This window comes from Microtus oregoni, unplaced genomic scaffold, assembly GCF_018167655.1.
Source record: "Microtus oregoni isolate MIOR12 unplaced genomic scaffold, Mior012 000010F_ref0000083, whole genome shotgun sequence".
Lineage (NCBI taxonomy): Eukaryota > Metazoa > Chordata > Mammalia > Rodentia > Cricetidae > Microtus > Microtus oregoni.
In genome coordinates this window covers 41,423,476-41,495,564 of record NW_024543069.1, presented here as the reverse complement: position 1 = coordinate 41,495,564, position 72,089 = coordinate 41,423,476, and the positions used below count along the sequence as shown (strand labels likewise).

The following is a 72,089-nucleotide window of genomic DNA, read 5'->3' as shown; positions in this document are numbered from 1 at the left end:
AACTATACCATTTTAGCTAGGCTCAGTGATGTCTCTCACCCAGGACCTGATTTTCTCCACCCTCTCCTTGCGCTCCTCCCTCCCCCCCATTGCTGAGGTTACAGGACACATGCTACAATGCCTGGCTTTGTTGTGGGCTGAGGATCCAGATCTTAAGTTCTCCTGCTTATACAGCCAGCACTTGTCCTGACTCCCAGCCCCTATGGTATGTTTTAAAAACAATTAAAGAGCCGAGCAGGAAGCCTCTGGACATAAATAGTGATGAATGTTTAAAGAGAAAATGCTAATTACCCAGGCTCATCATTATGAATTACAGTATATACTGGCTTATCACACTGTGCCCTACAAATAGGTACGGTTATTATAGGCCAATTAAAGTAAATAACAAAATAAATGCAAACAAATGTGAGATGAAATGGTTCACTGAAAAGCTGCATCAAGGTTTGTTCTTACCAGTCTTGGTAAGCTGCAAACAGAAATGGCCAGGATGAAAGGGGGGCGGTGTTACATTATGGACCTCTGGAAACAGTTGCAGGGGAGACCTGGACTGGTCAGGAGACCTTGTGGTTGTTACGGGAAGGTCAGGGAAGGGCAGGTGCACTCGCTGGCTTCATGTAGGCTAGTGGGGTAGGTTCAGTGGGCTCCAGGGCCCAGGGACTGCTTTTAACTATATGAAGTAAAGCCTAGACTCTGGCACATGTACAGGATGTAAAAATTTGGTTGGGGGAGGTGTTTCGGAATCATGAGCTTGGACTGTTTGGTTTGCATGTGAGATTCATATTCTCCTGAATGAGTTGTTTGCTGTCCCCAGGAATCAGCACTGGGAGCAAAAGTCCCTGCAGAGTCCGCGGAACCCTGGGTGTCAAAGCCTGAGACAAACAGTGAGTCACTCTGTTTCCTAGGCAGTCGTGGAAAGGCGCTGCCCATGTGGCCCTTCCATCACCTGTGCCCTGGGCTGCTATGCTTGACTGGCCTCCCTTCAGATTTCTGCTTTGCCTCAGATCTGCTCCTTCTTTTATTGATCAGGTTTTCGTTTGTTGAGACAGGAGCTTGCTGTGCTGTCCAGGCTGTAACCGTGTGCTTGGCCTGCTCCAGTCTTCTGAGTATCTGTGGTTATGGGTGTCTGCTGCTCCTTTTCACACCCCATCACACAGTGAACTTGGTACTTGGGGCAAGTACCATCACTGTGATGCGATACCACGCCGTGGCTAACACGGCTTGAATGCATAAATCCTTCCAACTTGGTGATAACCCCAAAGCTAGGAGAGGCAGGTGCTGAGAGCAGAGAGGGCTGGCCTAGTGACATAGTTGTATGACTGTGTCACTGTTACCAAACTAGCTTCCTTGTCAATAAAATGCAGACAGGGAAGTTTGGAGTTATAGTTCCCAAATCTCCATGGGCCCTTCTGACTTTGAAACACTGACTGGATGGGAACGCTTTTATTGGTCAAAAATGAACACGGCTAACTTTCTAATGTCACATTTTAGGAGAGTGTAAAGGCTTTAGCCTTTTATTCTTGGTGTTCTTGATGCTTGCTTATAACTCTTTTATTAATTTTCTTCACTAAAAAATAAAATCAGAGGTCTGGGAAGATGGCTCAGTTTGTAAAATGGGCCTGAGTTTGGATCCCCAGCACCCACATGAAAAGCCTGGGCATGAAGAAGAACAGGAAAGAGGCCTCCATGCCCACTGAACCCTCCCACAACCTCCATTGAGTTCCCAAAAGTCCAACCCACTGCCACCCCTTCCTTCCTGCCCACCGCTGCCTTGTGCCTTCCCCCACCTTGAGCAGATACCCTGCTCAGATGCAGGCCATGCCAGTCAGAACAGACCACACCAGCCTGAAGAACACATAGGCAAATTCAGGCAGACTCCTTGCTGGACCAAAGGTCACACAAGCCACCAGAAAGTCCAGCTCCCAGTGCAGATGGAGACTCCCTACTGGTCACACAGACAGAAGAGGAAACAGAAACAGAGGAACTAAGCACCCATCCAACAAAGACAAACCCAGAAACTGGCACCTAGACCTATAATCACCCCAAACCCAGATGCCTAGACACCAGTGTAAAAACACAGTCAACAAAGGCCAGCGAAATAGGATACCACTAGGGCACAGCTACCCTATTACAGCAACACAGCTGAAGCACAAGAAAATGACCTGAAAGCCAACTTTACGAAGATGATAGAGGTCCTTAAAAAGGAAATGAACAAATTCCTTAAAGAAAGCCCTTAAAGAAAATACAAACAAACAATTGAAGAAAATGAATAAAATTGTTCAAGACCTGAAAAAGGAAAGTAGAAGCAATAAAGAAAACATACCGAGGGAATTCTGGAAATGGAAAGTCTAGGTAACTGAGTAGGAATTACAGATGCATCACCAAAGGAAAGCAGGAAATGGAAGAGAGAACTTCAAGCATTGGTGATGCAACAGAAAAATAGACATTTGTCAAAGAAAATGCTAAATCTAAAAAATTCCAGACACAAAACATCCAAGGAATCTGTGACACTATGAAAGGACCAAACCTAAGATAATAAGAATGGAAGAAGAAAAAGAATTCCAGCTAAAATGACCAGAAAACGTCTTTAACAAAATCATAGATGAAAATTTCCCTAGCATAAAGAAGGTACAAGAAGCTTACAGAACACCAATAGATTGGATCAGAAAAGAAAGCCCCCTTACCATATAAGAATCAAAACACTAAACGTACAACAGAGAAAAAATATTAAAAGCTGCAGAGGAAAAAGACCAAGTAACATATAAAGGCAGACCTATGAGAATTACACTTGACTCTCAGTCTAAAAGGCAGAAGGACATGGGCACATGTGTTGAAGACTCTAAGAGACCACAGACTACTATACCCAACAAAACTTTCAATTACCATAAATGGAGAAAACAAGGTATTTCATGAAAAAGTCAAATTTAAACAACACCTATCCACAAATCCAGCCCTACAGAAGGTACTAGAAGGAAAACTCCAACCCAAGGAAGTTAACTATGCCCATGAAAACAAAAAAAATAAATAACCTTACACTGGCAAAACCAAAAGAAGGGACACACACACACACACACACACTACCACTACCACCACCAACAACAGAGTAACAGGAATTAACAATCATTCATCATTAATATCTATGAACTAAATAATATTAATATTATTGCTAATAATATTAATATCAATGAACTAAATTCCCAATAAAAAGTCATAGGCTAACAAAACAGACTTCAAAACAAAATTAATCAAAAGAGATGGGGAAGGACACTTCATACTCATCAAAGGAAAAATGCACCAAGAGGATACTTTAATTCTTAATATCTATGCTCCAAACACAAGGGCACTCATATTTGCAAAAGAAACTAAAGCTTAACTTACACATTGAATCTCACACATTAATAGTGAGAGACTTCAATACCCTCCTCTCACCAATGGACAGGCCATTGAGACAGAAACTAAACAGAGAAAGAATGGAGTTAACGGATGTTATGACTCAAATGGACCCAACAGACATCTACAGAGCATTTCAACCAAACAGAAAGAGTATACCTTCTCAGCATCTCATAGAACTTTCCCTAAAATTGACCATATACTAGGTCACAAAGGAAGTCTCAACAGATACAATAAAATTGAAATAACCCACGTATAAGACCACCACAGATTAATGCTGGATTTCAACAACAATAGAAACAACAGGAAGCCATTGTAAGTTTTATCCCAGAGATGCGATGATGGTTCCGTATATGAAAATCCATCAATGTAATCTACCATGTAAACAAACTGAAACTCATGAACATCTCATTAGATGTTGAAGAAGCCTTTGACAAAATCTAACACTCCTTCATGATAAAGGTCTTGGAAAGATGAGGGATACAAGGGACATACCTAAACATGATAAAGGCAATTTACAGCAAGCCTATAGCCAACATCGAATTAAATGGAGAGAAATTCAAAACAATTTCACTAAAGTCAGAGACAAGACAGGACTGTATATTTTCTCCCCACCTATTTAATATAGTACTTCAAGCTCTAACTAGAGCGATAGAACAACTAAGAGATCAAAGGGATACAAATTGAAAAGGAAGAACTCAAATTATCACCACTTGTAGATGATATAATAATATACATAATCGATTCCCCAAATTCCACAAGGGAACTCCTACAGTTGATAAACACCTTTATCGAAGTGGCTGAATACAAGATTAACTCAAAACAGTAGCTTTCCTGTATATAAGCAACAAATGAAACCAGGAAAGCAGCACAGTTCACATTAGTCACAAATAATATAAAATATCTTGGGATAACTCTAATCAAGAAAGTTAAAAACTAGTATGACAATAATGGCAAGTCTTTGAAGAAAGAAACTGAAGAAGATATCAGATGATGGAAAGATCTCCCATGTTCTTGGTTTGATAGAATTAACATAGTAAAGACAACCGTTTTACCAAAAGTAATCTACAGATTCAATGCAATCCCCATTAAAATTCCAATGCAATTCTTTATAGACTTTGAAAGAACAACACTCAAATTCATACAGAAAGACAAAAAGCCAGTATAGAAAATCCTGTACAATAAAAGAACTTACGAAGTTATCACCATCCCCAATTTCAAGTTCTTCTATAGAGCAATAGTAATAAAAACAGCCTGGTTCAATGGAATTGAATTGATGACCCAGACATAAGTCCACATAACTATGAATGCCTATTTTTTTATATAAAGAAGCCAGAAGAAATATACAGTGGCAACAAAAGCATCTTCAATAAATGGTGTTGGTCCAATTGAACGTTGGCATGTAGAAGAATGCATATAGATCTATATCTCTCATCCTGCACAAAACTCAAGTCTAAGTGGATCAAAGACGCAATATACAACCAGACACACTGAAACTGATAGAATATTAAGTGGAGAATTCCCTTGAATGCATTGGCACATGGGACAGCTTCCTGAACAGAACACCAATAGCACAGGCACTAAGATCACCAATTAATAAATAGGATCCCATGAAACTGAAATGTTTCTGTAAGACAAAGGACACTGTCAAGAGGACAAAATGGTAGCCTACAGGATGGGAAAAGATTTTTCCCAACCCCACATCTGACAAAGGGTTAATATCCAAAATATTTAAAGAACTTAAGAAACTAAATATAAACAAATAAATTAATCCAATTAAAAAATGGAGTACAGATCTAAGCATATAATTCTCAACAGAGGAATCTCAAATCGCCAAGAAACACTTAAAGAAGGGCTTAACATCCTTAGCCATCAGGAAAATGGAAATCAAATAACTCTGATATTACATATTAAACCTGTCAGGATGGCTAAGATCAAAAACACAAGTGACAGCTCATGCTGGAGAGGATGTTGAATAAAGAGAACACTCCTAAATGCTGGTGAGAATGAAAACTTGTATGACCACTTAGGAAATCAATACAGCAGTTTCTCAGGAAATTGGGAATCACTCTACTTCAAGACCCAGTTATACCACTTTGGGCACAGCATATGCCCAAAGGATGCTCCATCCTACCACAAGGACACTTGCTCATCTATGTTCATAGCAACTTTGTACATAGTAGCCAGAAACTGCAAACAACTTAGATGCACCTCAACTGAAGAATAGAGAAAATGTGGTACATTTATGCAGTGGAGTATTATACAGCTGTTAAAAATGACATCATGAAATTTCCAGTAAAATGGATGGAACTAGAAAAAAATCATCCTAACTGAAGTAAATCAGGCTCATAAAGACAAACAATGTGTCTACTCACTAATAAGTGGATATTAGCTGTAAGCTAGAGGATAATCATGCTACAATCCACAGACTCAGAGAGGATAAGTACAAGGAAGACTCAAGGGGTGGGGGGAGACACATTGATCTCCTAGGGAAGGGGACATAGAGTAGATTTTGAGGGTAGACTGGGGGTGGTTGGGGGATAGGAACAGGAGAGATGGGGTGGGGAGTAGAATGGAGGGAGAGAATACTGGGGAAAATGTCTGGAATTGGGGTTACTTGGGGGGTCAAGGTAGAAACCTAGTTCAATGGAAATGCTCTGGAATCTACGAGGGTGAACCTTGTGAAGATCAGAGTCTGGCACAACTGTCATCAAAGAGGCTTCATCCAGCATCTTGATAGGGGCAGATGCAGAGACCCACAGCCAAACACTAGGCAGAGCTTAGGGAATACCATGCGAAAGAGGGAGGAGGCATTGTAGGAGCCAGTGGGGTCAAGGCCACCAGGAGCAAAGGGCCCACAGAATCGACTAACCTGGGCTCACAGGGGCTCGCAGAGACGGAACCAGCCATCAAAGAGCCTATATGGGTCTAACCTCGGCTCTCTGCATATATGTTATGGTTGTGTAGCTTGGTGCTCTTGTGGGACTCCTACCAGTAGGAGTGGGGATGTCTCTGACTCTTGCCTGCTTTGGGGACACTTTTCCTCCTTCTGGGTTGTCTCATCCATTCTTGATATGAGGTTATGTGTTATGCCGTGTTTGGCTGCTATTGTTGGAAGACCTGCTCTTTTCTGGGAATGGAGGAGAATGGATCTGTAGGAGAAGGGAGGTGGGGATGCTGGGAAGAGAGGAGGGAGGGGAAACTGTAGTCAGGATATAATATATAAGAGAGAAAAATAAATTTAAAAAATAATGAAAAATAAAGAAGGAAGGAGAGAAAGGAGGTGAGAGGAGAGGAGAGGAGAGGAGAGGAGAAGAGAAGAGAAGAGAAGAGAAGAGAAGAGAAGAGAAGAGAAGAGAAGGCTGGGCATGGCAATGCACCTGTCATACCTGACGACAGTACTGGAGGTAGAGGAGACAGGAGGACCCCTGGGACTCACTGATCAGCAGGTCTATTTGAATTGGTGAGCTCCAGGCCAGTGAATGCCCCTGTTTCCAAAACAAAACAAATCCAGAGAAACAAGGTAGATGGCAGCTAAGAAAGCATCCAAGATCGTCTTCTGGTATCTCCAGACATGTGCCCCACATAGACCTTCATGCACACATGTGCATGTATGCACACAAACACATCTGTAAATCCTTAATCATTCAGTCTTAGCATTCTGTGTTGAAGGAGCATCCAGGAAGCATGAAACCCAGGTACAGCCGAATCTGAGTGTGAGCTCCTGCAAGTCAATAGCTTTGGAGAGCGGAGCCCTGACAGTCATGAGGGGGAGCCTTGCATGGCAGTGAGGGCCTGTCGAGCCAGTTGGTAGGCATGTGGCTGACAGACATGGAGGGTCAGGGTCTATAAAGTTATTACATCATTTACCTTCTCTGGTGATTAAAGTAATATCTGATTATTCTACAATTAGGTTTGAATTAACTCATTAAGAAAAATTGAACATTGAAACTGGATTTTTTTTTTTTTTGAGTCAGACATGGCTGTGCACTATGATTGCTGGATCATGAACTCTGAAGGTTAGCCAATTCCAGCCTGGGCTACATGGTGAAATCCAATCTCAAGAAACCAACAGTTAAACATACAAAGAGATTGGAATTCACATAACTGGTTTGTCTGGAAGGAGATGGTCTGTCTAGAATGCTGACCGTGTTAAGCCTGCTTGAGTTTTACTGGCATTAAGAAAAATCTTATTTTCTTCCTTTAATACATTTCTGCCTCTAGATGATGTTTTTGGTCAGAAAACTAAAACGTTGCAGTGGGTGGGAATGTGGGGGGGGCACGTACAGGACCAATGCCAAAAGATGTGAAAATGCCATGAAAATGCTTGGCCCAGAAATAATAGCTCACCAAAATACACACACAGTTGTTGGACTCCTGAGCAGATCCATAGCTGCCTGTATAGGCAACAGTGTTGCTGGCCAACAAGCCCGGAGGCAGGCCAGCCCCATCCAGATGCCACTGCCAACCATGAGCCATTTGGCATCTTGTCCCCTGGCTGTCAACCTCCCCTCATCCCTCTGGCAGGAATTTCTACAGGAGCTGCACAAATAAATTAAGACTCCAAAGAGTTCTGGATGAACACGGCACAACACTGCAGAGCCCTGCACCGCCGGAGCTCCTCCTGCTTGACGAGCCTGTTTCTCCTTTAGTTTCTGAGTTTCACGGGACTCTAATGTCTACGCCATCCCCACAGATAAATACAATCCCGCAGGAAGTTCAGAGTGCTGGAGTTTGATTTCTGCAAGAAGCCAGCGCTCTTCAACCCGAATGTGCCTTTGATGTTCTCTCTCTCTCTCTCTGACTGTGTGTGTGTTTGCATGCATGCATGCATGCATGTGCCCAGATGCACATGTATGTGCAGATGTGAATGCACACGTGTGCAGGTATGTGTAGAGGCTAGGGGACACCCTTGGGTGTCATTCTTCAGGAGCCATCACCTTGTCTTCTAAGATAGGTTCTTCCACTAGAGCAGGGTGGAGAGCAGGGTGGCTCACCGCTTAGGCTAGAGGGGTTGGCCCTCAAGCTGCAGGGATCTCTGTCTCCACTTTCCAATGCTGGGATTTAAAAGTGCTGTACCTCACATTCAATATTTGTATGTGAGTTCCAGCTACTCTAAAGCCCACCGCGTGTGTGAAGCTCTTTGCAAGAGCAACGTTCTGCGATTCCCCTGACAAAGGCAGATCTGAGGACAGTACAGGAAGACGCTTTGGTGAAAATCTCATACTTTATTTTGCACAGTAAGTAGTATTTTGAAGCCCAAATTAATGTCAGAGCAAAACATTAAAGTGCTGTGTCATAGAAGAGAAAAGTAGCAGAAAGGAGGCAGGCTGCCTTTGCTTTTCTCGACTCCTAGGGCTAATTCTGAATAGCTGTAGTATTGGGACTGGCAAGAGATTGCTGGCACACTCCATAACATTTCTCCACAGGACAAATTTGCCCACAGGACAAAGTCAGATGATCACCTTGCCAGATCCATTTCCAAAGTAGGTGATCTCAGACACACCAAGCCAGCTTTACCCTGGATGCCCTTGGGGAGGGCCCCAGGTGACAGAGTATGACAAAGCAAAAGTTGCCCTTAGATAGTTGAACATCATTGATTTGGAGAAATCATCCCCAGATAGATGGGACAAATGGACTAACTGCTTATCAGCACACTCAGGAAAGATGACTATTCTAACTCGCGGACGATCTACCGGGCAGCGTCCCTTACACAGCTGCAGTGCCTACAGCTTTGCCATGAGTCACATGCTCATGCCCAGGCATAACTCATGTGGCTATACATGGGGGATGACGATTACTCACAGTTAAGAGTGCGGCTAAGTACACTGCAGAAAATATGCTACTTTATCACCCTTAAAATAAAAAATGATCTGCTTGGTCGTGAGAGCCATGTTTAACTAGTTGTTTTCCAAGTATACACTAATATTAAAAATCTTTCATTTTCTCATAAGATAATCACCAACTGCATTGAACTGCTGTCTCCACAGCACCCTCCACCCTTCCTGGCCCATGGTGCACTACAGCAGAAGTAATGGCCGCAGAAACCCGCGTGTGGACGATGCAGTAGTGGCTGTGTATCTATCTATCATTTCCTTGGGGGTTTCCTAACTCCCCAATCTAAATGAAGCCTCTTCGTATGGTCTTCTGGGATCTACTTAGCCCCTCACCATAAAAGATCAATTTAGAGTCACCTGTATAATTCTCTGTGTTTTCCTTTCAAGAACGAGCCGATGAAAGACAGAACCTTCTTCCTGTCTGAAGGGGCTAAGCTAATGCATTCCCTTTCTACTGACTGTGGTAAGAGGAGCCGCTTCAAGGGCCTGCAAGATGGCTTAGTGGGCAAAATTATGCCAATGTAGCTTCCATCCCCTGAGCCCACATAGAAGAAGGAGAAAAGCAATGCCCCCTGCGGCTACTGTCTAACCTCCAGATACATGCCATGGGGTGGGCACCCCTCATACATAAACAGATGGAAACATTAAAACAGAAGGGTGCCTTCAATCTGAGCTTCTGTGTCCTTTGCCTTCACGTCTGTCTTTGAGCACCAGCTTTCCCCATTCCCTCAACCTCCCCTTTCCCTCAACCTTCCCATCCCCTCAACCTCCCCTTCCCCTCAACCTCCCTATCCCCTCAACCTCCCCTTCCCCTCAACCGCAAACACACAGAAATGTAAGCAGATCCCAGCAGCAACCACAGGGACGCCTGGTCCTTCCTCACTGAACGGCAATTCCAAAATGCCAAGAGCGAATACTCTCATTGCAGGCATGAGGCTTTATGGTAAATGTCACGTCACAGATCTCTCAGTGGCATTTGGTCATGCTTTTTATTCTTGTGTAGGATGATTATACCTGCATGTATGAGCCACTAGCTAACACCCATTTTGAGGAATGTTAACAAATTGTGCTAGACTTCCTGGGTACCCTTTCTCATGGTCTGCTCACAGGATTGGTGAAGTCTGAGCAGTATAGCTATGGTGTAGGAGGTACTTCTGTATTTATGTTGCTTTCATTGGTTGAATTAAGATGTTGCCTTGGCCTTTTGATAGGGCAGAATTTAGATACGTGGAGTAGACCAAACAGGATACTGGGAAGAAGAACAGACTGGCAGACACCATGGTTTTCCTGCCCGAGACGGATGTATTTTAGACTCTTGCCGGTAAGCCACAATCACGTGATGATACACAGATGTAATAGAAATGGGTTAATCAAGATGTGAGAGTTAGCCAATAAGAGGCTAGAGCTAATGGGCCAGACAGGATTTAAATGAATGCAGTTTCTGTGTAATTATTTCAGGTGTAAGCTAGCCGGGCGGGACAGAACAAGGGGTGCGCTTGTCCTACTACACAGCTACCCCTCTATGGGTAAAAAACATAAGGAGCTATGTAGTGAGGGCCACGGCTAAGTCAAGGTGGGAAGAAGCTGAACCTGGCTTTTGGAATCCAGAACCCAATTCTTGCGTGTGAGTGCATGTTCAAGTGTGTGTGTGTGTGGGGGGGTAGTTGTGTGTGCATGTATATGTGGTGTAGTATGTATAGGTGTGTGCATGTGTGTGTGGTACAATATGTGTGGACATGCGTGTGTCAGTGCATATGTGTTTGTGTGTGTGCATGTTCGCGTGGTGCATTATGCATGTGCATGCATATGTGTATGTGAGTGAATACGTGCTTGCATGTGTGTGCATGTGTGTATGTGGATGCACACGTGCTTTGATGTATGTGTGGTGTAGTATGTGTGTGTGAGTGCATACATGCTTATGTTTATGTGTGTGTGTGCATGTGTGTTGTACAGTATGTGTGTACACATTCATAGGTCTAAGGCTGACTTGGGGTGTCTTTCATTATCATTCCCTTCTTATTTTTTTTAATTAGTGGCAATTACTTATTTGGTGTGTGTGCACACACACACGCCATGATACACACAGAGGTCAGAAGACCTTCTTCTTCTAGCATGTGTATCCTCAGGGATTGAACTCAAGTCATCTGGTGGCCTGGCAGTGAGCCCTACTACTACTGGGCAACCTTGTCTGCTCTCCACCTTATCCTGGAGTTCACCATTCTGACGAGATTGACTGGTCAATAGACTTTCAGGATCTGCCTGTCTCTGCCCCAGTCCCCAGTACTGCCCTGTAACATCCAGAGTTGCCATGAGTGCTGGGGATTGAACTCAAGACCTCACGAGTGCACAGCAAGCTCTACCATACTCTCTGTCCCCAGACCCATAGCCTCAGCATCCCCTAAGTGTGAGGTGAAAGGGACTGGGGAGCCACTGACGCTGGAAATTTGGAGTGACACTAAGCTAACAACGTGTGCTCTGTGTCCACGGGGAATCAGCCTTCTGGGCCGGAGTAAGAAGGACACTGTTTCCAAGAATGCATGGTGCCTCCTTGATCCCCTGTGCAGCTGTTCCCTGGATAGTACGCTGGGCACCACTGTCTCTGTGCGCAACCTCGGGAGCAGCATTTCTGGGTCAACTCAATTACAGTTTCTGCTGATTGCGTTAAAAATTCTGAACAATCATGATTCTTTGGTAAATAAGAATCTTGTAAATTAATAATGACCTCTAGGGGCGATGGACCATGACTGAGAAAACAGAAACTAGAGCAGATGAACTGTGTATGTGTAAGGAGCGGCTGATGGGCTGGCCCGTCTCAGCCAGGCCACTAGGAGCTGCCCCGGTCTGTTGTTATACATTAGGAGAAAGAGACGAATGAAGAACGGGTTGCAGATGCCGACACACCAGTGTATACGAGTGCACAGCCTCCCTCGCGTCATCTCAGAATATACGAGTGCACAGCCTCCCTCGCGTCATCTCAGAGTATACGAGTGCACAGCCTCCCTCGCGTCATCTCAGAATATACGAGTGCACAGCTTCTATCACATCATTTCACTTTCCTCTAAAGCTCATTTACAGGAAAGGTAATGAGACCGAAAAGGTGAGAAATGATGGATCTGAGATGCAAACCTACGACTTCTGATTTCTACTTTTGTTTTCAAGATTCCACGCTGGAAAACTGATTTCCAAGTATGCCCTCCAGTCAGGCAATACTTGAGCTGCTGGTTTAACCCCTCCAGAACCTGGGCTTTAAAATCAAGCACTGGTTAGGCAAAGAACCTGGTCCTAAGGGAAGGGCTCTTCTATGTACAGGGTTCCAGACCAAAGCCTGGACTCAAGGGTTGTTCCTTTCATGCCTATGGATGGGCATGAAGCAAATTAGCAAAAGAAAACTGAATTATACTTAGTAAATTATAGCAGACAGACATGGTCAACAGTGGGACACTGACAGTACTTTGCCGATAGACACTCATAGCAGTGGAGCAAAATTGAGAGCTCAGAAAGCCTCCTGAACATCTGTAGTCAACTGACTTTTGACATGTGGCACTGGTTAGTTTTAAACGCCAAGTTGCCACAATTTAGAATAGAATCCTCTGGAGTGGGTGGGAGGGAAGGCTCACCTAAATAACTGTCCTGATCAGGTTGGTCTGTGGGCATGTCCGTGAAGGATTATCTTGGTTGTTCAATAATACAGGAAGCCAAGATCATTATTGGGCGGGGCATTTTTGAGTAGGTGGTCACGAAATAGAAAACATTTTTATTAATTCTTTGAGAACTTCACACAATGTATTCACTCCCCCATAACTCTTCCGAGATCCACCCCACTTCCCTACCTACCTGTGGTGGTTTGAGTGAGAATGGCCCCCACATATTTGAATATTTGGAACCCAGTTAGTAGAACAGCTTGTGAAAGATTAGGAGATATGACCCTGTCTGGAGAAAGTGGGTCCTTGCAGGACCAGATGGGTGGGGTGTGAGATTTCAAAGGCCCACGCCATCCTCAGTTAGCCTCTCTCTGCCTTGTGCTGTGGATTAGATGTTAATTCTCAGCCACTGCTCCAACACCATGCCTGCTACAGCTGCCACACTTCCCACCATTGACGGTCATGAACTCACCCTCTGGACAGTCCTTACATGTCTTTTCTAAGCTGTCTTGGCTATGGTGTTTTGTCTTGGCAGTAGAAAAAGAAGTAAGACACCACGCAACTTTGGGTCCTTCTTTTTCCCCCTTCTCTAAATCCGCCAAGTCCAGTCTGAGTTGCTCAAAAATCCTTGGTGTTATGATCTTCTCCCAGAGAGTGAGCAGCCTGCCAGGGCTCACAACTTTAAAGAAAACGGATTCTAGGGCCAGGTAGTGGTAGTGCACGCCTTTAATCCTAGCCCTCGGGAGGCAGAGAGAGGCATGCAGATTCTGTGAGTTCGAGGTCAGCCTGGTCTACAAGAGCTAGTTCCAGGATGGGCTCCAAAACTACAGAGAAATCCTGTCTTGAAAACAAAACAAACAAACAAACAAACAAACAAAAAACCCAAAATACTAATTCTAACTGGGTGGTAGTAGTGCTTGCCTTTAAACCCAGCACTCAGAAGGCAAAGGCAGGTGGATCTCTGTGAGTTTGAGGCCAGCCTGGTCTACAGAGCTAGTTCCAGGATAGTCAAGACTACACAGAGAAACCCTGTCTCGAAAAACCAAACCAAATCAAACCAAAACTGATTCTTTTCTAGCACAATCAATTGCCAATAGCTCCTCAGCTAGGGGTGTGGCCTCAACTGGGGGTGGATGGGACCTCAGCAAAGGTAGGACCTCAGCTAGGGGTGGGGCCTCAGTTAGGGGTGGAGCCTCAGCTATAGATGAGACACCAGGTAGAGAGAGTGGGGCCTCAAGCAGGGATGGGACTTCTAGCCTACTTCTTAATCTCCTGGGGTTTATGTCTGACAGGAATTTGCACAGGGCTCATGCATGCTGTCCCACTGCTGTGAACTTATATGTGCAGTTCCCCTGCTTGATCTGAAGTCACTGTTTGGACCACAGTTTTGGGGAAAGGTGAAGGAACCGAGAAGCATTTGGGGTCTTAAAAATCAAAAGTCAGGAAAATTTGAATAAAGGCACTAATTGAAAGACTGAAACGTTGTTATAGATCATGGAGACACTAACACACTAGTATTAGACCCTGCTCTACCTCTTTTCCTGGGTCTAAACATAGGCACACCCTCTACATTCTAAGCAGTCTGGGTGTCCAACCAAGCGTGAATAGGCCATCTGTGATTGACAGTGAGAGCAGCCATTAGTTCCAGCTAGGATGGGGCATAAATACAGTTGTGTTTACAAGTGAGAGCAAGGAGAGGGATCATGGTAACAGAAATTGTCACAAAAGGCAAAGCACTAATACAAAAACAAAGCAAACAAATAAACAATACCCCACCTATAATGAGCAAGCTCCGCTTAGTCCTTTGGTGTCAGCATTGAGCAGAACTATGAAAATTTTGTAAAAATATTTCCCACCAAAAGTCATAATCATCAGAACTTTCATGAGTTGCATACTATTTTTTTTTTTTTTTCTGAGCAGTAAGCAAACCCGAAACGTGACATGGCCACGTGCTTTCTTTTTCCCTAAGAGAGTTGACTGCAGGGAATTTGATCAAATATTCTCTGGAGCGGACTGTCATGTAGGAAATCCGGTTATGGGGGATCTGGGTGCTGGAAGGAAGCATCTTTGGTGCCAGCAATCATGGATCCAGGCAGTGCCTCTGCATAGGAAGCTGGGTCTGCAGGAGGCAGCTGGTGGCTCGGCCAGGGCCCAAGAGCAGCAGCAGGTCGCTGCCAGGGAGCCAGGGGTGATTAGCACGGCTTATGTTGATACGCTGTCAATCTCTCGGGATCCGCCTGAAGTCCTTCTTAAGGGATGAATCGGATTTAAAGAAATGAGCAATAGATAATCAATACTTCCTGCTTAGGGTTGAAGGCAAATATAGTATACCTGTAAGTGAGGGCAAAGAGGCTGCGTGGGCTAAAGGAACTTGGTACAGGAAGAACTGGGCATGCTGACATTTGTGAAAACAGCATCCATGACTGAGGACTCATCAAACCTCAGGGTTCTAGCTGCTTCTGGGAGAAGATTTAAGACGTATTCCTTAGTAGGAGCTTCTGATTATCTGAGGAGTACCTCCAGCAAAGAAACTGAAGCCAACTTCACCTAACAGTCTATTACATTGACTTGGTAAGAGCTGGGCACTTATGAGGGGAAAAAAACAAATGTTCAAAACAGTGTGGTTTTAACCTATGACATAAAAGAAGGAAAAACCACCTCTGTTTTAGTTACAAGACTAAGGCTTAATCCAATGAATTCATCATTGGTGGTCTCAGGGTAAAGAACTCCCATCAAAACACAGATGCTGTCTTCTGAGGACCACGTGGAGCAAACAGAGGCTTGTCCTGTCTGTGAAGGACGGTGTTCACCTGAGGGGTTGCCTGCCAGCTTTCGCTGCCAAGAGCTGCTTTTGATTTCCCACATGCTAGGAAGCACCTAGTTCTTTAAATATACAAACTCAGCGGTGGTCACTTTGGGTTCTGTACTGGCAGTACTAACGGAAGAAGGGCCATCTTTTTCTGGTTTGGCAACCTCCCTTCTGCTTTATTCTCTTACATCTATTCTCACCCTGCTCTGAATTAATCTTGGTCACACACTCAAGAATCTATGCAAGGCTACTTGACTCAGTCCTGGGAGCTTCAGAAAGAGAAGCAGAAGCAACAGTCCAGAAGCTTCGTTCTAGCTGTGCCGCCAGAAATGAAGCGGGCAGAGACGCCAGGAGGAGGGCACTGAGCAGCGGAAGTCACAGTAGCCACTAGCAACACGTATGCTATCTCCGTGGAGACCTCCAATTGCCGCGCACCGCGCCCCCCGTGTCTGCGCTCTATGCGCTAGACCCTAGTTCGAGAGCTTCGGGCAAGGGGCTGGAGGTTGAGAATACAGACAGACACACACAGACAGAGAGACAGCGACACGGGTCATCCTTGAATTCCCCAAGAATGCCCCTTTATTGTGTTCAGGGGCAGATTATATAGAGATAGCCACGTCCCAGCCAAACCCACCAGAAACCACTCTCCTGCCATCAGCATCAGGAACGCCTGAAGATCTCATGCTCAGAGCAGCTGTAGGCACTCGGATCAGGGGATTACAAGAAATTCAGGATCTGGGGTCTCACTGGGTCTCACTGCTCCCAACACTCTGAGAGATAAATTCTCTCTCTCTCTCTCTCTCACACACACACACACACAGAGAGAGAGAGAGAGAGAGAGAGAGAGAGAGAGAGAGAGAGAGATGGGGGGGGTCTCGCATATCCCACACCGGGCTCAAATTCACTTTTTCAATGAGCTTGGGCCTTGAATTTCTGTCCTCCTGCCTGCACCTCCAGAGTGCTGAGATTATAGGCGTGTGCCACCATGTTTTAATTGTCCTCAGTTTGGTTGACGACTGAGTTCTTCCTTCAGATGCGGTGCTGTGCTCTCCCCTAGGCAGACGGTAAACACCCATCCTCAAGTTTCCTACTTTCAGAAGAAAAAAAATGTCCTTAATATTTCATCTTCAGTTTCCCAGCAGGCCAGGGACAGTTGTAATGGGACTGTTTCTAAATCCATTTTCAGAGAAGGAGTGCAGAGTAATGGCGACATCGGGATGCTTCAAGTCACCATGTGTAACAGAACGGCCACCACAGATATCGTTTCTGGAAAGGTCCTCCATTCAGTCCAACTCCTCAGATGTTTTAGACACACGACATCACAGGGTAGGCACAGGTCCCACCCAGAAGCAGTCTGTAGTTGAGTACAGGAGATACACATAGAAGACGGAGTCGATAAAAGGCATTCTGATGAGATACAGAAAAGGTCCTCCCGAAGAGGGGCTAGAGCGGCGCCTCACAGGCACTAGGGCCTGAGTTCAAATCCCCAGGACCTCTGGAAATCTCAGTGGTAGCCATGCGGAACAGAGACAGGAGGATACCTGGAATCATGCTGGCTGACAAATGTGGTCAACTTGGCAAAGTTCCAGACCAAAAAGAGGGTCCCCACTCCTAACCCTGGTCCAACCTGAGGACCAACTCAAGTGTGTCCCTTGACTGCCACACATATGTGCACATCCATATTTGTGTACCCATACACACATAAGCACACACACACACACACACACACACACACACACAGTAGTGTTTAACATGGAGTTTTCCACAGCAGGCAAAATGTTGACAATATTGCAAGAAGGAAAGTTCAGCTGCCGCCTCACATAGTAGGTAGCCACTGGTTATTTCAGCTTAAATTAGTTAAAATTGAATAAAAAGTTCAGTTCCTTAGTGGCTAGGGGGAAATAGATCATTCCCATGCTAACAGAATAGTCTGTGATACTTAGTACCAGAAGGGACCGCAGAGAAAGGGACATCAGGAGGAGGGGAGAAAAATCAGGAGAAGTAGAATTATCCAGAGCCGAGTACCTAGACAAAACTCCAGAAATAAAAATAGATCCACATGCTTCCTCTTCAAACTCAAACTGTGAATCCATGCCTATGTAAGGGTGAGTGGCCTGACTGTCTCCCAGGCAAGTCTGGCTCTGTCGCCGTGCTGAGTTCATACTATAATCAGTAACAAAGACAGGAAACTTAACAGGTACATCCAATTGCGTCATCTGACCGAAGTGGTGGAAAGCCAAGCCCTAAGCCACAGCCTACAGTGGGTTCTGCTGTCTCTTCTCACGGAGACTTGTTAGCAGATGGAGCACAAGGTGAATGACTTGGATGCCATATAGTTAAGACCATAAGAGCGTGTTCATGATGAAATCATTGATGTCCTTGCCTTTGGAAATTGTGGCAGCCATTACAAAGCCTTAAGGGAAGTCAGAAATTTGAAAAATTTATTGCACTACACACACACACACACACATGCACATGCACGCACGTGCACACACACACACATACATGAGCACACACACACATACCCCTCACATTTTGTTTTTGGTTGAAGACAGCTTGGGGAGTTGGGTTCTCCCCACCTAGTGACTGGTAAAAACTCATTCTCTCTGATTTGGTAGTTCCATGTTGCCACAGCTCCCTGGTCAAAGGCACCACTATGCATATAAACACACAAATAGGTATTTCTATGCAACATTTACCAATAAAATGGCAAAGGAAAGAAAAAGGGAAATGAACAAACAAAAAAAAACCCTCTGGCACTAGGAAACAGAGAGATATAGATGTTCTACTTCTCAGTTTATTAAATTTTATTGAGAATATTTCTCAGAAAACACAGTGTTCAGCTGCTCAGGGCTTCTTGACGTGGCTTTTGTTTGGGACCATCCCCGAAGTGAACTCCTGTATCTTCACAGGAGAGGGGTTTTCCTTCTGAATACACCGGATGAAGGCAGAAACAATTGATTTTGCTTGTCTTATTTCCAGAGGGCTGGGCCCCATGGCTATGGTTTGACCACCTGCTGTTTCTCCGCTTCATGCGATCTCACCAATATCAGGAGCCTGGCTCTTTTTCTCTGCGGATTGGGACAATGACTTACTTCAGCTCTTAAAATACTACTGCTAGCAAATATCTTTAACCGGATTGCAAGAATACTTGCAGGCCATTTCATAATTTTGGTTCCCTATACTCTTAGGCAAGGTTAGACTGTCTTTCCTTGACTACGATAGGCATTTAGAATATCTCTGACTCATGAATATAAATCATTGTACAAAAATAAATTTTATAAAACCAGAGCTGGTAAGAAAACATCACCCAGAGATCAGCAACTCTGAAAGAATCTCGTGTTCCATTCTCCCGAATGTCAGATTAAAGTAACATGTGCCAGTCAATATTGCTACACTGTGACCCTTGGTGCTTCCCAAGCAAAACTATTAAGTCCAACATTCTCTCCTGTAAGCACTTATCTGTAAGGATGGCTAACATGTCCTCTGAAGCAGATATTGAAACTGATTGGACAATAGGTAGATACAGACAGGGGCCTGGGGGCCGACCTCTCGAAATAGGGGCAGAAAACTCTTAATCTGCAACACAAAGGCGTCTCTGGAAACCCTATCATTTGCACTTGCCGTGTGTCTGCTGCCTGACTGTGAATGGATTTGAAAAGGAATGGTTAGTGCTGAAAATTGGATCAGAGCTAACATTCTCTCATTTTTATCAGCAGCTGGCAAAGGTCATCTGACATAATAGCTGATGAATTCAAGCCCAGTGGATCTCATTTGCAATTTTCAATTTACGGAGGCCTCCAAGCCCCACGGTGATAAAAGCTTCCCCTATCGTGGCCTGTCACAAACATCAAGAAACGGCACAAACCCCCAAGAAAGGGAAAAGAGGGAGCAGAGCATCGTCCCAGTTCCAGATAAGAACAGTGAGCAGGGGCTCCGGGAGGGAAGGTGGAGTGGTGTGTGTGTGTGTGTGGCTGCCTCCACCGTGAAGAACAATCAAATGGCTGCCAGCGAATAACATCATGTTTCTCCGCAGCTTTTGTGTGGAAATTGCCTTTTAATCTGCTACTTGACATGGCCCCAAACAAAAATGTGAGTGTCCATATGCAAATAAAAGGGAAAAGAGAGAGTAAAGAATCCTTGCTTACTTGGTCATCGGGAAACATGCTTTCTGGATTTTACCAGAATTTTGCTTTGGAAGATGTGTGCTCTCAGCCCTGGTTGGTGGCGGTGGCGGCCAGCGTTAAGAAATCATTTGTTTTCTTGTGGAGAAATGGGAGATGCCTTGATTGATCTCCCAAGTCAACACAACAACTGTGCCTAAGTGGGTCGAGATACAGAGCAATCACCCAAGAGGAAGAGAGCCATTTTTTCTCCCTCCTTGTCAAGCTTCTGACAGTGCCTTTAGGCAGGACCAGGGTCTGAATCCTCGGCAATTACAAGAATTGAAGAGACCATATGCATAGGCTGGGGGGGGGATATCGAGGTTAAAAACCTATGAGACGATAGCCATTTTATCCTCCAGTCCTCACACCTCAGTCAGCAAAGGAGAAAAGGAAGAGACAACTGTTGGAGGGGAATTGCCTGGAGAACTGAACGTCGGGATCCCATTTCTGTCAAATAGGTTCCGGAAGGCTTCTGAAATTGGCCGATGAGGCAAGTGGGCCAGGAGGCGGGCGTCTACTGAGCCGCCTAATGACACAGTGTGTGGTGGCACCTGACAAAGAAACCTGCGAATGACTTCAGCAGGACAGGGCTGTCAACCTCGTTTGTGTGTTAGTGACTGTGAGAAAAGCAGGGTTTGGAAAGGAAAACAGAATGATTCTTGGCGAACCCAAAGTAGCTGGCAGATACTGCTGATCTAAACACAGGGGTGATTTAGCATAATTGGATCCTTAGCGCTTTGAAATTCAACTATTTAAAATAAACACCTTTAACTCTTCAAAGTCTCAAACTATAAAATGATGTTCTTCAGTAGATGGGCAGAGCAGAAGCTACAGAGAATATTGTCATGTTAGAAATTTTGCTCATGTACGAGGTTGCTAGGAGGCCATTGTTTTTAAAGAGTGGTTCACTTTCACTCTACCTCTTCCTGTTTAAGTTCCTATAGAAAGAAAAGAATGTTCACCATGATTTTCACTTTCTGTAGATTCTCTACAAAACCGTAGGGGCAGCAAAAGATTATTTAATGGATTCTTAATTTAATCAATCTTCTAAAAAAAAAAATGCATACCCTTGGTGAGGGTTTTCATTATCTGCTCCATGGCAGGGATACAAGGCAAGTGATACCAAGTGACCCGAGTTAGCTAGCGGAGAGGTTAATCTCTTTGATGCTCCCTTCATTAGAAGGCAGATCCGAATCTTTAAGGCAGAGCCCTAAATTGTTCTTGCAGAGTGATTGGTTTAGGAATTTGGTCCGTTCTGCTCCCTGGCTAATCACATCCAGTAGTGTTGCTGCTGCCATAGCCTTTGGCTCTAACACAGCATTTCCCACCTCGTTGATCTTGAACTCACTCAGTGCCATTATGAGGTCATATAAGTTCTAAAACTTAATTGGTCTTTAATTTTTAATTTTTTAATTTTTTTGGACAGGGACTCACAGAGCTCAGGCAGGCCATAAACTTCTGGTACACCTCTGGTCTGTCTCCACCTCCCGAGTGCTAGGATTTCAGGTGTGCACCAGCATCCTGGGTATCTGATGCAGGATCTTTGAATACTAGGCAAGCGCTCTACCAAATGAGCCACACCCTAAGCCCTCCTTGGCTATTTCACTAGGAAGTTCAACTAGCCTGCACTGGCTTACAGGGACTCAGTACCAGGCACATGAAAAACAAAAACAACCCTTCACTGAATGAGTGGTGAATATTTTTGGGGACCACGAACTGGAGATTCCAAAGAGACAGGAAACCAATCTTTTCCAAACACTTAAGTGCAGTGTGAGGAATAATAGCAACAATGAATACCCAGCACTAGCAAGCCTTTCTCAGAACTCTACAAATTAAGACTGCACTGGAGTTCCTGTTGGTGGATACTCTGCAATACCACCAGCCGGTGACCGCAGGACAGGTTTGACAAAGTCGGAGAGTCGTTACCGCTGAAGAATCACATATACCGAAGGGACAAGTGGTGCTCACAAAACTCAGGCTCACATTTTAAATGACAAAGGCACGCGGAATGAGTGTGAGCTGCACCACCCCGGGTGCCACCTCGAAAGGGCTGCCACAAACACAGGCCCTGGTAGGTTTAACATGCTCTGAACTGGAAAATGACTATTTTAGTGGCTAATTAAAGGGTGTTCAAAGTGATTGAGCTTGTGTGTAGAATCAGGAGAGTTGCTGGCACTGGACCCTTGGGCCCATCATGTCTCCTCTGTACTGCTTTCTACCACAAAGGCATCTTTATTTCTGCTGGTGCTGAGGATCGAACCCAGGACTGCACAAGTGGTCGCCAAGCATTCTTTCATGGAGCTGCTATTCTAGCGCCTTTCAGATTTTCACAGAGATGGTTCTTCACTGAGTTGCCCAAGGAGGCCTGGAACGAGCTCTGTAGCTGGGCAGGCCATGAACTTTCCATCTTCCTGTGTCAACAGGCGCATCTGCAAAGGATTGTGCAGCTGGAGAAAATCAAAGCTAACACTGTGAAATCATAATGGGTCCATCAGTTTTAAGGTGCAACTTAAAAATGGCGCACCAGGATCACGAGTGTCCCCACTGGTCTCTCTGTGCATGCTGTGATCACACATGCTCGCAAGCACGCACACAGACACAAATGTAGACAGATTTTTTTTCTTTTGGTAGGGAGAGGGAGAGGAGGGTGTCCTGAGTGAATCTGTATTATGGATGTGGACACAGTCTTATGGAGAACTCCATGACCTTGAACCCATGGGAAACTGACAAAGTTTAGGCCAGGCTCAGAAGGCAAGACTTTTTTTCCTCTGGTATAAGACAAGTGTTTTTGAACAACTGATGAATGTGTAAAAGACCAGCAACCACAGCTTCCTCCTCCACCCAAATGTTTGCAGTCAGACACTGCTTGTCTACAGATACCTCATACCAGAACTAGCTCACACCTCCCTCATGCTGTAGATAATAAACACAACAAGGGCTCTGGGTCATGGTTGTTATGGTTTAAGTAAAAACAGCGCTGTTCCCCAGTGGCCCATGGGCCACAAGGGGCAGTGGATCCCAGGCGGGGCAGCCAGTCTCAAGAGGCACTGCAGCCACAGCAGGTGAGGGACAGACGGATCCCCAAGTGGCTGCAGTGAGCCACGAGGAGCAGCAAGTCCCAGACAGAGAGCCACATGGTGGGTGAGAGACCAAGATGGCTAGGCATGCCATGCATAGTGAGATTGGATATTTATTTAGTGGGTTATGGAGGGGAAAGGGTAAGGGGAGCAGAGAGAGAGAGAGAGGAGGAACCAGGGCAAGGCAACAGCTACCTCTTTGGGAGAGAGAGGGAAAGGGAGGAAGCTCAGGCCAGAAGCAGAAGGAAGATCTGCCTGCCTCTGTGGTAGATGGGGGAGGGTATGAGTGGGGCTTGTCTCTTAAAGGACAGGACAAACCATTACAATGGTGGTAGTAAATTCTTCAGCTCCATCAAAGCACATACTCTTCAACTTGCTCTCCCAGCTTTCCTGTCTCTGTGTCTGTCCTTTCTTCTTTCCCTCACTGCATTTAGTCCAGGTTCCAGAACCCAAGCTACATGGACTGTGGTAGTTCCTCCTTTTCTGGGAATGGCAGCATACACTCCAGCCAGTCACAGACATCTGGGTGCACACCATTTACCATTACATTTGTTATCTACACAATGGATTCTTTTAGCAATCACTGGAATAATTCATCTCATTAGCTCACCCTCCATTTGCTTTTCATTAATTCTATTACTATTTTTTCTTTTCCAAGGTAATCAATGATCTGAATTTAGCATTTGAGCATGTACAACAGGTTGTACAGTGATGAATGTTTGAAAAGTCTTACTACCTTCTTGTTAACACTCAGTCCTCTCTTCTAGCCTACTCCCTTCTTTTTCTTTGTGTCACCTTCTAGGTGCCCTCTCCTGCCCCAGGGGTGGGGCTTGGGGACTTAGGTAGGTGAATCACACTATCCTTCTTGTCCTCCGTTATTACAATCTCTACATTCTCATTCCTAGTCCTGTAGCAATCTGCTTACAGATACTGCTCCTCCTATCTCAACTCCATACACTGAAGACTCCAACTCTTGGCACAGACCCAGTTTCTCCCTAACCCTTTCATTCTTGTCTCTCCAGATATATTTTCTGCCTTACCTGAAACTACTTGCCAGAGCCCCTCCCCCCACCACACCTCCACCTCTCTGGGGACCCTTCCTCTTGATGTGGGGAGCAATCCCTTTAGCTCTGCCCAACAGGCCCTCAACCTTTTCTGATAACCTGTATCCATTCCTATCTGCCACTCACTGGCTGGCAGTAACACTCTCAACCAAGGATCCCACAGCCTTCCTGTGGATGTTCTCAGTCTTCTTCTAGCTACCACACTTTCCTCTGATCCAGAGAGGGTAACAAAAACCAAAGAATGGAACACCCACCCAACAAATAAAGGTACAGACATCAACATCTAGAGTCACCTTAGGCACCAAAACTTAATAACAGTCAGACAATATGTCTCCACCAGCACCCAGCAACCCTACTGCAGTACACCCAGAGAAATGCAATATAGCTGAAGCACAAGACAAGGACTTCAAAACAACAATTATGAATATGTTCAAGGGCCTTTAAGAGGAAATGTATCACCCCTTAATGAATTCTGAAAAAATACAAACAGTGGAATAAAAGAATGAAAATTACTTATTACATCAAAATAGAACTAAACAAGGAGATAGAATCACTGGAGAAAACTCAAACAGAGATAAAACTGGAGTAAAAATTTAGGAAGTCCAGCAAAGACTTCAGATCTAAACTTCAACAAATGAGTATCAAGACATGAAAGAGAGAATCTCAGTCACTGAAGACAAGGTAGAAGTAATGGATATCTCAGGCAAAGAAAAGGTAAAAATTAAAAAAATTCAAGGTACAAAATATCTGGAAAATCTGGGATACTATGAAAAGACCAAATCTATGAATAATAGGAATAGATGAAAGAGAAGAAACCCAGGACAAAAGCACAGAAAATATTTTTAACAAAACAATAGAAGTATTTCTCTAACCTAGAGAAGGAGATGCCTATCAGGATACAGGAAGTATACAGAACACCAAATAGACTGGACCAGAAAAAATTTCCTACAACACATAATAATCAAAACACTAGATATACAGAACAAAGAAAGAGTATTAAAAACTACAAGAGAAGAAGACCGAGTAACATATAAAGGCAGGTCCGTTAGAATGATACTTGACTTCTCCATGAAGATTCTGAAAGTGAAAGGCCCTGGACAGATCTTCCACATACCCTAAGAGACCACAGATGCTAACCCAGTCTGCTATACCCAGCAAAACAATCACAATAGACATAGAAAGAAAACATTTCATGATAAAACCAAATTTAAGGAGTATCCACATATCCAGTTCTAACAGAAGATACTAGAAAAAAAACTTCAGTTAGAAGAGTCTAACCATATTCAAGAAAATACAATGAGTAAATAATCTCAGAACACTAAGTCAAAAGAGTCATAACCACAAATTAATAGGAATTAGTAAACCACTGCTTATTGATAACTTTCAATATTAACGATCTTAATTTCCTGATGAAAAGGCACAGACTAACACATTGAATTAGAAAACAGGACCCATTTTTCTGCTGCATCCAAGAATTACACCTTACCATAAAGGATAAATCAGCACAAATGGGTGGACAAAGACATTCCAAGAAAATGGCCCTAGGAAACATACAGGTATAGCCATTTTAATGTCTGTCAAAACATACTTCAGCCAACAACTATCAGAAGAGCTAGAGAAGGACACTACATACTCATTGTGGTGATTTGAATAAGAATGGTCCCCATAGGCTTATATATTTGAGTCCTCATGGAGTAGTACTACTTGAGAAGTATTAGGAGATGTGGCCTTGGTGGAGAAAGTGTTTCACTGCAGGTGGGTTTTAAGGTTTCAAAAGCCCAAGCAAGCTCAGTGTCACTCTCTCTCTCTGCCTGTGGGTCAGGATGAGGTGTTCGCCCACTTCTCCAGCCCCATGCCTGCTTGCATGCTGCCATGGTCCCCACCATTACGATAATGGACTAAGCCTCTGAAATTTTGAGCATGCACTGAATTAAACACTTTCTCTTAGAAGAGCTGCCTTGGTCATGGTGTCTCTTCACCATGTGACTAAGTCAGTGCTTTATCACAGTAGCAGAAAACTAAGACACTCACCAAAGCACAGTCCACCACCTAGCAACAAAATGATTCCAGATAGCACTCTACTGTACCCATAGACAAGTGTCTCACTCAGCCATCAGAAGAGAAACTTCTTCCCGCAGGTGGGAACTGAGACAGAGACTCACAGTCAGGCAGTGTGTGGAGACTGGGAGATTTTGAGACACTCCATGCTAAACGGGGTGTCTTCATCAAACACCTCCACTCAGGACTTTGGGAGATTTGTAGAAGAGGAGGTGGGGAGACTGCAAGAGGCCCGTGACACCAGGAACCAGTGTCTTCCAGACACAACATGATCTCAGAGACTGGCAGCATGCACAGGCCTGAAGAGTTTCAAGTCAAAAGGGTCCCAGTGCTGAGAAGAGGAAGTGGACATGAATCCCTATCCTTAACCAAGAGACTATCCCCAGTTGACAACTACTTACAAAGAAAAAACTACTTTTTTTCCAAATGAGTCTCACTAGGCCTATCAACCATCCTTAAGGGTAGATGTCATGCCCAGCAGAAGAGGGCCAGCACAAAATGAACTCAATGGGATATCTGATTGCTTCTCATTGGTCTTTTGTTTGTATAGTGCAGTTTCTGATAATGAGATTTTATGGTTTGTGTGTAGGTTTCTTGTATTTTTTCTTTTAGTAAAAATAATTCTGGGTTTTTTTTTTGTTGTTGTTTGCCTGTTTGTTTTCTAAAGAGAGAGAGAAAGGGTATGGCGTTGGGTGGGTGAGGAGATGGGAAGGCTCTAGGTGGAGTTGGGGAAGTGGAAACTGTGAATATTTTGTATAAAAACATTTATTTTCAATAAAATATATTTATATATGTCATTACAGCTTGTAGTACTGTATGACTCTGTCCTGGTTAGTTTTCATTGTCAACTAGACACAACCTAGTTATCCAGGAAGAAGGAACCCAGATGAAAGGGACCTAGATTTCCTCGATTAGAATGTCCATGGCCATGCTGGTGAACGGTGCGTGAGAAGGCCACATCAACTATAGTTGGTGCCATCCCTAGGCAGGGAGGATCTAGGATGTACAAGAAAGTTAGCAGAGCACGGGTCAGAGAGTAAACCAGAGAGTAAGGCAGCAAGTAGCAGCCCTTCACGGGCTCTGCTTCAGGCTCCTGCCTTGAGTTCCTGCTCTGATTTCTCTCAATAACAGACTTTGACAAAGGAATCCTTTCCTCCCAGGTTGCCTTTCATAGTGTTTATTATGCAGCATAAAGAAAACTAGGACAGATATTTTCATTTGAAACTGTAGTTTAGATGCATTTACATTACATGTATACGTTAAATTCACATTAATTATTTTACTTATTTAAATGGATCATATTTTACTTACTTATTCAATATTGTTGAATTTTTTTCTAATTCCCTGGTAATATGAACAATCTGGCAATGGGCATTTTAATTATCTTTTAAGCTAGCATTCAAGCAATGGGATAATTATAAATTTTCATATATATATATATATTATTTTGTTTTGGAATGTTCACTACCCTTCCCCCTAAGTCCCCTATGCTCTCTTCTTACCCTATTTCTTCTAGACTGCTTCTTCTACCAAATAGTCCTTCTGCTTTCTTGTCATTCATGTGTGTGTGTTTATACATGTATGTATATGCAATCATACGTTTTGTTTAAATCTAGGGCCCACATAGGAGAGAAAACACAGAATTCTCCTTTTGTCTCCCATTCCTGCCTTCTCTCCCAGTCCATTTTGTAGTTGCGTCATACACAAACACACACACTTATATTTTAAGTCTAGCGTTTATATCTGAGAGGAAAAAATGATGCGCATCTGTCTGTATCTGGTTTATTTCATGTAACAAGATGATCTCTGGTTCTACCCATTTTTCCTGTGTCTGGTGTAGGATTCTTCCTTGTGGTTGAGTCAGATTCCAGTGTTGCCAGTTCTTCTGTTGATGGTCATCTAGGCTGGTCCTGTATCTTGGCAACTGTGGAAACTGCTGCAGCAGATGAAGACACACAGGCATCAGAGATAGTAAAAAGCTTTTGTGAGCACCACTTTTTGGCTCCAGGCCTCAATTTTAGCCTGCTCAGTGAAGGTATCTATAGACCCAGCACAGCTCAACTTCAGTGACTTTGAGGTATTCGGTGTCTTGCTGCCTAATCTTGAAATATTGAAAGATTTGTTGCTAAAATTTGGAATGAGACTTGAATGTCCTCTATCAATATTATCTAAATCTGTGTTAGGATACAAAGATAGTGTGATAAGACAGGAAAATGCACACTGTTCAGAAAGGAATAAATAAAACTATCATATGTGTATGGCATAATTGTATATGCATAAAATATTAAAAATTATGGAAAAATTTTGGAATTAATAAGTAAAATTCCAAAGAATGTTGGCTATAAACGCAACATATAAAGTCAATTGTATGTTCACATACTAGCAAAAGCAACTATAGAATGAACTTAAAACATTATATTGTATATAATAAAGTAAAAATCTTCAAGTGCTTTGGAAAGTATACAAGCTCTTTACAAAGAGAATTATTATGCATAATTAAAAGTTTAAAAAATTTTGAGCCGGGCGGTGGTGGCGCACGCCTTTAATCCCAGCACTCTGGAGGCAGAGGCAGGCGGATCTCTGTGAGTTCGAGGCCAACCTGGTCTACAAGAGCTAGTTCCAGAACAGGAACCAAAAGCTACGGAGAAACCCTGTCTCGAAAATCCAAAAAAAAAAAAAAAAAAATTGAAAGGTTTATTTTTGTGTTTGTGTGTGTACACGTGTGTGTGATATGGCGCCCATCTAGTGCCTGCAGAGTACAGAAGAGGATATTAGATCTCCTGAAGCTGGGGGTGCAGGCAGTTCGAAGCCACCCTACACGGCTGCAGGGAACTAAACTGAGCTCCTTGTCTGTATTCTTAACCACACAGTCATTTCTCCAGGCCCAATTGGGAGATTTCTTTAAAGTTATGAAAAAATATAGTATGGTTAAAAAAACTCAGCTCATAGGTTAAATACTTAATATTCTAGGTTTAAAAACTTAGTATTAAGATGTTGTTTGTTCTCAAACTGTTCCATACACCAACTCAATCCCAATTCACATCTCAGGAATAGAGTGGCGCAGGTTTTAGGATTGGAGGATGGTTTGGTTTCATCAAAATAAAGTCCAACAGATAACCTGAAATGAGTCAGTTGGGCTAAGAGCTGAGCCAAGATAGTGGGCACTGAGATCTGGACTTCAACATAGAGGGGAATCCCTGAACAACATGGAGGGAAATTCCTGAAGAATTAAGCTAACTGAACTCGAGAAGCTAGTGTGACAGTGTTTCCTGTGCCCCTTGGTGTATGTGTGTTCACACTTAAACTTCTTCAGACCTCTCAGGCTCCCGAGAGCAGACTCATCTTCTCAGAGGCTCAGACAGCATTGAAAAAGTCACCAAAACCTGGTATTTCTTTTCTTTCTTTCTTTCTTTTTTTTTAAAAGAGGGTCTATTTTGTCATCTTGGCTATCCTGGAGCTCACTATGTAGGCCAGGCTGGCCTGGAACTCACAGAAATCCTCCTGTCTCTGCTTCCCATGTGCTAGGATCAAAGGCATGCACTACCATGTCTGGGTAAATTTTGATAGCCTGAATTTTTTTTTGTCACATCCACTTCCAGGAAAAGATGTTAAAATTTAATGTATGCATATGTTCTTAATATGTTCTTAAGATTTTAGAGATGATAATGCAAATGTAAACAGGAAAATCTCTTCAAAGATGTGACTAGGAAAGGCAGCAAAGAATAAGTACGTGTTGTTTATGGTGAAGGCAGGTACTCCCTGGGGGCAAAGCCATGTCTTGAGTAAGCCAGGCAAGCCCTCTCCCACTAAATGCCAAATGCACGTTATTGAATATCCTTCCCTGTGCCTAAGACACTTCCACCCTAGCAAACTTTTGGTTTTCTTTCTAACATTCCACTGTGGCTTTGTTTTCCTGAACAATTCTCCATCCTTATCATTTCATCGTGGATTACACTCGCAGACACAATGTAAACTCTGTGTTTGTGACACTTCATGCCATCCAAATGCTGTTAATACTGTTAATGTCCCGATGGTTATTTTGACTGTTTGTGCTTCTACTTCCTTACCTATAAAAGAGAGACACTAAAAACAGTATCCATTTTATAGGACTGTGGCAAAGATTAAACAAGCTGTTAAGTGTAGTTGCTGGGATGGGGCCTGGCACACAACTGTACAACCCCAGTGAACACCACGGTTGTTATTAAAGACTATTTATTACATGCCTACTAGATGCCAAGGTCCATGCTAAGCTTCATCAATAGACAGAAGTGAAGCGCAGTGTCTCGTCTTGTCGTTGGGGAGACAGGCTGCAAGCAAATAACTAAACAAGAGAATTTCATGCTTCAAATGTCTATAAAAGACACGAACATTGGAAGGTAGAGCATTGAGGAGTGTGGGTGTTGGCCACTTTGAGTAGGATGGTCAAGAAAGAGATACTGAGCAGCCAATGAGTTTCGTTACTTACAAAAACATGGGTGATACCGCAGGAACATGGGCAAATTACTTTTACATGCCCCATTAAAGAAAATGCCTCTCTCTCCCAGCAATCCCTAAGTGCCTATAGATCTTTATGGATGGAATGGGCGAGGCCATGTGAACCCCTCTCCACTTCTGACGGAATATTGACAGACCCCTATCTCACGCAGGTAATCGCAACTGCGGATAATTCAGGAGTCTAATCACAGCAATAGAAACACTAAGACAATGGTATATGTGTATGTGGTATATATGCCTGTGTGTGTATATGATGCATATATGTAATGTATGCACATATGTATGGGTGTGGTATATGGTATATGTGTTGTGTTAGTTAGGGCTTCATTGCTGTGATGAAACACAATGACTATAAAACATGTTGAGGAGGAATGGGTTCATTTGGCTTACACTTCCACATTGTAGCCTATCATTGAAGAAAGTCAGGACAGGAACTCCAGCAAGGCAGGAACCTGAAAGCAGGAGATGATGCAGAGGCCATGGGGTGGGATGCTGCTTACTGGCTTGTTCTTCATGGCTTGCTCAGGCTGCTTTCGTATAGAACCTGGGACCACCAGCCCAGGGATAGGACCCCCGACCATGGGCTGGGCCCTCTCCCATCAATCACTAAGTAAGAAAAATGTCCTTTAGACTTTTGTATAGCCTGATCTTATGTAGGTGTTTTTCAATTAATGTTCCCTCCTCTGCTTTAGCTTGTGTCAAGTTGACAAAAGAAAACAAAACTATCTACATGTGTGTATGTGGGGTAGTGGTGTGTATGTACATGTGTGTACACACGTATATGTGTGTATATGTGATTTTGCAGTGTATGTATGTATGGTGCCTGTGTTTGTGGTATGTGTTTGGTGCATGCATGTGTATGTGTGTGTGGTACGTATGCAAGTGTTAGTGTGTATGCCAGAAGTCGATAAATGGTCATTACTCCGTCATCCTCTGCCTATTTTTTGAGACAGGGTCTCCCTGCTCAGTGCAGCTGTTAGGCTAGGCTGACTGTGAGCTCTGGGGATCTATCTCCACCTCCTCGATGCTGGGTTACAGATGGCCACTGCTACCCTGGGGATCCAAACCCAGTTCTAAGTTTACGAAGCAAGCCCTTTCCACACTGAGCCATCTTCCCAGTCCAGGCCCCAGCCCTACCACTACACTCATCTTCCTCACACTGAGCCTTTATCCTTCAGTCTTTTAGAATATCTGTAATCGAAATGGAATCACGCCTTTGGGATTTTGCTCCAATTCTATCCAGTTTATGTCGTAAGTGTTCTTAGTTGCTATTGTTAGTTCTACTACTACTACTACTACTACTACTATTATTATTATTATTATTATTATTATTATTATTATTATTATTATAGTAGGGCATCTCTCTGTAGTCCCTGCTGGTCTCTGACTCCCCATCCCCCTGTCTCTACCTCTGAAAGACTTCTAGTGCAGGGAGGATAGAGGTAGGTGCTGGTAAGCCATTGTAGCCATCAGTGAGGGTCAGGTTACTGGAGGGATCCTGTGTGAGAGGTTAAGGAGGAGAGCCATAGAGGCAGGAACCCAATGCTATCCAACCCTCCCCAAGCTTGCACTCACCCGGGCACGTGTGTGCACCTGCCTGCAAATAACAGAGGCAGATCTCCGTGGGAGGGACAGTATTGCCCACAGACTACACGGCTCAGCTTCAACCTCTAACTCAGACATCACTGTCAGGTCAGAGTGTGAAAACTGTCTTTTCCAGACACAAACCATGAAATGATGGCGTTGACAGCTGCCAAGGGAAGTAACCCCCCAGGAGAAAGCAGGCGGTTCCTGCCGCAACTCTGGAGTCGCCCCCTTGGTTCAGCTTAGAGGCTGTCCCGTGAGGAGCATGACAACAGGGGCTTAGGGGATCTGGAATGGACTTCGGGTTTTCCCAGAAGAGGAGTCCCGTTTTGCTTCATGTAGAAGTGTGTTCACTGAGTTAGGCTGTAGCTTAAGAACCCCAAACTAAGATTACATAGCCCACCTTTGAGTTTGCGGGGATATCCAGGAATCTGCAAGCCCCAACTTGCCATTCCCAGTTCAGGGATCTCTACGGAGATGTTCGCCCCTCAGTTCAGGAACTGGTCTTTGGGTCCAGCCAGTATTCGTGTATTACAGGGAAGGGAAGGCCAGGTGATGCTTGTGGGACCTGGGTGCCAAAGCAGAACACGCACTGTCCCCTTTCCTACATCCTTCTGGTAACAGAGCTTTCTTTCACAGAAGAGAATCTCTTCATGTATCAGGCAGGCTGAAAGACACCCATTTCACCTCCCACCTGAACAGGATGGAGGGGGTGGGGATCATGCCCCTAGGCCTAGGTAATCAAAGGGGGGGCATATCACCCAGACCACAGAGATTGGTATTGGCCAGCAGGTGATCCAAATGTCTTCTATATGCAAGACAGGGCTTATTAGTATACCCATTTAGGAAGCCACTTTAAGAGCTAACACTTGGAGGACTGAGGGATTTTTCTAGAACCTGTGGCAGGCAGGCCCATGAGGACACCACACATTGTGACCTTGATTCTGGCAAGGCCAGGCACATCTTTGACTTCTAAATAGACGATGACGCAGACTTTGAAACTTACTCTCCGCCGCTCTGCTCAGCTCTGTAACAGAGCTGGGCCATCGGAAGCCTCGCCTCAGCACCAGCCTCTGTGGTGGTTGATGCATCCCGGTAATTCGGATCTGAAGTAAACGCTCTAATTTTAGGCAGTGGTGCCTCAGCCATCAAACCCGCTTTTATGTAGACTTCTTGTCAGCGTGCTGGGTGGAAACAACCAATTGTGGAGGAGGAAGGAACTGGCACGCTTTGCTAGCTGAAGGAGGCCTCCGAAAACAAATATTCATCTAGGATGCATGAGTGTATTTTCAAGCAAAAATTATGGCGCATTTTCCATGAGTCAATAATGACACTTTCTGCTTGCATACTCCTCTCTAGTCCCTGTCATATTTGAATTGTTTTACAGAAAAATCACCTCGAATTTCCTCAACATTCCAATCAAGCACAGTGGCACCTTTCTGTGACAGAGGGGCCACACATGCAAACTCAGCATATTTAGATCCTTTTGATCACTTAAATGAGAATGATCACTTATTTAAGATGGCCGAGTTGATGGCATGAGTATTTATTTGATCGACTGATCATCAGCTTTGGGTCACACCTCAAATAAGCTTAAAGCAGCAGGAAAGATGCCTGGCTGGCCCATGGGGACCAGAGCTAACTCTCACTTGCTCCCCACAGTTGGAGGCCTGGCTGGATCCCAGATACGGGAAACTGAAATTCAGCCATGTGAAGATACATGACAACCACCACACACAGGGGATAGAATGTCAACATTTGCTTTGCTTCAGGACTTCAGGGCCACACTCCCCAGCACAGAGCTGAGCTGGTTTTATTAGTGTTTTGCCTGTACGGCGCATCCGACTGCGCACATTTGAAATTAAAACATTCAAGACACGCACTATTTTTGTGACGCCGAGTGTCTGGCTATGTGTATGTTTTAAAACTAATAAAAACAGAATTAAGCACAACCTGGAAATTATCTTGTCTTTTGATATCAGAAGTAGGGGTTGGATTCTGGGCTATACTTTAAAATCAGCGGAGAAACTTGGGGGGAAAAAACCCAACAACTAAACAGCCTGGATCCAGCTAGAGAAATCCCACCTTTGGTGGATTAGGGTGGAGCTCTTACCTTCTAAGCTTCCCACATGAAACTAAGGACTCAAGTCTTCCAACCTTACAGCATGCAGCTAAAGCTTGAGGATGCCCGCCGACAACATCCCTGATTCTCACCGTCGCCAACAGCTCCGTGCAGAACACATGCAGACTCTCACACATACAACTGAGTATATAATCCTTGCTTTCCAGAGCTGGAACTTACTGGTCAGTAATTTCACCATATTCTATGTCCTAGGCCAGTGGTTCTCAACCTTCCTAATGCTGCAATCTTTTAACACAGTCCCTCAAATTGTGGAGACTGCAGCCATGAAATTATTTTCATTATCACTTCATAACTGTAATTTCGCTACTGTTGTAAGTCATAATGCAAATATCTGTGTTTTCTGAGAGTCTTAGGCAAACCCCATGAAAGGGTCATGTGACCTACAAAGGGGTCGTGACCCACAGGTTGAGAACCACTGCTCTAGGGTTTTGGTGATGAGGCTGTGGCTCAGAATAACACCCAGCAAGCCAGAGATGAAAAGTTCAGAACCATGAAGGGGTTCAGGGAGGTGCCTGGGCTAGGTGCCACAGTCTCAATAGGGCTGGTGGTGACTGTGGCCAAGCAGAGAAACCCAACCTGATGGGGCATCAACTACTTAGTTCTGACAGCTGTTGCTACTAACACAGGGTGGTGCCCCCGGATGTCCCCACAAAGAAGGACAATAAAGAAATCTAGAGTCTAACTTGAAATTTCCTTACTTTTAAAATAGCCACACATAGCGCCTCTACATCCACCCATGTTCTCTGGGTGACTTCCTGAAGATCTTGCTTCCGATTAGTTTTTACATTTTACCATTTTCAGTTTACTTAACCCTAACCCTAAGCCCCACACACCAGAGCATACATGTGGAGCTCACAACATGGGAGAGTCTGTGCTCCCCTTCCACCTTGTAGGCCCCGGGGATTGAGGTCAGGTCAGTAGGTGGGGGTACCAAGCACCTTTGCCTGTTGAGCCATCTTAGTACCGCTAGTTTTAATTAGACAATATTCTCTTGGCTTCCATGCTAAGTTAGTCGAGGATCTCTCATCCCCGTGTGACATCAGTGAGTCTAGCCTAACACAGGCACGCAAGGGCAATCCCTCACACCCAGCCTAGCACAGGCACGCAAGGGCAGTCCCTCACTCATTCCTCCGATCTTGTGCAGTTGAAATCAGCACACGCGTGCACTTACCGGCCACTGACAGCATGATCTTATCTTCCTCTGTTGGTGTTTCCCCTCTCACACAGAAACCTGCTGTATGATGAATTCTCCTTTTTCCTTACCCGGTTATTTATTATGATTATTACATCATAGCTATTTTTCCACTTATGGCCATAAAAATTATCTCTGGCTATTTGAGTTATGTCATAACATGTCAATTCTTTTAAAGAATACTGTTTTCTTCATCTTCTGAATACCATAATATCACTTGACTTTGTTACTGCCAATGCATAGGCCTAGTAATGAGTCGAAGCCAACTTTTTATTTTTCTATAGAAACTCAAACAATAATAAAACCTCAAAAGTAAAACTTAGGAGCAAAGATAACATTTTGTGTGTGTGTGTGTGTGTTTGTAGAGGGAAAATCAGTCTGAGCAGTGAAATATAGGCAAAGAAATGACATTTGTGGCGTTTGTGTCCATTTCTGACCGTTTGCCATGATTTTATCTTACCCTCAACTCGCAGCACAGAGTGTGAAGGAGAGACATTGGGGAAATTGATTTAATGGCTAATCATAATCACCAACTTCTGATAGTCACGCTCAGAGGCAAAAGGCAATCGGAAGGTGGCACTGGGTAGCAATGACCCTACTGTGAGCAGAATGCTTATTTGGCAACAGAAAATCCTGAGGGTCTTTCTGAGCTGGCCGCTTCCTAACAGAGTTACTCAAAAACATGAATTCTATTGAGTTTCCGTTTCTGGGGCTGCTGTGTTCTGTCTCACTTGTCTTCTACCATGTCCTCCGGAGGCTGTGGTGTGGCTGATTAGTGAACAGTCAAACCGACCTGCCTTGGTCGGTTTGGGAAGGTGTTTCCACGTGCTGAGAAGGTTGAGCAGTCATTTCAAATGCTCTCTTATTTGAAAATTTGGCTCCAAATCTACAGCCCATTTACAAATCTCTTGTTTTCAAAGCTTCCTATATTTTTATGTGACGGGGATTTGTGAGCTGCTACGTAGGTGCTAGGAACCAAACCCAGGTTCTCCATGACAGCATCAACTGTTCTTCACCTTGAGCCATGTCTCCAGCCCTCCAACCTTGCAGAAGACCTTTTCACTCATTGGTCTGGACTTTCCAAGGTTAACTTCCTGTTCCTTTCATTGACAGTGTCAGCACAATAAGGTATCACATAGCTGCCCTGGTCAGACATCCCAGTAGGTGTGTGCTTGGGGAGAATACACACACAACGGTGCATGCGCCAGCACGAACTCAGGGGCTGCACTTGACCTGTTTGCTCACAGCCGTATCCTCAGTGCTATAGAAGCGTTTGGTCCATGAATGTCCCAAGAGATTAGCTGAATAAGTGAATGGAAGCACATGCACACAGTGCCTCATTCTAAGACCTTTAGGAAAAAAGCCACCAGTTCCCGCTTTTTAAAACAACCAGTGCATCCAACATAAGACTGAAAGTGAAGAGGACAATGGGAAGATTTGTTTTGATTTCTGCCATTAAACTATTTAAGACGTTGTTCAAAATGGTACCTTGCCTGGGAGTATTACTCTGAGAATAGAAAAGGTGATACCGCCGGAGCCGAGTTGGAAATGCTGGTTCTTGAAGACACCACTGGGTAGCCTGAGAAGGGAGGGCAGTTTTACATGTGATGACTGTCCTATAGCTGGCAAGCAACTGGAAAGTCAATGTTATGCCAGTTCTGTGTGCTTTACACACCACTGTGCAACTGTGCATTAGATGAGATCAAGGACTGGCAGGGGTCCAATGCCAAGAGTCCGATGCCACCCGACTTCTATAGGTGATCCAGTGTGTGAAGGAGGAGGATGGAGCTTGTACAAATGGAATTTCCTAAGTGCCAACACACTTGTAAATGCAATTCTAACACTGCCATTCTTCCTATGTGCTCTTGGGAGCCTGGATTCATTTTCTTTTAACACATAACTACTTAGAGGCAGCGTTTGGTCATTTGGTGACAACAGAAACAGATGGGAAGCCATTGTCGCATGAGTAATACGAATAGCATTCTTTGGAGTGACCAGAGCTTCCTGTTGCTGTCAAGTGTACAGCGGAGAGGACAAGCAGCCTCTTTCCAGTTCTTCCCCTGTTTGGTGCCAACTGGGCCCTGGTCTTATTGGTCTCCAATAATCAGCCCGATTACAGCAAGCCCTGGGAGACATGACAGAGAGTCCTCATCTTGCATTGATTGCTCCTATTGAAGCTATGCCACATCTCTCCTAGCTAGATGTTGCTTAGTATCCCTTTGATATGATAATGACATGCTTCTTAGCAGATGAATATGCAAATGAAAAGCAGTAATTTGGTGGCATGCACCTGCTGACACTGCATGGCCATGCTTATGCGCTCGGCTCCAGCGCTGCAGCCCCACAAAAGCAGTGCAGAGGTAAAATTAAATTCTAATGCCGTGTGGATTGAACAGATGCTTCCTTTTTTCTTTGTACACCGACTTTTACAGATTTTGCCATTGGAATCTCGGCTCTTCTTCTTGCAATTAATGGACATTGATAGGTCCCACACAGAGGCGTACTCAGGGCTGTTGAAGGGGGCTGATTCTAGTGCAGTGGCTTACATGTGTGCGCCCTAGATGACGAACATTTCTCCTTCACGGCACAGAAACTGACGAGTTCGCTTCTGGGACACAAAGACTGCATTCACACACGGGATGCATTCCAGGGCCGCCAAGCTGAAAACACGTTTCTATAGCGGAGAGACGCATTGACACGAAGGGATGGCTCACACTGTCTGGGAGGATTTCCATGATGACTTGAAGAGGGTGGCAGGATGCCACATCAATGAAGAAATGCCTCTGCATCACATAGCTGGTCGCAATGCGCGGTAAAGCATAGCTGATGCTCACTTAAGTGGGACTGGTAATTAACTTAGGAACCCCAAAGCCTTTGCCACATGTCATGTGGCTCCCATCTTGCCTCACCCCTAAGCTCTTGTGGCAGTGTATATGTACCATGAACATGTCAGTAGCCAAATTGGTTAGGACTGAACTGTTCGGCAAGACATGTCTTAACAGTGTGTTCTACCATTTATCTAATGATTACACTTTCTTATAAGAAGTGGATAGATTCCTACTGAACTATCCCTCTATTACTAACTAGCCAGGTCTCTCCTCCATCTGTGGATATAAACACAGGTACTGCAATGAACACCTATGAGCATTCGCCTTCCTTTGGATGGCTTCTCTAGAGATTACTAGATCAAATGGTAAGAACATCTCTAAGAAGAAAAAGAAAGAAATTTTAGTGGTGATAACATAGGTAAGATACAGTGCTTGCCTAAGAGTGATGCATGCTTCCCTTGCATAGCCATCTGCATTGTGCTGATTTGAACATAGTACATGGGTCAGCAAGATGGCTCAGAAGTACAGGCTCTTGCCACTAAGCCTGGTGGCATCATTAAATCCCTAGGACTCCCCAAAAGTTGGTCTCTGATCCCCACATGTGACTCATGTGTATAGGTGAGCATGCACATACAAATAAATAATAGTTCTCAAACTTTCAGAACACACTTCACAGTCAGAACATACTTCACAGTTGGAACACACTTCACAGTCAGAACACACTTCACAGATGGAACATACTTCACAGTCAGAACACACTTCATAGTCAAAACACACTTCACAGTCAGAACATACTTCATAGTCGGAACACACTTCACAGTCAGAATACACTTCACAGTTGGACATACTTCACAGTTGGAACACACTTCACAGTCAGAACACACTTCACAGATGGAACATACTTCACAGATGGAACACATTTCACAGTCGGAACACACTTCACAGTCAGAGCACACTTCACAGTCAGAACACACTTCACAGTCAGAACACACTTCACAGTCAGAATACACTTCACAGTTGGACATACTTCACAGTCGGAAAACACTTCACAGTCAGAACACACTTCACAGTCGGAACACACTTCACAGTCGGAACACACTTCTTCACAGTCGGAACACACTTCTTCACAGTCGGAACACACTTCTTCACAGTCGGAACACACTTCTTCACAGTCGGAACACACTTCTTCACAGTCGGAACACACTTCTTCACAGTCGGAACACACTTCTTCACAGTCGGAACACACTTCTTCACAGTCGGAACACACTTCTTCACAGTCGGAACACACTTCTTCACAGTCGGAACACACTTCACAGTCAGAACATACTTCACAGTCAGAATACACTTCACAGTTGGACATACTTCACAGTCGGAAAACACTTCACAGTCGGAACACACTTCACAGTCGGAACACACTTCTTCACAGTCAGAACACACTTCACAGTCGGAACACACTTCTTCACAGTCGGAACACACTTCTTCACAGTCGGAACACACTTCTTCACAGTCGGAACACACTTCTTCACAGTCGGAACACACTTCTTCACAGTCGGAACACACTTCACAGTCAGAACACACTTCTTCACAGTCGGAACACACTTCACAGTCAGAACACACTTCACAGTCAGAACATACTTCCCTGTCAGAACATACTTCACAGTCAGAACACACTTCTTCATAGTCGGAACACACTTCACAGTCAGAACACACTTCACAGTTGGAACACACTTCACAGTCGGAACACACTTCACAGTCAGAACACACTTCACAGTCAGAACATACTTCCCTGTCAGAACATACTTCACAGTCAGAACATACTTCCCTGTCAGAACATACTTCACAGTCAGAACATACTGCACTGTAAAAACATACTTCACAGACAGAACACACTTCATAGTCAGAACATACTTCCCAGAACATATTCCACAGCCAGAACATACTTCACAGTTGGAACATACTTCACAGTCAGAACACACTTCACAGTCAAAACACAGTTCACAGTCAAAACGTACATACTTCACAGTTAGAGCATTTTCACAGTCAGAACATACTTTACATTCAGAACATACTTCACAGGAGTCCCTCAGTAATCACTCTACAACCAATCCAAGCTTTGTGGATCATTTTGTTTCATAATCTCTGGCCATCTAAAACTATCTACAACTCTAGTTAGTAAAAACCTTGGAGGACTTATAAAAGTGGAGTCACTATAACAGTAACTTTGCTTTTCTTCTTATTCATCTATCTATCTATCTATCTATCTTCTATCTTTGTACCTATCTACCATCTATCTATCCATCCATCTATCTGTCTGTCTGTTCCTTGTTTATTTAGAGACAGGACCTTGCTATGTAACTCTAGCTGGTGTCAATACTATGATCACTCAGACTCCCGAGTGCTGGGACCATCATGTCTAGCTTAGTTCTCTTATTTTGGATAAAAATTGTCATTTATTTATATCATTTTTTATATGACACAAATAGTGAGTTGTATGGCTATTGCGGAAGTTTTATACAACATTAGAGCTGTCACCCCCGTGGAATAACAGCCTAAGAACAGAGGAGATGGAGCCATCACCCCTGTGTAGTAACAGCCTAAGAACAGAGGAGATGGAGCCATCACCCCCGTGTTGTAACAGCCTAAGAACAGAGGGTAAGTACAGTAGAGAGACAGATCTTAACCTTTCAATCTCATGCTGTAGCAAGTCCGTATTAAACAGAGGACTAAGAGATTCAAGGTTATTTCTAATTGTATAAAAAAGTCCTATTACCATGAAATTTCTAAAAGTAATGCTACAATTATACTTAACTTTTTGCCTGAAGGAATCATATTGGCAAGTTTTCAATGGAGAGACCTTGAAAAACACAGAGGGAGTTTGCAGTGGGAGGGAGGTCAACACGGTGGCACCTTTCAAATGTTTCATTTTTTCCTTTATATTGTCTGGGGGATGACTAGGTTTTCAGGCTGGGTGGGATCTCTGGGCTTCAAGGTTTTCATTACAGAACAAACTCATTTCCTAACCGATTGTAACTTTCTCAATAGACTGAAGAGCAACCATTTAGGAAAAAGAAAAGGAGGGGAAGCACCACCCGCTTTTTTTCTCTCATTCCAGCCCTCAAGTATCACCACGGCTTCCTAACACTGTGCTAACACTTTGCTCAGAGCTGGGCGTTTCTGAGCCCAGGTTACCCCACCCTTGGAAAGTTCTAGTGCTGGGAACCGTGAGAGTCAGGCTCAAATGAAGCTCTGACCTCTTCAGCTGGCTAACTTGCTGCGCTGCCTCTTTTCACCAGCAAGAGCGATGCATTTAACAAGCCCTTTGGGGGCGATTTCTGGGTTTCAGGTATTGTTTGTGGTAACAGAAGAAAACAAGAATCTCTCAGCAACCCTCAATTCTGACATGCGAGAGAGAAACAGTTTCAGGTGATGATGTTTCACACAAGGGAATTGAAGCCTCAGTTTCTCAAGTGCTGGGTCCATGCATGCCCTACCCCAGGTCTCCTTTACTCCCTTATCTTCTCCATCCATCACCAGCAATACTGTTATTTACTACTATGATGAAGGGACTAATAACCATAGCCGTCATTTATTAGGGACTTACTTGAGGTGTTTTTTTCAAAAATCTTAATTACTTAGTTGAGACAGGGGCTCATGTAGCCCAGGCTGGCTCTTTATTTTGCCAAGGATGACCTTGAACTCCTGATCCTCTTGTACCTGCTTCCTAATTTTTGAGATGACGGTAAGGTCCCCCATGCCCAGTTTATACAGTGCTGGGAGGGGGCCCAGGGATGATGGAGGAAGGTCATTGGTTAAAAAATAAAGAAACTGCTTGGCCCTCATAGGTTAGAACATAGGTGGGTGGAGTAAACAGAACAGAATGCTGGGAGGAAGAGGAAGTGAGGTAAGATGCCTCAGACAGACACCATGCTCCCCTCTCCTGAGCAAACGTGAAGAAGCTCCGACCCAGGATGGACGTAGGCTAGAATCTTCCCGGTAAGCGCACCTTGGGGTGCTACACATATTATTAGAAATGGGCTAGTCCAGGTGCGAGAGTTAGATGAGAAGAGGCTAGATATAATGGGCCAAACAGTGTTTAAAAGAATACAGTTTGTGTGTTGTTATTTAGGGGCATAAGCTAGCTAGGCGACCAGGAGCTGGGGCGGCAGGAACACAGCCTGCAGCTTCCTACTACACAGGGATTCCCAACCATCCTACTTGATTGACTTTAATCCACCTGCCTCTTTCTCCCTGCTCAGCTTCCTGAGCTGGAGACCACTTTGAAGGCTGCCTATGATGTGGACAGTCTCAACAACGCAGTGACGAGAGTCATCTAATGGAGCCAGCACCATGCCCCTTCCTACATTCTCCCATGACCTTTCATGTACTCAGAACAGAGCATCACTTTAGACTACACGGAGAAGGTCTTACACAGCTGAGCCCCGTCATCTTTGCAAACTGACCTTATTCACCTGTTCTCTCCCCAGTCTTTCACACACTAGAACTTGCCAGGCGTGCCCCAGCTCTGGGACTTTGCACACCTCCCCTCTTCCTGTGTCTTACATGTGTCAGAGTGGCGTTCTCCCTCCCCATCGTCATGGATACGCTCACACGAGCCCTTCTGGGTGGGGCTTGCTATTTTGATGCTGAAATTCTACTCATTTGTTCTTTTCCACGTCTTCCTTACACACAGATACTTCCTACACAGATGGGTTTGTCTACTTGGTACACCATGAGTTCCCAGCCTCCAGAGTACCATGTGATGTCGCTATGAAGCCAGGCAGGGGGACTTTGAGACGTTCAACAGGCTGGGATCCATGCTATTGCTTGGCCATGTTGTGGGTGAAAGTAAGTCTGGAATTTTCATATTCTCCTTAAGAATGAAGAACTTGCTGGGCATGGTGGTGCAGGCCTTTAATCCCAGCAGAGGCACAGGCAGGCGGATCTCCATGAGTTCGAGGCCAGCGTGGTCTACAAAGCAAGTTCCAGGACAGCAGTGGCTGTTATACAGAGAAACTCTGTCTCGAAAATCCACACATACAAACAAATCAAAGCAAACAAAAAATGAACCTCAAACAAACAAACAAAAACAAAAAACAAAGCCTTTCAGCAAAAATCTCCTGGCCACTCTGGTCCATCCTGGCTTCTTCTGACCAATCACTACCTGCAGGAGGCAGGCCTGAGGTCCTGTACTGAGCATGTGCCACCCTTCTGGAAACCTGTGGGCCACACAGAGCAAGGGTACCCAGGGAATCAGTGGGCAGCCTGCAGGGCACACTACAGACAGGTGAAAACCCAAGCCCGAAGCACCTGAGTTTCCTTTTCTCGTATCCCCATCCACTCCGGACCTGAGCAGAACACAAAATATAAAAAGATCTTGTCACTGCTGTTCTCATTTGCGTATTTGGGAAGCCCACCGTGCTCCAAGGAATAGTTCCAAACCCACAGTCACAAGGACAGCCTTGCTGGAACTCAGTGCTCACAGGAGGAAATAATAAAGAGAACGAACGGGGGTGGGGCGTGAGGCCACATAGGAGAAAGGAGGCGGGGATAGGAGGGGCGGCAGGGGGGTTAGGGATGGGAGGGAAATGAGAGCCGATGGCAGCTGAGGCTGATCAGAATGCACCATCTACATGAGTGAAAATGTTAGCAAAAAAAAAAAAAAAAGTGTTATTGTTAAAATCCCCGACTGGAAGTAGTTCTACCCTGTGTCAAGGTTTACTACTACTACTATTACCTACTACTGCTGCTACTTCTTCTTCTTCTTCTTCCTCCTCCTCCTTCGTTTTTGTTTTACTTGTTTTTATTATTTTATTTTTACACTTTTTTTAAGTTAAAATAGATTTTATTCATACAATATAATCTGACCATGGTTTCCCCACCGTCAACTCCTTCCAGATCCTAACTTTTCCATCCACCCCAATCTACTTTTATTTCCTAAGCAACCATTTATTTTGGCCTTATGTATTTATTTGTGTTTTGATTTTTTTAATCAGGTTGTTTGCGCCTGCAGTTATGCAGTGTTCTGTATGCACACTGTACATGATATTTGTGTGATGTGTCCTACAAATATTCTCTCCCCATCTGTAAAGCTTATAGCTTCAGTTTTATGCATGTATTTTTAGTACTCATAAATTGGTTTAAATGTTACGTATTTAAATAATTGATCATGTGATTTTTAGGTTTCACTTTGGACTCAAAAGGGCTTGTCCAATTTCAATACCATAAATATATTCTATGTTTAAGGGCTTAAAATGCAATCATTATGATAATATAAATTTATGTCTGGATTGTTCACTCTGTTCCATTTATTTATTTTGACAACTTCATACATGTATACAGTATATATTGATCGTGTCCACCCCAGCTCCCTCCAACTCCTTCCAGACACTGTCAACATGTACCCCTCCCCATTTCGTTCTGTTCCATTTTAATTTTGTAACCACTGATTCCAATGCGTGTCAGCCGCCATCTAGAACGTTGGCTGGACCTTGTGCCAGCATCGTAGCTACAGCGAGTTTTGTGAGAGCAATGGCCATGTCTGTTCTACTCATTTATTCTTTCTACTTGCTTGCTTGTCTGCTCTCCAGGGATCATTTAATTTCTTAATAGGCCCTGATATTTTAGAATGTTCTAGAAAATATTTTATTCCTGTCCCCTTTATAGCCAGTCCTCACTCTTAGTTAATTCAAGAACTGGCTTTTTATGTTTATTTAACATTACACAGATGTTTAAAAAGCCCACATGACTGGGCTGAGGAGATGGCTCGGTGCACAGCAGTGATTGCAGCCAAGACTGGCAACTTGAGTTTCACCCTGGAACCACATGGAAAGAGAGAACCAACGCCTGCAGGCCGTCACCTGACCACAAACAAGCTCTTTATCTCTTTGTCTCTTCCTCTCTCCCTCTCTCTTTCTCTCTTTCTTTCTTTCTCTCTGTTTCTTACACAAACATGCTAAAACGTAATTTTAAAAAAATCGTGACTCTAAGTGTGTGTACTTATTTATGAGTTTTATTGGTTTCTGTTTTTCTCCTATTTTTGATATTGAACCTCTTGTTCCAGACACCTTTTTCGTTGTTTTCTTGATTAGCTCCTTGACTATTTCTTTCTGAACACATTTTTAAAATGCTTTCACTGTGTCCTGATACCGGAACACGCCTTTTCTGGTTTTATACTGCCATGTGTTTCTACTAAGATGGCCTCTGAGTAAAGAGAGAAATAGTTGGAGAGTTGACTGAGGGCAGTTAGGAGGCAGCAGTGTGGCTGTCCATGGGGAGGGTGGTCTGGGCAAAGGCCCCAGCGCTCTGACGTTCCGGAAGAGATGCAGGTGAGTTGGTTAAAGTCAGTCTTCTCAGCTCCTAAGTGTGGCACCGCACCCTCTGCCATACTCAGCAGCTACCAGGGCACATGGAGCGTGCACAGAATTAACTGAGGGAATAAATGACCCCAGATTTGAAACTAAGACCCTATGCAACACTACCTAAATTTCACTGATCTATTTTAGCACCAGCAGTAATCATGGAGAGGATGTGGCCATCTTGTGGGACGGCATGCAGGGCAGAGCACTGAGTACAGCATTTGTGATGCTCACTGGTTTCTCCTTCCTTTGCTCTGCTGAGTTTGAGTCCTGGGTCTTGCACATGCAAGATCAGCTTTCTACTCCAAGCTAAAACCTGAGCCTGCCAGGCATTCTTAAAGGATCCACTCAGTCCTTCTGAACCATACATCTAAGGTGATAATTCTCACCTTGTTACTTAGTCCACAAACACACTAAGACAAGAGCCATAAAACAATCACAACATACGGTACACAGGTACGCGTTATCATTAGTCAACTATCCAGAATTGCCATACCTGTCAATTAACACCAATAGGAGAGAAATAGCTGCGGATTCCCAATGCATACAAATTGTACTTATAAATAAAAACAAAATGTGTTTCTGATCAATGTTGTTATAATCGCGTTCAGCACTGAGCCGACAGCTTTATACACCGTGGACCCTGTGAAGGTTCACAAGGTTGCTATAAAATGTTCTCAAGGTTAAAAATGTGTGATTTTCCTGTGTTCTGGATTTTTAGTTTCAAGTTTTCTTTATTTATTCGTTTATTTATTTTATTTATTTGCTTATTTTTAAGATATTTTTGTTGTTGTTGTTGTTCAGGCTGACTTGAGATTTGTGACCATCCTCCTGTCTCAGCCTCTTGACTGTTGGGGTTATGGGTATATGCCACCACACCCAGCTTAGTTGCCTTTTCAAAGATCATGTGCAGATTTTCTACCATTTATTCAATTTATATGTATTTCCCTTTCAACGTACATTGATTTTATTTTTAGTAGAATATTCAAAAGAATAAATCAAGTTCCTGAAATTCTATTGCTAGCATATACACACCATACATTTACATATACACATACACCCCACCTCACAACATAGGCAAACATACACACATATACCACTACTCCCCCCCACATACACATATATACACACACACCACAAACCACAACCTCACAACTCACCACATGTATATACATGCACATACTTTACACACATAGTCCCAAATACATGTACATACACATATACACCACACATGCATCTACAAAACCACATACATCATAAATACACGTGTACATACACAATGCACCCCATGTGCATACATACAGCACACACATGTACATAAACATACACTACATGCTCACCTCACACACATACATACACATATGTATGTATACATATACATACCACACACACATAAAATTGTTTCTTGAAATTGCATTGTCTAACATGTTGCATCTCCAAATTTCTAAACTCCTGTTTACTCTTTTCACTTGAGATGGCATTTGCTGTCTATAAACGGCATTTTCTTCCCTTTAACCCAGAGAAGAACATCAAGTGAGTAAGGAAAGGCGCTGTCACTCCTGCTCTCACAGCCATTTGCCAGAGCACGTCAAGGGTAGAGCACATCACGAGTAGACCACTTTATACTGAATACTCTCCCGGGTCCTGCTTGTACATCAACAGACCTATGCAGAGCTCCGACTCACAAAGGGAAAACTCTCCAAACTCTCCAGAGGCTTCACACAGGACCCAGCTGACCAGACCAAACCAAACAAGTGACTTTCAAAGGAGCGAGGAAGGGTTGGCCAGTCCTCCCTGTCCTTCTTCAGCCCATTGCTAAACCTCTGTAGCTTCTCTCCATTTAAACGGGTTGAAGCCCAGCCTGCAGGTTCTTTGTATAGCTGATGAAATTCTTCTCAGGAAGAAATTTCACTCAGTAAGTGGTCCTGGGAGAAGAGCAGTCGCTGCCTCATTGACTTTGCATCTGCCGCCAAAGTCACTGCTAGATGTTCTCTGTGCCAGCCAGTGCAATGGGTTGTGTGTTCAGTTTGCATAGGTAAGACTCAGTGAAAAACCTCCCAGAGGCTGGACTGACTGATTGTCAGCTCAAGCACTCATAGGACATGGTTAGAAAATCTAACAGTAAATGTTTTTCTCCCACACTAGAAGTCAGGGATGTCCACATGCTGGACATCCTTATAGATCCTCCACTGTGTCCGTCTGGGTTCTGATTCAGACCACCAGTTACGATCCTTGGAAGCCTGAGTCCCTAGACTCACATGTCGCAGAGGAGACCCAAAGGGCAGGCACAGTCTAAGAAGTCCTGAGTGAGGTAAGCCAGACCCAAAAAGAGGAACATGGGATGTACTCACTCATATTTGGTTTCTAGCCATAAATAAAGGACATTGAGCTTATAATTCATGTTCCTAGAGAAGCTAAATAAGAAGGTGAATCCAAAGACAAACACATAGGCATCCTCCTGAATATTAACCTTCATCAGGCGATGAAAGGAGACAGAGACAGAGACCCACATGGGAGCACCGGACAGAAATCTCAAGGTCCAAATCAGGAGCAGAAGGAGAGGGAGCACAAGCAAGGAACTCAGGACGGCGAGGGGTGCACCCACACACTGAGACAATGGGGATGTTCTATGGGGAACTCACCAAGGCCAGCTGGCCTGGGTCTGAAAAAGCATGGAACAAATCCGGACTAGCTGAACATAGCGGACAATGAGGAATACTGAGAACTCAAGAACAATGGCAGTTGGTTTTTGATCCTACTGCACGTACTGGCTTTGGGGGAGCCTAGGCAGTTTGGATGCTCACCTTACTAGACCTGGATAGAGGTGGGCGGTCCATGGACTTCCCACAGGTCAGGGAACCCTGATTGCTCTTCGAGCAGATGAGGGAGGGGGACGTGGAGGGAAATGGGAGGCGGTGGCGGGGAGGAGGCAGAAATCCTTAATAAATAAATAAATTAAAAAAAAAACCCAAAGTTAGTGTGGTCTACAAGTCTATATAGTGAGTTCCAAGACAGTCAGCTAGGTAGTGAGACCCTGTCTCAAAAAATATATATATTTTTTCCCTTAGAATGCAAATCTTCCTGTAAATTATTTTTCAAAGGCAAACTGCAAAGGTTGGTAGCACGTTGGCGGTTCTTTGTGGCCTCATTTGCCTTCAGTCCAGTGACTTCCAAGGCATCTGAGGTGAGCCAAGGATTAACTGTTCCTGGTGTAAGACACTTCCTTCTTCCCCATGAGCTGGTGCCAGCCACAGGCCTGCACAAGGGACCAGGCTAAGAAGAGCAACAGCCTAGCTTTGGTACTGGGGCACCAAGGTCTACGGTTATCTTGTTGTCTTGCTGTATCAGAGTAAATCTCATGGCTTACGAGTTCAATAGGCCCCCTTCACCTTTAAAATGCCCAATCTTCCAGAGAGAGACCGTCTGGGACTGGGAAGCGATTTCTCCCCACGGCTGTTAGATTGATGCTAATCATCTCGGGCAACTCTCGTCTTCACGTTAAATCCCAAACTTCACATAAACAAAGCAAAAATGAAATGGCCACAGCCCCATCTCCTGTGAGTGTAAAATCGCAGGTACTAGTGGACTGCAGGCAAGCAGAAGCACCAGGGCCCTTTGGTAACGCCCAGCTGCGAGCCAAGGTTTGAAACCGGGGAACAAAATCAACTATAGCAATGCCACTGTTTGATAATAGAGCGATCCTGGCCTGGAAAAGGTTCATTGCTTTTCTAATTCTGACTGACTTAGAAGGAAAACCATGAACCAGCAGCCGCGGGCCACTGCTGTTTGGAAAACTGGGTCTCTCAGCTGACAGAAGCTTGTTTGCCCAACACATTGCTTCTGTTTTCCCTCACACGTTTCCCTCTTGTCTACCAGCCAGGACTTCTGGCAGGTTGTGGCCCTGTCCATTTTCTGAGTTTTAGTTCTTTTTCTTTCTCTTCCTTTAAAGGGTATGGTGACCTGGTAGAAGCCTGCTTCTGGACTGAGCTGGCCCCAACCTCGTAGAACCAATAATTTCCAGATTCCCACTCTTAGTGTGTGGCTTTTCAATGCCCCAGCTCCATCCGACTGAGCTCCTACCTGGGGCGTGACCTTCAGCTGAGACTCCCCCGAAGCTTGCAACTTGTCTTTGGCAGAGAAACTGCAAGCCTGCCAGCTGCCAGATGTCTTCATTTTTAAAACACCTTCAAACGGCTTTCTGGCACCGTTCCACAAGCAAAATGCTCTAAGCTGGAGCTGTTGTTCCCATGCTGCGAGCCAAGGAGAAGGGGGTGACGGGGCAGGTGTGGGCTTAGAGAAGCGGGGAAAATGGCTGTGAACGTGGAGGGTGACTACACTTTGCAGGGAATATCTAGGTGAAAAACTGGCCCTAGCATGTGATGTGTTCAATTTGCAATAGGAATAGTCACCAGAAATAACCTAATAATTTGAACTATCAAAGTTTGAAATTTTTAATGGACAAATGTGCACATTTACCGAGACCAATGTGAGATGTTGAAAGGTTTTGTCATGCTAAGCAACACTTCTATCGTATCAACAACTATTTGCATGTGTGCTGAGAACGTTAGCAATCTGTTCTCTGGCAGTTATGAAAAAATGTTATTATTGATGCAGTGCAACAGGTACTCTAACTCCTGCAGCTCACTGGACTCTGTGCTCTGTCAGTCGCTGCCCCTCCCCCCATCACTGGACTCTAGGCTCCCATCAGCTGCTGCCCCTCCCCCCATCACTGGACTCTGTAGGCTCCCATCAGCTGCTCCCCCTACCCCTCCATCACTGGACTCTGGACGCTCCCATCAGCTGCTGTCCCTCCCCCCTCATCATTGATTCTGCTCACCACCTTTCCATCCCATATAAAAGAGGCACCATACAGAGAAACACAGTTTCATGAGTTTGAATGTACTAATGACATATCTTCCTAAATATGATAACTTCTGGTTCACAAGATAATGAATAATTTTAACTTAAGGAAACCTAGTAAAAAAATTAAAAAAACCTTTAAAAATTAAAAATAAATTAACCTGCAGCAAAGCAAAAATTCTCTTGCTATCAAAACTTGGGAAAACCCAAGTTTCAAAAGAAGTGAGAAAGTAAAGGAGGGGTGGCCAGATGCTGGGAACCCTTTAATTTCTCTCCTGTCTCAACTCTTCCTCAAAATGTTACTGAATAGTTAATAGGTGGTTCAAATACCAACTTGGAGAATGAGATACTTTACATACACTTTAGAAGAATTTACATTTAGACAAATCCACAATGTCCAAATTCCTGTGGGAGTAACTGAGGCCTAGACATCGCTGTTAGCTCAGGTGACAGAAGATAGTTGGAATCAGAGAGAAAACAGTGACTGAATTTGTGCCTGCTGATTCCTAACATCAGACATAAACGAGATGCAAACAGTGGGGCTCTAGGGAAACTGGGGTCAGGCAATCTAAACTCAAGCCATACTAACTCAGGGGAATTCCTTCAATGAGTCTCTTAATGGAAGGGGGCACCCTACAGGAAGTACATGAACAGAAAGTCAACCAGCAGGGCCATGAGAAGGAACACGTGGACTGGCGACCTGTACTCTCTTTTCCTTAAGCTCTGATCAAATAGTGTTATCCACCTCACCTTTGCACACACAGACGTGGCTTTAGGTAGGGGAAGGCTACATTTCAGAACCCAGAAATCAGAACGGTGCCTACAGGGGGAAGAGGAACTGTGCCGGAGATGCAGCTCTGGAGTCCAGAAGGAAAATCAAAACCTATTTATGTTTCCCACGAAATTCAAGTTTTTACAGTCAGGAGCAGAGATTCTCAGTCCACAGGCCCATGAGAAGGCTTTGAAAGTGAAAACACTGGTCTTGGATGCTTGCCATAGACAAATCACTTACTTTCCTGCTTCCTTGTCTATAGCCCTCGCTGGCGTCTCTATCCAACTCCATGTTCCCTGCTGATGCCTCTCACTCTCCCGTTCTGTGGCTTCTGTCAGCACAGCTATACTCTCTCTCAGACCCCTGCATCCTTCGTTAGCATCATCAACCCCTAACCATTATCTAAATGTGTGCGCCAATGCTATCATCATCTTCATGATTTCCTAACCTATCCTACCCCATTGAGAACAATCTCTTCACTGCACCATTTCCATGACTTTGCCTTTTGTCTGTCAGGTTTGTCTGTTTCCTTGTATAGACTGTGAATATCGTGTCTTCTGTATTTTTTGTTGGCCAGTCACTGTGGTCAGTCACTGCTATCTCCTGTCCCCTCTTCTCTCGACAACGAATCGCAGGCCTGTTTACTTGCTACGGCTGACTTCTGAGCAGATTCTATGTTTGTTCCGTTTGTTCTGTTCTATCAACTAATAGGAGAGGAAATGGTCACTAGAATGGACAGTATAAAGTGTAACTTCCAAGTAACCCAAATGGAACTTTCATAGAAACAAAGTTAACACTCAGGATTGTGTTGGGCTAGAGAGACAATATTCCCGGGTCTTACAGTGTTTTCCTTCATCACACAGAATCAGTCACAGGACTACATGCGAGTCTCAGAAAGTAGACCCCTGGGAGTCTGGCCTGAGCCCCGTGAACTTGGTAAAAGTGATGATTCAGAAGAAGCCTGGCACCACCAGGCATGAAACCAAACACCTAGAAACGAAAGTGAAGCTATCGTACCTAGACTCCTGAGACCTGAGTCTAGGTGTTCTACAAAGGAGAAACACCCCAAATACACTGTAACAGGACAACCACCATCAGAACACCTGAGCATAGTCTTGGGAACGTGGGGAGGGAATACCTGAAGTGGCATGTGGCATTTGAACTGTGGAGTTCCAGGTGTGGTGGGGCTGCATCTTCATGAGTGGCTAGTGACTGGTTCCCCGGTGAGCAGCTCCATTGCTTTGGAATGCACATAACTGGCTTGCACATTATTTGCTCAAATTCCAGGAGCATTCTGGGCATGGGATATTGGCCATGTGATGCTTGGTGCATAGACCTCGCCAGACAGTGAACAGGAATTGACGCTTCCACCTGGCCTTTTGAGCTGGTGGTGTCCCTTCCTGGGTCTGTTTCTTCATCTGCAGAGCAGAGATGATGTCCAAATCTTTTAATGACTATTTCACACCACCTTTTTTTTTAGGTTGATTTTACTGAGCTATACATTTCGACACCACTATTCTTGATGCGCACCATCCAGCTGATGGCTACCTGCTGGTCCTGCCATCATTCTACTTGCCAGTCCTAGTGTTAGGCTGCTTTTAAACCTTCTGATTAGAAACAAAGTTGTTAGGAAGATCCTAATGATCATAGTAATTTCCTTTTCTGAGGAACTGTCTCGGGTTAAAATTCTAGTAGTGAGCTGGGCCATGGTGGTGCACGCCTTTAATCCCAGCACTCAGGGGGCAGAGGCAGGTGGATCTCTGGGAGTTTGAGGTCAGCCTGGTCTACAAAGTGAGTCCCAGGATAGCCAGGGCTACACGGAGAGACTCTGTTTCTAAAAACAAAAAAACAAAAAATAAAAAAAGCCTCCTAACCTCCTAGTACTGAGATCACTGGGTCATGACATCTTGATCTTACAGGCATCTGTGCCTTCAGACACTCTCTGACTTTCCAGGTGGGAGGCTGGTAGTGCATGAGCATGCCTTTTATTTCTGATTGGGGATGGATGGCCATTGTGTGTTCTGTAAACCTGTGAATACGTGCTTCCCCTTTGGAATGACCACTGTCTCTAACAATTAGAACCTGACATAAGGATGCCCCCCTTAGCCTCCAGCCTTCTAATTTCCAGCCAAGATATAAACATTGGCCTTTGCCCCTGACTCCTGACACAGAACTCCCAACCTTTAGAGGCATGAAAACGAGTTTATAATCAACTGTTCCTGCATTACAAAGAGTCCCTAAAAATTCCTGTGAACACATATACACAGTGAGACAGTGGCATCCCAAATAACATAGGAACAGGAGTGTGCTTAGGACCCTTCAACATCATCCCACACGTCTTCATCTGCCACCCGACTGCATCCTTTGCAGAGTCTTTGATAACAGTCCAATAAGTACATTATCATTCCCATAGTTAGCTGCAATGTACTTGGACACTGGTGGGAAATATCTTAGGAACCGCTGAAAATTATTTCCAAGGAATTTCAGAAACCTGAGCTCAGTCACCCACTGTTTCAAAAGTGAATTCAGGATACTGTGCATACTCGTTTGTAAAGGGTTTGTATTTGTTACATATGATATCACATATTGCACATATTTATTTATGTATGCACATCGGGTATACACATATAAACAAAGAGGAAAATCTATAAAAATCTATAAAGAAATGCAGGTATTGTCTGAGGAATTTGGACTGCCAACATAGAAACATGATCTCTTTTGATTTTTACTGTAGACTTTATATGCATTTGTTTGACTTACATGGCTTGTATGTACATATTTGCTTTAATAATTAAAAAATGAACACAAACTGAAGAATAGCATGAGATGGAGAACAAAATAATACTAATGAGCTATTCATCTACATTTCTAGTAGGATAGTTTAACTGGTAGAATTTGTGTCACTCATAAATATTTTTAATTGCATTTATCTGTGTGTGTGTGTGTGTGTGTGTGTGTGTGTGTGTGTGTGTACGTGAGCATGGTACACATTTGATGGTTGGGGGCCAAGCTGCAGGACTCAGCTCTCTCCTTCCACCATGTGGGTCCCAGGTATCAAACTCAGGTCACCAGGCTTGGCAGCAAGCACCTTTACTCACTGAGCCATTTCACCAGCCTGAGTTTGTGTCTCTATGAAGGGAATCGTAGCTTTCACACAGGGATGCTTTAAGCTAAGTATGGTCTAACACACGAAATCTCAGACTGCCTTCAGCAGCACAGGTTAGGTCTTCCAAGAGTTGGCTGGAAGGTGGAGATATCCCAACCCCAACCCCACCAGAGCCCCTTCCCTCCACCTTGTTGGCAAGGACAATTCCAAAAGGTCAGGGGTAAATAAAATACCATCAACTATAGGCTGCATTTCAATATGTGAAAACGGGGCAGGAGAGATGGCTCAGAGGTTAAGATGCTCTTTCAGAGATCCTGAGTTCAATTCCCAGCAACCACATGGTGGCTTATACCCATCTGCAATGAAATCTGGTGCCCTCTTCTGGCAGCCATGCAAGCAGGCCGAACACTGTATATATAATAAATAAATCTTTCAAAAAATATGTGAAAATGTAGCAGTGTGCTCCCTTCTTCTGAAGGTATTCCTGCAGTGCAGAGTCTGAGCATGTCTGTTCAGTACATGTTAAGATATGTAAAATAGATTCACTATGCTAATGCACCTATGTTTTATTTTACAGTGTTATTTTTAAAAATGTATGTTCACTCTGAATAAATGGATTTACAACATTTAGCCATATCCAATCAGTTTTCTTACAACAAGACTTCTATGCTAAGCAAGGGCGGGGATGAGTATCGTGTTGCCCAGGACTTAATATAGATGGTTTCATACTCCAAGCCAGCAAAGTACCTGTGTGTGGTGGGAACTTCAGCTCACATTCCCTGAGGGAAGAAAGGAACTGGGGATGCTCATGTGGACAGAAGGGGTCAGAAGGTCATAAAATACAGAGAATCCCTTCTTCCTTCTCCTGTGCCTCTATGGAGAGCATGCTGTTTCTCTGACAAACATTACAGGGGGCGTCAGGATCTACAAATGGGCAAATAAAACCTTTTTCTACCTCAAAGAACTGGAGGAGTTTTTACAAAACAGATGTGACAGATGTGGTGGCCAAGAGCTCAAGGATTACAAAATAAGACCCTATCTCAAAACAAAAACAGAAATAAGAAAATCCAGGGCTGCTGAGTCCCAGAGAATTGATTTAGGAAACATAAAATAAAATCCAGGAAGCACGCTTTTTTTTTTTTTAAACAACTAGGAAATTCCAATCCGGCAATTTAAATATCACTTTTAAAGAAACACTGATTCATAAAAATAGAACTGCAACATTTTGTCTGTAGTTGGTAACAGAATACACTATGTTAATTTACTATCAAGATGTAAAGAAGAATCAATGTGTTATGTGGAGGGTGGTTTACCCAAACCCAACACATAATCCCAAAAGACAAATTAGAGTAGCCCAGGCCCATTGAGAATCATGCTTAGCTGTGTCTTTATGTTTCACACTCATCATTCACGATTTTTGGAGTCTTTAAATCCACCTAGTATTCATTTTTCTCTTCTATAAAGTACAATACACTCATATCAAACAGTTGTGAAGATTAAATGACAAAATTTATTGAAAGTTCTAAGGAACTATTGTTCAAAACGTGTTTTGATATATAATATTTCTATGTGTATTTACCCAAAATTCTAGTGAACAAATGCCATTGTTCAAATACACACCCACCCCACAGTCAAATGATTTGGTATTAATGTACAGTATTACTTGTTATATTAGTGTTTACTTTTAATAAAATATTTTTTATTATTCAAGAATGATGTACAACATATTTTTACCATATTCACCTTTACTGGTCTCTTAACTCTGCCCACACCTGTCCCACACTGACCGCTTCCTCCCTTCCCAATTTCATGTCCCCCTCTTCTGATCTTCCCTCCCTCCCTCCCTCCCTCCCTCCCTCCCTCCCTCCTTCCCTAACTCAATCCTGCTCATTTGTGTTGCCCATCTACTCAGGGATATGGGGCATCCACTGGAGCATGGCAGTCTTTCAGGGACCCCACACTTAAAGAAAATGGACTCTCCCTTCCCCAGGGGCCATCAACTGTCAATAGATGGGTGGGGTGGTCCTGAGCCCCCTGCCCACCTATGCTGGCATGCTGTCTGGCCTGATGTTGTGCAGCTCTTATGTGCACATAGGCACATACTGACACAAACATATACACTTAATTAAAATTAAAATAAACCTTAAAGTCCATTTCCCATTCTTTAAAATAGTAACAAACATCTAACAAGTGACTTAGGACTAAGCTAACTTTTGGAGTAGAATACAGTTTTAATATTACACGTTTTATTTGTTGTTTCCATAAACTATAGACACTTGCTGTTGAATTTAAATACTTAGAATATGGAACACTTTCCACACGCCTTAAGCCAGTTTCTGTCGAGATAAGTCCAGAGAAGGAAGCTACTTTCAGTGTGGCTGAAATGCATATGAAACAGCATGGGAGATGTCGATTGGAATTTGCACTACTCTAGGAAAAATTCAAAACAAAAGATCCAAAGAAGACAAGATTAATCGATTTAAATAACTGAAATTAAGAGTTGAATTTGGCATTCCAGATTAGGGAATGTCCATCCTGTCCTCTGGATTAGCGTACTTTAAAGGGAATGTTGAGCCATTAACACAGTATTCTCTTAGACATTCACACTTGCCTTCCAAACAACGACTGCTTTGAAGTAGCCATGCATCTTGGCTATAAGCCAGCAGGACCTTCCAGAACAAAAGGCAGTCAGTAAATGGTTCTCAGCCCTTCTGCACCAGGAATTACCTTCAGGAGCTTGTAAAACCATAGATTCCTGTAACCCAGCTCCAGAAATAGGATGTCAATGGTACTGCCTGATGCCCAAGGACTAGAGAAACGTCTCCATTCTTCCCTGCAGGTCAGCAGGTATAATGTTCATACCTTAACTTCTGAGTCTGAGAATGTTACCTGCCAGGGCAGAGGGACTGTGCAGAAACGATCAAGGTCAGGGTCTCAAAACCAGGAAATCCATCCCGGGCTGTCCACAGGGGATCTCATGAAACACACAGTGGAAGCCGGGTAGAGCATGCATGGTAGTGACAGCTGAGTGTGGAGGTTTGAGTGTGGACTGTCCTGCACAATCTGGCATTTGAACACTTGTTCTCCAGCTTGAGGTGCTGTCTTGAGTCACCATGCAATCTTTAAGAGGTATGCCTGCTTGCCCAGCGCTTTTGGATGTCAGTGTGGTGATTTCTCAGAAAATTAAGAAACAACCTCCCTCAAGACCCAGTAATACCACTTTTGGGTATATATCCAAAAGATGCTCAATCATGCCACAAGGACATGTGCTCAACTATGTTCATAGCAGCTTTGTTTGTCATAGCCAGAACCTGGAAACAACCTAAATGCCCCTCAATTGAAGAATGGATAAGAAAAATGTTATATATTTACACAATGGAGTACTACACAGCAGAAAAAATGACATCTTGAATTATTTCAATGGATGGAGATATAAAACATCATTTTGAGTGAGGTAACCCAGACCCAGAAAGACAATTATCACATGTACTCACTCATAAGTGGTTTTTAAACATAAAGCAAAGAAAACCAGCCCACAAATCACAATCCCAGAGAACCTAGACAACAGTGAGGACACTAAGAGAGACTTACATGGATCTAATATACATGGGAAGTAGAAAAAGACAAGATCTCCTGAGTAAATTGGGAGCATGGGGGACCTTGGGAGAGGGTTGAAGGGGAGGGGTGTGGCAGGGAGGGGAGCAGAAAAAAATATAGAGCTCAATAAAAATAAAAATAAAAAAAGCTGGCTTCTGTCGACAGGGCAGGCTTGCACACAGGACAAAAAAAAAAAAGCATGCCTGACTGGAAGAAGTAGGCCACTGAGGGCAGCCTTGATTTCCGGTTTGAGAACTGGGTGTGTAGCACCATGCTGCCTTCCCCACGCTTCTCCTGCTGGATGGATGACAACTTAGACCTTGAGCCCATCAAGACCTTCCTCCTCTAAGTTGCTTCTAGTCAGGGGTTTGGTCACAGCAAGGAGAGAAGCACCTAGCTGATGTGGGATGCCCCTCTGTAGGCTGTGAATATGTTTTGCCATTGGTTAACAAAGAAATACCCAAGGCTGACCTCTGGCCTCCATATGTGCACATCTCTATCTGGAGACCCTGAACTAATCACTTCTGCAAAGTCCCTCTGCCAACACAGGTAGCCTTCATAAAGTTAAACAACTGTATATACATGAGCACCCAGACAAACCCAACATATACACACTCAGACAAAACCCAACGTGTATACACCCAGACAAACCCAACATGTACACACCTAGACAAACCCAACATGTACACACCCAGACAAGAATCAACATGTACACACTCAGACAAAACCAACATGTACACACCCAGACAAAACCAACATGTACACACCCAGACAAACCCAACATATACACACTCAGACAAAACCCAACGTGTACACACCCAAACAAACCCAACATGTACACACTCAGACAAAACCCAACAAGAAAGACAAATGGCGATAAAATTGTAGTGATCTACATTTTCCCGAGTCTTAAATACATTTATTAAACATTCTCTAATTTTTCATATGCAGTGGCATTCTTGTTGTTATGAAGTCTTCTTAAATATAAACTGTTACCTGTTATCACTGCCAGATCAAGCCTCAGATGACAGGGAATAAAGGAAGATCAAGCCAAACGTGCCTGAAAAGCTACCCTCCACGGGGGACGGATTAGCTTTTTATGTCTGCAGGTCTCAGCTTGGCCAGGTGACTTCAAAGTTTTTATTTGGTGGGTTTTTAAGGATACAAACATGTGCTATTGTGAAGAATTCCCTTTGAAGACTGAGTATTTCGTACACATCGTCGGTGCCATCCTGTTACCCACTTCCGATGAACAAAAGCGTGGTCACCACATCACAAGCCCCTGTCATGTTTTGATCTTCTGAGCCTTGACTGGACTGTGCTCTGACCATCTCTGGTTCAGCGTGGAGGAGTCTGCAAACCCAGATTTTAGCACAGGCAACTTTCAAGCCATGTTCTCATGTATTTTTAAATACTTATTTTTAAGTGTGTATTGTGTGTGTGTGTGTTGTGTAATGCACATAAGTAGAGATGTCCTCAGGGGCCTCAGATTCCTGGAGCTGGTGTTACAGGTGGTTGTGAGACGCCCGCTGTGAGAGCTGGGAATTGAACTCAGGTCCTCTGGAAGAGCAGCCGGTGTAGTTAACTGAGAGCCCAGCTCTTCCGTCCCTGAGTTTCCTTACTCTTAAAGCCTTTGCTTCAACATGGTAATTCTTGTTCAGCCCTCCTTGGAGTTAATTCAGAATTCTTAAGTGAAAAACACCTTGGGAACTGGTCCACTTACAAGATTTGCTCAATAAATATACCCCGCTTCTCTTTATGTAGATTATAAATAAAAGCACATAGAGGAATATTTGTATTAGAAGCCAGATACTAATAATTTGAAACCTTGGACAGCCTCTTTGGCTTCCTAGAGTTTTATTTAGTTCAAAACTATGTGCAAGGAACTGGAGAGTTGGCTCAGCAGTTGAGAGTGCTTGCTGTCCTTGCAGAGGACCCAGGTTTGGTTCTGAGCACCCACATGATAGCTCACAGGCATCTGCAACTCCAGTTCCAGGGCATCTGATGCCCTCTTCTGGCAAGACACATACATGGTACACATAGAAACACGCAGGAAAACACTCATACAGCGAAATTAAAAACAAACCCTTAAACAAATAAACAACATGTATATGCGAGAAGATAAATGTATTCTATAATTCTTGTAGCCTGTCGATTTTCTAATGGGCCTTAGTGACAGCAGTAGGAGAGATCCAGCGGTTCCACAGCAAGTGAACTCCCCTGAAAGACAACTTAGACTTATCCTGCCAGGGCAGCTTCTTGTGTACCTTAGAGAAAGCCTCTCCACTCTCCACCTTAAGGATGAACACACTGCTTACCAAGTCATCTTCCCATACAGTTTTGCTCTTGGTCACATTCAGAGACCGAAAGGATGAAAGAAACATTATTACCTCCTCACGTTCCTGAACTACACCTCCAGATGAAATTCGGGGTCTATCAACAAGGAGGAGTCAGACAGTATTGGGAACACAGCAGGATGGGGCTCAAGGGTTGGTAAGGAGAAAGTGATGTTAGGGTACATAGTGGTGGCAACTTCTGACCTACTCTGACTTTAAGGGCATCGCCACTTCTCTGGGAACAGGTGAAAAACACTTGTAACCCATTTGATTTTCTCCAAGTACATTCTTACCTGGGTGCCACAATTGTGTGACGACAACCTTAATGCTGGGATGTAGGGGCTCCGATTTCTGATCTAGACAAACAGCTGGAATAGAAATGAGCTTGGCTAATATATATATTCACCCGCCCCACAACACACACACCTGGAACTCACTGGCTCTGACGGGAGTGGCAGGAGGGGCAGTCACACTGTGCACGGTAACTCGTTTTCATTTGCGTCTGCATCAAGAACACCGAAGGAAGTTTCAGTCTGATTAATTTCTCTGCTTTTTTAATTGTTAAGTGCTGTGTTTTCCTTCCAGGTGAATGTTTCCTTCCCTTCCTCCGTCACAAGGATCTAGTTACACCAGGCTTTTAAGTTCCAGTGTGGCATTTTTATACCAAGCCATGTCCAAAAGATTATTCCCACCATGAATTGTTGCACCTTATAACGAGGAACGCCCAGAGGTGGGCATTGTACAGGGGAGCTTTTCCATAGCGCCCCAGTGAAGATGCTCAATCTCACGTAACTCCTGCACACTCTCTTAACAGAGAAGCGGGATTAATGAGGGATTGCATCATCAGCGCTGGGCCTCCAGAGCAGCTCCAGCACTGGGCCTCTGCTGCCAAAATGCAGCTCTCTTTTCCGACAAACAAAGTCTATCTGAGAGACAGCACAGAGCCCCTTCAGAACTGGGCAGCCCTGCGCATAATAATGAACCCCAGCTCTTCTTTTGCCAAAGAGCTTCGGCACTTTCGGTGTCATAGGTCAGTGCAGTGACTCAGAGGGGGCCTGATCCTTATCTAAGCTTCAGCAGCGAAATTAGAATGTGCTGTAGTCTTATTAAAGAAATGTTTGTCCCGCCATCAGTGAGCTGAAAAGAAAGCGGCTCAATGTACTTTTGCAAATTACAGCAATAAACTGCTTGAATTAACTGCTTTATTACAAATATTTAATTATTCCGAGGGTTAAACATCCAACATTTTGGAAAGACGAAAATTAGCGGCCGACTCAGTAACCTAGTCCATTTAAAATCTCCCGCAGTGGTGTGTAGTTTTGTGTTTTTAATTTTTAAACAGTCGCAACTTCCAGTTGCCTTCCTCGTGAGTTTAGCCAGTTTCCTTCCATCTTGAATTAAACATAAGAACACATACCACCATCGCTCTTGAGGTAAGTTGTCAAGAAAATCAAATCTGTAACTCATGAAACACACAGAAGACAGACAGTGCTTTCTTCTCTGGGAGGCGTAAACGGACTCACAAGCCACGTCAGGTCATCGAGTGCAAACGACTCGAAGAGCCAGATAAAATAACATGAGCATTATTTCTAAATAGTTGCTGTTGAAATATTGTTCAAACTATATGCCCCTTTATTAAAAAGGGCCAGGAATTAAAGCTCTACATTAAAAAGAAAATTTGACAAACGCATACTGAGCAAAAATCAAGTGTTCTCGGAGAAAAGTTTTTTATCCTCTCCCCCAAAGAATTTTGTTCATCAATTCAAATGTGTTTTCCATTTATGAAATCATACACGGCAGATGGAAATTATTTTTTAAATTGATGTCTTTTTTTTTCTTCCTGATTATGTTCTTAAAAAAATAAGAAAGAGGGGAGCATTTTGCCATAAAGCAAAGAAAAACATTACAATGAGAGAAAACGGGTCAGGAGGCGCCTCCGCAGAGGGCATCAAAGCGCTGCCATTGCCGGTCCTCTCGCTGTGCAGATCTGTTCATCTACGTCACCAAGTCCAGCACTCAGGGCCAGAAAATCTGCCATGTAGGTCCCGACTCTTCATTGAAGCTCTTAAATGCACGCTCGGAAAGTACAAAGTGCTGAATATATTTTCAGCCTCTTTATGCTACGATTTGCAACTCATGACCTTAGGCAGTGTCTCGCACGTAAAACAAAATGATGAGACCACCCTGCTTCAGAGCCGAATAAAGGTATAGAATAAAACTTCATTGTCATTCAAATTTCACGAGGGAGAGCAACGACAACAACAACAAATCCATAGTAACACAGATAATTCTATTTTGCAGTTTTACTTTATAGAAATGTCCCTCTTCACTTGTATTTTGTTATTAACCAGCTCAGAGCAAGCAGACAATTATCGAAGCTTGATGCTGAAGTAATAACGTACTGCAAACTTTACAAACCCTTGAGACGTGTCAGCTGGGGCCTGCGGGATAAAGCAGTGACCGGGTGGGTGCTGCTTAGGCTTCCCACCCCGGCGCACAGTAAAATCATAGTTTGTGCTGGGTTCAGAGCCCAACACTGGGAGACCCTGACACCGGGATGGCTCTGCTGGCGGCCTGCCTCCTGATACCCACAAGAGCTGTCCCTGCTCTCTGTCCCCTGAAAAGAGTCCTTTTACTTCTCTTTGATAGCTGGCACACTGCCCCTTTCACAGACCCAACGAACCGTCATCTTGGATGTAACAAATTATACATTCTCAGAATAATAATAAGTGTGGGCATGAAAACACCGTTGTTTTTACTTGGAAATGAAGTAACTCATTTTAGTTGAGTGACTTTTTCAGTTTAGCACCCCAGGCCAAAAAGAAAAAAAAAAAATCTTTTTCTGAAAAAGAATGGTCAATTTCAAGAGAGATATGACACATGCTTTACTGTAAAAATCTGAGAAAGTCAAATTAATCAGGAGGAGAAAAGAGCTTTCATTGTGGAATAATTAAAAAAGAAAATCCGGGGCTCAAAGGAAATCCACAAATACCTAAGTGATGTCATTAGAGGAATAAGATCGGAGATGAGTCACTGTGGAACTCACTTTTGATACCAGGCTAAGATGTATCATGTGATTTTTTTTTTCTACTTGTAATTGCACACACAAAAAATATTTGACTAGGAGTTAAGAAAAGATCCGGTATAATAGAAAACTAATTGAATGTAGAGAGTGTTAGAACACTAGAGAGAACATGAACATGTTTTCATATGTTAATAATCATGTCAAAATGTACTTTCAATTCTCAGAAACGTTTCTCTCACCACTGTAGGAGCTTTTCCAGCCTCAGGATTTCTCCTTTTACTATGCCAGCAAGAGAAAGCTAGCATTTGCACGTTTGCATATAGGACAGATCTACTCCAAAGGTGACCCACAAATACACAGGGAGCACCTTCGCTGTCTCCCTACCTGTCAACATCAACAAGTCTGGACAAATGACCAAGAGAACACTGTTACTGGATCTTGACAGTGGCTTGAGCTAAGGCTGAACTGGGATCTGAATAGCGAAGGTACCTTTAAAGCAGACAGCAAGTTGAAATCGGAAGAACTGTCTAGAAGTGTGAAATAATAAACTAATACACACTTATTTTCATTGTTCTAGATATGGTCCAATATGGGTATCAGCTCCAGATAACCTAAAAATCAAAACAGCCAGGAATCTGCTCTCCCTTCTGTCCAGCTCTTGTCTTCTGAAACAACTGTAATATTTTATGTGAAATGTACTATAAATTTATTAAACTTTCTGGTTCAGATGAGTTTAAAAAATATCTCATTATAAATGGAGACAGTCCTGAAAGGGCAGTCAAGCACGCCTAGAGAAATCACTCTTTTACACAAAAAAATAGCCTTCTTATTTTACCCTTTGTTCAAAAGACATTTGGCCAGCCACAGGGGAAAGACATAATCTACTTTTATATTCAAATAATTTATTTGAAAACTCCATGGCTGCAATGACCCTAGATAATTCTTGCTTGAATCTACATATTACACGGGCTTCTGTGGCCTTAGCCACTGACTTGTTTTAATGTGTCACCAATGATTTCAGCACTTATTCTTAAAGGAGGAAGATGCGTTCTAATACTTAGTTGAAGGAAAATCGCCAGTAAATAAAATGATAAAGAAAGTGGAGTGCACAGGACAAATGCTGTTTATCTCTGCAAATGACCATCCACACAAAGTCCGGTTCTGAAGGCTGCTCTTTTCACACAGGACTCCTCGGTCTGATCTAACCCACATTCCAGCATGCAATCTACCTGGTGACAGCGTGTCAGAAACTGTGCCATACTACTTGGCTTTTATGCAGACAAACAGCAGTACTTGAACATATAAGGTTCTACAGTGCCCTTCTGCAGGTCCATTCTGTTCGGTTCTGGGCATTTCGTCTCTCCATCTTGATGATAAGGTTGGGTATATGGACTCTAGGCAACCGAGAACTTCACTTTAAAACACCCCCACCCTCCCACCCCCGCCTCAGGAGCCAAGGAAGACGGCAGCAGTGAACGGTGTTTGCCCGTTTACTAAGACACAGCTCCTTTCATTCCCCTGCAGTGTTCACGGTTACATAACAGCAGAGAACAGCATTCGTGAGGGGCAGAGGCTTAAGGCAGGTAGAGTACTCCTGAGTGCTCAGCCCTCCTCGTTTAGGCTTTTAAAAGCAGACAATTATCAAGTAGTCACACAAAACACCTAAGAAGCTGTGTCTACCTCCTAATTTCCTTTTGTGTACACATCATAACTGAGCCCTAAAATTGACCACTCGCGAGTCTAGAAAAGTTCTCGAGGGTTGCTTCTGCTTTTCTTCCGACTTCCCACGGTAGGCAAGAGATATCCCCTGATGCAGAAAACCAAAACGTGAGATGTGGACTTGTGTATTCTGGGCGCCTCCCCAGACTCTGCCCTCCTTCCAGCCAAGCAGAATGAGTATCTGGGCTAACCACACATTTCAGGACAAAGGAACTAATTCATGGGGGAGGGGAGACCACACACCATTTATAAGGTTTGTTCGGTTTACAAGAAAACCATTGTCAAGGCTTTGTTGATTCATTATGAATGACCCTCGTGACAAATAACAAGTGGCCACCTCCTGGCTCAGCTCCCCAGCCTCCTTCCCCCGGCAGAGCAGCCAGTCTCTACTGGGCTAATTGCTATTTAAGGAAACTGGAATGGTGGGGACAGGAGATGGCTCTGATCACAGATGTAGCCATCGGCTTGAAGATTTGACAGAACTGTGGTTCTGGTGCATGGAATACCGTGCACAATAGGGCAATGCTTGCTTTTGCTGGAGGCAACTCTGCTGTGAAGAACCAAATTCCAGTAGAGGGAGTGAAAAAGCCAGGGAAGAACCCCAGAGGCCTACTCTGGCGCTATGCAGGGGCCACCGCCAGGACATTTTAGTCACTACACAATCTTCTCCCCATCTACAAAATGGAACTAAAGTATTTTTTTTTTAAAGGAAAATCACCTTAAAATCCTTTGTTGGAAAAACGTTATACAGTGCACGAGCATTATCTTCTTGGTCCATTGAAGCTTTGTACTTTTTTTCTCTGTTCCGAGGGAAATAATAAATTGACATATTTTCTATCATCAGAGATCCTTTTAAGACCACAATGTGATTGCACTCCATGCGCCTCACACTTATCCCCATTAAAAACACACAAAGGGGCCAAAGCACAAAGGGCGCACGGGATCTGCTGTCGTCCAACACGGGTGCTCCCACCTCACCTGGCCAGCTCCAAGGCAGTGCCATCTAGAGCAGAGGCAAGCAGGCCCTGCATGATTTCCGGTTGGACTTGTGCTCCGTGGGAGAAAGCACACCCGTTTGCATTCCCTGTGGTCATTTGATTGCCAATACGCTCTGCACCTCCCACACTGCTCCAGCACCCTCAGCGGCAGCAACCATATCTTTTTAAGTGACTGGTTGAGTTGGAAACTCAGGAAGGAAATCCGTTGTTGGAATACCTATAGGGTAGCATTATAGATTTTTTTTCTTCCTTCTCCTCTTCCTAGTCTTCCTTTTCTATAAACCTCGATCACCGTGAAAAGATTCTTCGTGGAGTAGAGGCAGAAAGAATCCTTCCACTTGCCACTCTGGCTCCATCAGCTGCGGAATCCCAAGTGGTTTTCTAAAGCGAATAAGGTAACAAAAACATGTCAAGGTGCCGGAGAGACTGGCACTCTTGGAGATCGCCGATGGAATATTCTCGATAGAGCTCTGTGGACGACAGCGGCACAGTTTTTACGCAAGCCTTGGTGATGGGAATTTATTTTATGACTCTGATTCAACACGTGTGAGCAATGGCCGGAGCCAGTGGCAAGCACTGCCAAGGCCTGTCGCCAGGAACAAAGACAGCAACCACTATAAGGAAAGAGAAAGTGACCAAATGATCCCAGGGATCCATGCTAAGAATAATGCCTGTGGGCTTGAGACTGGGTCTGGCGGGCACGGCCCAGGCTTCCATGGACCCCACCTATGTCCATAGAAGTCAGATGTTGTTTATCTCAGGTGAGGAAGGGTCTGAGGTAAGTGGCACTGGCCGAGGAGAAACGAGACAGTAATAACAGAGTTGAGGCTACCAAAACGGAAGTTAAGGGATGCAAAACGCTCAACAGAAATTTCACCCAGACACGAGAAACTATCCACAGTGGGACCAGAGCGAGCTTCCACACCCCACTTGCTCAGCTTTTCGTCAGTCTGTCAGATTGTTTGCGATGGTGCATTTACTCAAAAATCTCACAGCCAAACAAATGCTACATTGAACTTAAGATCGTTGGTAGTCATAGATCTTTTTGGACAACTGGTTTGGGGAAGGGGAGGATTCAGGGTAGATAATATCAAGGCTAACCAAGAGGGAGAAATGAAGAGGTCAGAAAGGGATGGCCCTCTTCCTTAATTCCCTCTTCAAGGCACTTCCGGGTCATGGAAGATGACGCTGCATAGGGAAGAGTTCTCTTAAAACCAACACTTCTTTGCTATTCTTGCTTTCATTACTGAGTCTTTGCCATATACCAAGCAGTCAGTCATGTGTTATAAGAACACTGTTGCTTAACCCTCACCATAAGTCTATTCCCTAAACACAATAGTATAGCAGTCTGCATGTTATAGGTGAACAACCTTGAAGAACCAGCAAACCAGCCTGAACTAGCCCCCACAAGGGGTGGAGTCAGGACCATCTGTGGCCCTGGAAATCTGCCTCCAGCCTGGGAACAGGGATGCACTAGTGCCGTTTGTTTAATCTCCAATCTACAGGACTATTGTAGACGCAATAAAATTTTTGTGTAATAGGCCAAATCTTATAAATAGAATTTAAATACTTCTTCACTAAAATAAATTTTATTATTATCTAATTTAGCAGAAATGTCTTGAGAAGGAATAATTCTTTACATATTTATTAGTATGTGTTATCGAGAACAGTATTGTGTTCCATTTTGACATTTTCTCACACGTACACAATGTATTTTGAGGTGGATCGTCAGCTTTCTCCTTCTGTGTCACTGGAACTGTAGACATGGCTCATTGTACTTCTTTTCTGCATCCACAACCATCCTCTAGCCTCTGGGGACCGTGCCGTGACTCTCTACTCTTCGGCAATTCTCCTCTCTTAGATACAGCACATACGGCGACGCAATATCTATCTTTCTGTGCCTGGTTTCTGGAGCTTAGCTCAGTATGTTAAGGAGACAGCCACATGCTCATACTCAAAGTAGTGCTCTTCCTAAAATTCAAGATCATAGAGACCTACCCTCAGATGGACGAATAAGAAAAGTATATACAGTACGAGATACAATAGCGTGATGGGAAGAGGCAAAGCTCTTGTCACTGAGACAACAGACGTCCCTGCTGGATGTCACATTAAGTGAGAAGCCAGGCCCTTGCTAGTCTCCAGCAAGAATTCAGTAACCCAGATCTGCAAGCTTCCTTCCGTCTAGGCCCATACTTTCCTCTGCTCAACTTGGTGGCCTTGCCAAGCTCATCACTTCATCAAACCCAATAACTTTGCTTCTGTGTGGCTCAACTTTTACATGTATCAAATCATCAAATCAACATTTGCTTTCTGCTGATACTGCTTGAGCCCCAATGAATTAACACTTAGAAAGGCTTAAAATAAGGCTTTCCACTTAAACATGCATAATAGATATTCGCCGTTTAATCTTAGTGTAATCATATATCTATGTTTATATAAAATCGACATTGCTTACTTGGCCAACTTATAAATAACTCAATTTGGACTTTAGAACGTATAACTTTAAGATTACTGATTTCATTTTGAAATTTAAAATTTGATCCATCAGACTGCATCTAAAGTCATGTCTTCCAAAGTGTGTTCTGGTGAACTTGTGAAGAATGCTGATCCCCAATCCGAATCAACTGACCCAGAATCTCAAAGGCAGATCCCAGGAAATACATTTTTCAGCAGCTCCCCGTTCATCATTAAGCACAATAAAGTTTTGTAGCTACTCGTTACACTCTAATGCTCGGGTCCACCGATGAGAAAACAAGGCCACAGAAGGGTAAGCAATTCTCGGTAGATGACAGGAGGGAAAAGCCCATCTAGTTGGTGGAATGAAAGAATTGCCAATTTGCCGCATCTCACATCGCCAGCGAAACACAAACAGTTTCAAGGAAGCTTCAGTGACACTGTGGTCCCAGCTTTTGTGTGAGAATAAAAGAGAGTGCGATCTCAGATCAGGCTTCAAATGTGATTCCAGGTCCGTTGGCAGGAAGATTGATCAAAGTTTGACCTAATTGTGGTCTCTCATTGATGGGCAGAATGTGAATTCCAATGAAGAATCGATCCGCGACTGAACGGAGAGCCTCTACTGTACCCAGCCAGCCCCAGGACAGAGCGGCTGGGTCCTGATGATGTGTCTGTTTCGTCTTGTCCACTCAATTTGACATTTGTCTTCTGGCAGAAGATCCATTATTGAGACGAAGGACAAAGATGCTGTCTTCTTTCTTTGGAACAACGTGTAGAAATTTTGTTTTATCTTATTTTAGGGGTGAGCGGATATAAGGGTTGGGGAAAGACTTCCTGTGTAATTACTTCTGCGATAGATGGTTCCAGCTGAGGAAAAGTCACACAAGAAAATGAAGTGTCTTCTTAATAACCAGGCTATTCATGTTGCTAAAGGGCCACTTCTGTTTCTTAACAATGAACATAGGCGATTCTGAAGTTGCACACACAGTTGCGTTAGACCACCACACCCACTCATTTGGGGGAACAGAGGTCTATTTTTACAAAAACAAAATTAAGAGCTTAAAAAAGATGATACTATATTTATGGATGAAAGACATGATATATTTCCTTAATGAAAAAACTATCAAGACATTTATCTACGATTGTTACTCAAACAAATACAAAATTTTAGTGTCTACAGGAAGTTTACACTATTTTTAATTTTCGCTTACAAAAGTAGTTAAGAAAAAAGTTTATTACCGGAGCGCAGGAAGTGCACGGCTCAACTCTCTCAGGGAGGCTGGCCTGTCCCCTGACTGGGATTGCCATGGCGTGCCAGCAAGATGATTACTTTTCAGGGTAGGACATACACACAAGAGCAGTTTGGTACTGTTCCTCTAGAAAACCCTGGCTAATTAATACCCAACACTTTACAGGCACGTTCCTCTGGTTTGGAGGTAGACATATGGCTGCATCATCTTAGGACGAATAGGCCATGTGCAAATACAGCAGTTTGAGGAAATTAGCTTTCTTTCTCAGTCACTATTCCCATCAACTGTGTTCTCCTGATTCTTTCTCGCCTCCCTCCCTTCCTTCTTCCTTCCCTCCCTCCCTCTCTCCCTCTCGCCTTCCTCTTTCTTGAGTTCCCTTTTGGAAGGTGGGTAGTGTCTCACTGTGTAGCCCAGGCTGGCTTCAAACACACCATCCTGCTGCTTCAGCTTCCAGAGTGCCTGGGTCCAGTCGTGTCCTCCCACACTCAGCAATCTGACCTGATCTTATATCCCCAAGGGACATCAAGGAGAAAGATTATCAAAATCAGCATTCTTACTTTTCTACGTTAGCATCAGATTTGGCATGTGGCCAGGGTAATTTGACTAACCTGGTAAAAGGTCAGTGGTCTTGGTTGGTATTTGCCGATGCTCAAGTCACGTCCACGGTGATGCGTTAGGTGCCAATAGGCAGGTATGTTGGTGAACACCATAGATTTTGTAGAGTGATTTCCAAACAATCCCAGACAACCCATTTAATTTTCAGTCACAACAGTACCGCATGACATATGGGCATATATTAGGAATATTTAATGCTTCACTTCATGGGCACACACTTAATTTGAAAACCTTAGATAAAATATGCAGTAAAATGAAGAGAAAGAAGTGGTTTCCTGGATACTTAATGATGAGACATGGGATGTTCCCGATAAGCAAGAATTAGAAATGGCTTTCCAGCCCTTTGAAATGCCATCTAACGTATAATGTGGTAGAGAGGCTCGGCTCCGTTTAAAAAGTCATCAGTTCCTGAATTAGAAATAAAAAATTTAGAAATAATTAAATTTACTTTCAAATAATAAATAATCTTTGAAGAAAAAAAAACCTTACAGTAATTTATTTTTTTATGAAAGGGGGTATTTGTAGTTACTTTATCATCTACCTTTTTTTTTTCAGTAAAAGGGGAATTAAACTATTACAGGACACCTTGTTAAGTAATTACACAGCAGCATCACGGTGCAATTAAATAGCCATCAGTCCCTGCAGCTGAGAAATTCCAGGTAATTATTCAAAGATAATTTAATAGGAGAATTACTGTATTCAAGCAAGGATTAGCGAGTAATCTACCTCAATTAAAGCATCCAATTAATTTCAGAGCCTCGATAACAGTTGCCTTTGGCAAAATGATCCTTCCCTTCATTTGATCCTGCATAGGCAATATTCCTTAAACATTGTGTAAAATTAATTTACTTCTTCTAAAAGTACAGTCTATTAATAGCAGTCTCCTGAGAAATTAAACAGATGCAGGCGTAACGACGACGTCTTCCCTTCGGCTTGGTTGTGCAGTTTCCCCAGTCTTTCTATTGCAGAAACAAAACACGGCCAATTTGGACCTGCCAGTCCCTACATGCACAACCAACTCCAGGGAAGCCTGCTAGCAATGGAGAGTTCTTGAAGGCGACTTTGTTTCCAGACAGATTAACTTGTTGGACCAACCATGGGCAGGAATTGTGTCCCTGGGATTCTGATGCTAAAGGGGTGGGAATGGGGCAAATATGGAAACTTCTGTGGCTGGTAATTCCTCTGTGGAGTTTCTTCCAGATTGCCACAGAAAAACCTTAGCTTTGGGAAGACAAAGAAGAGAAGTTTTGGTGCCCTGAGAGGCTGCAATCCTTTCTCAGTTCCAAACTGTTAATAGCAGCCTTTCAGAGGATGGCTCATTCACAGTTTGCCTGGTAAATCACCTCTGTGAATCAAGCCAGGGCCTTACCATTGAGTGCAGGATAGGTCTGAAGAAATTGTTCCCCCAGCACTAGCAAGTGTTTCCCCCTGAGGGCACCTGACAGGCAGGCCTCCCAGGAACAGGATCTTAAGCTCACTGCCTGCCTGACTGGAGATTGCCTAAGGCTGATGATAAGGGCTGGCTGAGTCAGCTGGCTAGAAATGGTTTCCTTCTGGCCTCCAGAAAGGTTTTCAGTCCCTCAGAAGCCTGTTTCCCACCTGCGGAAACAGGGCAGAGAAACGTGGCAGAGATGCCCACGTACGACCCAGCAAACTTTGCAAATGCATCTCCCTATCTCTTCCTTGGCAGTGACTACTTTTGTCTCTTTAACTTCCTTGTTC

The 72,089-nt window shown here is 43.8% G+C and overlaps 1 protein-coding gene across 1 annotated transcript; it reads right to left on the bottom strand.

The window, feature by feature from the left end:
- Positions 1–39,291: 39,291 nt before the first annotated feature.
- Positions 39,292–40,200, bottom strand: LOC121452771 (keratin-associated protein 16-1-like). The gene has a single exon (XM_041659024.1). The coding sequence runs from the start codon at positions 40,198–40,200 to the stop codon at positions 39,292–39,294; it is 909 nt and encodes a 302-aa protein (XP_041514958.1).
- Positions 40,201–72,089: the final 31,889 nt, after the last annotated feature.

Excerpts from the sequence above, each read along its gene's own strand:
- LOC121452771 (XM_041659024.1), bottom strand. The coding sequence starts at position 40,200 with ATGTTCTGGGAAGTATGTTCTGACTATGAAGTGTGTTCTGTCTGTGAA.